General features: G+C 42.3%; 1 long non-coding RNA gene across 1 annotated transcript; it reads left to right on the top strand.

Moving 5' to 3' along the window:
* The first annotated feature begins 38,272 nt into the window (after window positions 1-38,272).
* On the top strand, window positions 38,273-67,885 carry LOC144827421 (uncharacterized). Its single transcript, XR_013610178.1, has 3 exons — window positions 38,273-38,376; window positions 48,036-48,224; window positions 67,225-67,885. It is a non-coding gene; the product is annotated as an uncharacterized LOC144827421 (long non-coding RNA).
* The last annotated feature ends 4,204 nt before the right edge of the window (window positions 67,886-72,089 follow it).

Below are 72,089 nucleotides of genomic sequence, written 5' to 3'. Positions count from 1 at the left end.
GCATGAGCCTGCATCATCACATTTTTGTAAAAAAATGCCCGGACTGCAACAGAGATCGCAGTGGCGAGAGAAACGGTATACTACCGTGGCGTTTCACTCCAGAAAAGATCAACAGTAAAAAGCAAAGCGTCCGATTAACATATACAGGCTAGTTTCCATTTATAATGTAGATCCCCAGCACTCGGCTGACGTCTGGACTGTTATACAAAGATTTGCGAGTCTAAATGGCATATACGCTAGGAGCATGCTACGTTTGACCAATGTTTTCACTTTAGTTCTCAAGCCTAAGGGGAAACATGGCCAAATGAGCATAGCATAGCGGGATTCTTCTCACTTCCTTCCTGAGGGATACGGGATGGTGTAAAGAAAAAACCAAGGCATAAAGCTATCTATAACGGAAAGGATATTAGGTTCGGGAGCTGGGTGGGTCAAACATCTAATAAGTGTCCAAAGTAGTCTAAATAACCTGCCAAGAAATTCTCTGAAGGGATTCAGTCCGTACGAATTATTGTTTGGAACTAGGATGTTAGTCTTAGATCTTGACAGTCAGACTTCAGTGGTGAAGGAAAAAAGCTTTGATATCAAAGATCGTTTGGCTATTTTACAGGACTTAAACAAAACAAGAAAAGACCTGAGCAACATAAAGTTGAAACAGCAGCCAACAACCACTGAAGAACCACCACCTGTCCCAGCAAGACCTGTCTGGATTCCAAAAGTCGGGGATCTAGTCAGAGAAAAGATCGCGGTAAAGAAGGAATTTGGGCCTTCTTACAGAAAAGCAGTTCCTGTCTTGTCTATCAACGGGACAAGATCAGTTGTACTACCGCCGCTTGCTGGTAAAAAGGAGAACCGAGTTGTATCCATCGACCTGGTAAAACCACAATCATGTGGCCGATAACAAATAGTAGGCCAAGTGGACTCCCGATAAGTAGTAGAACACCAAGATTTGCTACCAATACAGAGGTCCTAACTAAGAGGCTAATCACATTCGAAACGCCTACAGAAGAACAACAAGGACTATGCAACAATGCAATGGAACTTAAACCTCTGAAAACCCAAATTAAAACATTTAGTAGAGACACACCAACCTACAATGAAGTAACAAACGAATATGCAAGAAACAGTAATCGTGAAGCAATTGGAACAATTGACAGAACTGCATCCGGCTACTTCATAAACTTCGATGATTCCTCTGAAGACCTCAGTGAATCAAAAACACAGCCATCAACAAAAACCTTTAAAGTTAAAGCTAAAGAACTTTTGAAACAACTGAAAGAAACATATCTAATTTCTCCATGGATTGAATTTTGGGTGGGCTTTGGTGCATTTATCCTCATACTTTGGCTCATCATGGTACTAACTTTGGGACGCTTCATTGAGGGAAAATATGCTAAAATGGACACAGCAAGTCAGAAAATCAACTTGATCCTCAAGCCACACACATCTTCACACGTCGAGAAAAGAGAACTTTCCTCAGTCAACTTCACAGCCAATCCTATACCGGGTGGGGTAGCATGGGACAACACTGACTACGAAATTTATGGTCTGGTTGAGATCCTGAAATATCCACACCAAATCAAGATCTCGTTGAGTGACTTTGTAAAAACAAGCTCATTTGCTGATGATTGGGACTTTGAAAGCGTTAATAATATGATGTCTGACTTAGTGATGTCTGCTAAATTTACCAAACATGATTATTTGCAGGGTTCGACTAATTATGATAGTATGTACTGTTACAACCACTATGGTAACCATTTTCTACATAAATCTGCACAACCTAGAAATGTTTTAAATTATAATCAATGGGAACATTGTGCAACCCCTCCAAAAGGAAGCTCAAGAACCGTTTATGACAAATATTCATACTTTTCAGGGTTCAATACAAGTAATGCTGAAACATTTTATTTCAAATTGTCAAATAAGACAGGGACAAAGACCATGATAACAAACACGAAATTGATATATTCAGACTCATTTTTCGAACAAATGAATACTTTTGGTTTTGAATATTGGGACAAAAATGTTGAAGTAAAAAGTGTTTGGGGTACAAAAGAATGGCAAGTACAAGGTATAGAATCATTGTTTAGAGCCTGCATGATCCCAGAAAAAATTATATTTTTAAATGACACTGTTCAACAAACTACCTGTCTTGGCCTAGCCAAAATCAAAGACTTAAATAAACCGTCTATTCCAAAGCCAACAATGAACAGCAATAGCTCTACAGATGAAGAGATAGACGTAAACTATATATTAAACCAAAACAGAACACATCCTGATTGGAAACAGTGGTTGATCTGGCCCACAGATACTAATAACTGTCAAGACAGATTCCTGAACAAAACACAGGGGTTCACATTGACCAGGCCAGACCCAAGATATTCCCAAAGACAACACCCAGGGATAATAACCACCTACAGTGTGGGCAAATTATGCCTTCAATGGCTACAAAGTTCCACACTGACAGAAATTAAGCAACACCTAACCTTACTTACTGATGGTGCTGACTTGCGTGATTTCCTTATTGGACCGCGCAAACAGCGTCAAAAACGCTTCATAGCAGCCTCTGTATATGCAGCTTACAACGAGGCCTGGAAGGTGACTCAAATTGAGACAGCAGAAAGTATACGGGAAATTGACCGTATTAATTTGGAAAAATCACTTTCTGTAGTGGACAATGGGTTAATGACTCTGTCCTCCAGAATTTTTTCTCTGGACAGCATTGTGTCTTCAGCAATCGACATAATATCGCAAGACTTACTGTTGTTACAACACGGTCAGTCTCAATTGCGTTCTATTGTACAGCTTGGCTGGACGTTACAAAATCTGCGTTCAGGCTATGTGCCTTGGCGTTTAATCAACACAACGTCACTATTCAATATCTTTAACCTTACTGATAAACAAATCAGTATGGCACAGAAGGGTGCTGATTATACAATCCTGAGCATTGAGAAACTCGAGAGATTACCAGTGACAATGTCAGAACGACCTGTCAGTGAATGGATAATACATGGGATAATTAATATTCCAATATCAACCTTCAGGTTTCAATACTGCCAAAAATATATACAGGCTGGCATGTACGAAAAATTGGGAAAAGGGTACATTAAGACAACATGGAACTTGCCCTATTCACATGCATGTGTCAGTAATAAAGGACAGAAAGTGTTTCTTAGTGGCAATAATTGTGCGATGTCACTAAGCGGTACACTTCTGTGTAATAGAATTAGTTTGTATGGAGCCTGTGAAGGGAACTCAAATAACCTTTCATGTCACCAGCTAGGCGCACCTGCAACAGAGATAGAACCATTCTTTAAAAGACTCTATAACGGGAGTTACATTCTAATTGTGGATCGCAGATGTTGTAGTCTTATGCCCGGGACTCCTTATCTCGTAACTACGACTGCGAAGGTCAAGTGCTGTGGACGCTTATTGTTTCCCAGCTCCTTTCCAGACAGGGAGGCAAGGGCATGGCCTAACTTGAAAATTACTTCTATACGAATAGATACTTTAAGCAGAATGAAAACAGTGCTTCTTCAGACGCCGACCAGACTCACGTCATCAAAAGAAACGTATGATCTCCTAGTCGCAAGGACGACTGCAGAGATTCACTCATTGTTATCAACTAATTCCCCCATACATTTCGCAGAAATCCTGAATGAAATCTTAAATATTTCTGATACCAGTGGAGTCTCAAAAGTATTTAAGACAGTATTTTCGATGGCATTAACACCATTCAAAGCCATACTGGGTATTTTTCCAGATTTCGTCCATTCGATTTTTGGCGGACTTCCCCTCATTTTGGGACTAATTGCAGGAATCCTATTCTTAGTCCTAATATTTCGTTATGGCAAACCGTGTCACAGACAAAACACCTGCGACAAGGGAAGAAACAATCCGAGCCATTGGATACCGGGACCGGATATCAAAAATCCTGGGACTATTCCGGCTTAGAGACCTGAACATGACTTGGTTTCTTTCATTTCGACCAATGTGGCATTGATGTGTTTTACCTGTATTAAGGTGCTTGCTATGCGGAGAAGAATGCGTGTTGGACACCTGTCTGACGCTACGATCGGATGCGCCAATGGATGCAGAAACATTGTTGAGTCCAATAACGGCTCATGCTTTGTGCTGCCCTCAACGGCTATCAATCCTGATGACGGCATTCGTGGAAACTTCACCACTACGATTGAGGGGTAGTGAAGTTCAAGATGAAAGCAGCATCGATCAGGTACGACCTTCTGTCAGCAATACTAATCAAAACGTCAATGGAGACAATCATGCGCACGAATGCATGGTTACACCTTTTTCCGAGTTAGTGGAACTCTCCCAGGAAGCTGTTGACAGCTTTTTCGACAGTCTAAATGATATGATGTTCTCACCAGAGCAGAAATAGAGACTTTTGAGCAAGCTAGCACACGGCGTTCCCAACACCCTGAATTTGGCCTTCAACTTTAACAACAAAATAGCATGAACAATTTCCCCTCCAGTTCACGGACAGCAATTTTTTCCAGCAGCCCCAAAATATTTTTACGATTTTTCGGGACACTTATCTTCTGCTTAAAGTAAGAACTATTCTTAGAGAACTAGAATTTCTATTTTTAGATACTTTATAGACATTAGCTGCCCGCTGGTATGTTCATAATTATTTTATTCTGTGATGGAATGGTCTCAAACTTTTTCTTCTGTATTAAGAGCCATTTCGTGTGTAATTCTCATATTCGATTAGTAATAATGTATACATATGCTTGATTACTTTGGCATTATTCTACAGCTTGAGTGCATATAGTACATGTGACTATTTTTTCGTATATTAGATAAATTCGAAATGCATTATATGTATTTTGGGGTGGTAAGGTATACACAATACTCTACAGTATATTTTACTATGCCTAGATTCGTAAATATGGCCATAGTTAGCGTGGAGTGGGTGTGATGTATTCCTATAGGTTCTGTATCGATCCCCCTATTCCTGACCCTGTTCTGGTTAACAAGTTAACTAGCAGCCATCCCATGATGCAGAAACCGTTATCTGATTAAGCCACACTACGGCACAGGAACGTGTTATCTGATTAGGTCATAACGCTTGCCATCTAATTAGACAAGCGATATTCCTCCAGCCCCTGATAAGGCATACGGAGTTCTCAAAACAAATCAAACCTATGACAACCTGGGAAAAACCCTGCGGCCATTGTTTTGATTTCACCGAGAACTTCAGCAAAAGAATGTGCTAACGACCAGCTCGTATGACATCCTTATTGACTTATCTATGTCCATCCTTACGTCAATCTCGGCACCTTACAGGTATAAATATTACCGGTATTGCCTTAAGCAAACACACGCGGTGGTGACGAGATCGGAGCAGCCAGACTTGCCGAAGCCCAGAGCAGAGCAGACCCTGCTGGCGCAGCCCCGCCTTCCTGACGCGCTGAGAACGAGACGCTGCCTTTCTCCTGCCGAGAAATCCAGCTCCGGCGCTTCTAAGCAGCCCTCGCAGGCAGCCTGGAATATCGAGACCAGAGACGAGAGATACCATCCCTCATTCATCCTAAATTCCAGGTACAGAACTGAATAACCCCTCGCAGAGAATTCTTGAGTCAGTCACTTGGCAAAACAAACTTAACTTAAACTACTACTTTCTATTCCCGCCCACGTATTAGGCTTAGGTCAGGTACACCGGGGTAGGCGTAGTTAGAAACACCAGTTGAGTACGATTAGTCAAATGTATATATGTATGTATCTATTTTATCCATTTTAAACCTTCATATGGCTTAGAAACCATATAAATGTTTTTACAGTATTATTTTATACTTCTGCTTTTATTGTATGCACTTTACTTAACCATAAGTATTGCGATAATATCGATCCATTTCTCTTGTATGAGAAAAGAGACTGATCAATAAATAACATCTTTTATTGAACACGCCCGTCTCTTCCCTTTTCTCTACAATCCGGTGAGACTAAGAATGCACGTACTGACTGAGTAAAATAAGTTGTCTTTTGTTTTCACACGACTCTAGAGATACACTCTTGATTAGGGGAGAGCAAAGTTGTCATGTTCTATGATTGTCAGAAACTAAATCCCTTCTTGTCTATCCAGGGAGGTTCAACTCCTCCTTGCCTATTCGAGAAAGTTTCTAGTGAACTCTGAGCTAGCTGGCAAACCGAAAACTTTAAGTCTAATATCGACAGTAGAAGACCTAGTTAACGTCTGGTCTAGGCCTATACTATTGAAGGTATTATTCCAATGCGCAAAGCCTATTGGGATAATAGGAACTACACTACAACAGCACCTCTATTAGTATTGAAAAGTCAAAAAAATCTCTTTGAAAGTTTCCCAAATGATTCATACCTGCATTAATAATAGAGGCAAGAGGCATCAGAAGTCGAGTCCACAGACCAAATCATTGGCTATTGTGGTTTACCGGAGGTAGATGTTGCAGGTCTCTCTGAAGGTACATGTTGTATCCCTGCGGAGTAGGAATTTACAGGTTTTTTAACAGAGATCTCTGTGGATGTGGAAGGTTCACACTCGGAGGTGCAGGGTTCAGGTCTCTCTGCAGAGGTGGGCGGTGCAGGTCGCCTCGTGGAGGTGGACAGTGCAAGTGGTCAGAGACTCTCACTTCATAGCTGCTTCTTTGTGATTTTTGTCCACTGTCTACTGTAAGGCAACGGATTAAAACGTCACTTTCTCTCCATCCTATACTAGGATGGTTCTGTCCAAGGTATTTTGTGCTCTGTGTGGTCTCGGTATGAGGAACTTGCCACCGTGTAGTGCCTAAAGGTGGGATGCATGGCAGCTGTGATGCTGAGAGCGAGACCAGGGTAAAGTGGTGGAAAGTTATTGATCCCTTTCAGTCCCTGCTCTAGCTATTCCGAAGGAATTGGACCAAGCTGCGGCCCGTGCAGGTACCAGCGGTGGGGTGGGGTGGAGGGGGATTCCAACAGACGATGCAGAGGGAAAATTAAATCAATAATTAATTTTCCCTCTGCATCGTCCATCGGAATCTCCCCCACCCAGCCCCACCTCTGTTACCTGCATGGACCAAGGTTGATTGGAACATACTTTCGTCCACAGTTGCTGAACTATTGTTATGAAAGTTCCATGTATGCCCTTATCAATCTCTTCCCATCCTCCCTCCCACACCAACTTTTTATTCACTCTCCATCCTCTCACAATGGTCTGAGCTCGATCCTTCCCCTGTCACCCAATTCCACTCCGTTGCGACCTTTCCTTAACCATCAGTGTCACATCCATTTTCGCTCCCTTCTTTCTCTACTCTCTGGCCCCTTCTAGCCCCCTCTTTCCTCCAGTTTCCTCTTCTTCACCCTATCTATCTGCCTTTCTTTCAAACTCTTTCAAAGTCTGTGCGCTCCCTTCCTTTACACCATTTCCTTCTGCCCCTTAATATTACACGTTCCCTCGTACCCATCATTCCTCTTTCCTCCACCATCACTCCCTCTCCTCTTACACAGTTTCCTTCCACCTCTCCCTTTCATTAACTCACGCTCCTGTTCTCTCTGTTACTTTAATAAATACTGAAACTCATTTCCCCTGACTAGTAGTTCTAGGTAACCTTGCTATGATTTGAGGATTATTGGACGTTCTAATTTCTTTTGTTAGATATGTAGTTCACGTCCAAGGAATGAAGGAAAGTGCTTTTGGTTTAAACCATTAAGCAACACGACCATCTCGATGTTTCAATTGGGAACTACTTGCAGAGCTTTGTACAGTAAACTTTGATTAATATTTTTCCTGAACAAATCACATACTAACTTATACCATCCAAATTCATAATAAATTTCCCAATCATTCACACGAGTCATAATTCACGCTTTCCTACTTTTTTATTGAGTTCATAGAACTGCATACATCATATCTCTTCATTGGCATTTGTGTTTAGGGTGTTGTGATGCCAAGCGATGAGCAGGTCTCCTGTAAGAAAAGACTGTGGGGCATATTATCAAGAAGGGCGTTAAAATGATCGCCGCTTTAGCGGCAGGAAACTTCCGCTAAAGCGGCGATAATGGGCTTGATAATAAGCCGTTGAGAATTCCCATCGAAGCCCATGTTCAATCAATCAATCAATCAATGAGGCATATTTGTAAAGCGCTCTACTCACCCGCTAGGGTCTCAAGGCGCTGGGAGGGGAGGGATCCGCTACTGCTCGAATAGCCAGGTCTTGAGTGGTTTCCTGAAGGAGAAATGGTCCTGGGACAGTCGTAGGTGGATGGGGAGGGAGTTCCATGTCTTGGCCGCAAGGTAGGAGAAGGATCTTCCTCCAGCGGTGGCTCTGCGAATACGTGGGACGGTGGCGAGGGCGAGTCTGGTCGAGCGGAGCTGGCGGGTGGGTGTGTAGAATGTGAGGCGGTTGTGGAGGTACCAGAACATGTACAGAGGGAGATGGTCCCAGAACACTATAGACATACAAGTATCAAAAAGTAGAAAGAAAGTATAAAAGAACAACACAAATGAATACAATTCAAAGCGACATTGTTGTTTAATCACAATGTGCTCCAGTAAAATGTGTACATTTATACATGATTCCGCATCATACAATGGCGTCCCCCAATGGGATGAAGGAAGGGAGGGAAGTGCGTGAAGGGGAGTAAGTGCTGGATTCAGTGATACTGTGAAGGTCAGTCGACCTCAGTTACAGTACTATCTCAAAATGACTAACAAACAGAGCCAAACATATGTACAGTTTATGTTTTCAAGTCATCAATGTGCCATGCTTCCTAACAAAAATAGAGTCAAAATCACACTTTGGGTAGGAGCTGGTGATGGGTTAAGCTGTCAACGTTTCGACCCCACGACATAGACAGGTGAAGTGCAACCTTAAAAGGGGGTCTTCCTCAGGACTGGGGAAGGGGTGGAGGGGCCAAGACTTCCTAGAGCCAAAAGAATAAAAATTATAAGGGTCAAACTACTATAGGAAGTTACAAAGATCGTGGTGTAAGTTTAAAAACCAAATGGTGGAAAGGAAATGCTAAAGATTACTTAAATACTAACGTGGGTCCTAGGATCACACTCGAATCTTCATTGAGAGCGGTCAAATCAATATGAACAACGCGGAGGGAATGTATCTGCAGTGGGAAATAAAGAGAGGCCGCCAGCTGGTAAGTATGCATGTGCCGGCACAAACGTCATTTATCAAAGGACTCAATGCATTAGAATAATAAGAATGCACTTATAGAGGATGGGTTGGACAAGATCACCGTCCTCGATGGGGCTCCAGAGCACCGAATGCTGCTGAGCCGACTAGGCACCATTAATTAATGCTGTGTATCCTACAAGCAATATATAAATAAATGAAGGAAAAGACCAATCAGTAATTGTGCCCAAGTTATGGAGGAAAATGGATGCGCTTGGTATTCTTAGAAAGGAATTAGTTCCTGCCTGCAGGCTGGGTATCGAAAAGTCCCGGTAGCTGCGGTCGTCAGTCCGAAAAGGTGAAGCAACCGAGCTGAATGTGACGCGGGAGTTTAAAGCGTGCACGCCGGCTAACTCACGCGGTATGCGTGGTCACAGAAAGTAAGAACAGACTGCGCGTCTCTGTTAATGAGACAGTAAGAAATATTATGTTCAAAATAGACAGGGCAGGGATGACGATTACGTTGGAAATACTAAACAGAATGATGTCATACTCAGTAAAGAAAGTGATTCATAATATAGATATTTTGGTAAATAGGGCTGTATTTAAGAATAAAACCAGCCCTGGTTCAAGGAAAATGCTGCAGACCCAATCGGGTGGGCAAACGATAGTGTGTAGCACACATCAAAGAAAGACGAGGACCTACCAAGCATGGGGGTCAAATCGTCCAAGTTAAGGAAAAAACCGCAAAGCCATTCGAGTGGGCAATGGTTCTCAGTGATATAGTGTAAGACACATCGAAGGAAGACGAGGACCTACCAAGCATGTGGGTCAAATCGTCCAAATCCGAACCGTGACAGTAATGTTAAATATCAGAAGGAAAGTATATCATTAATATGAATACATACTGTCTCTAAACTGGTCTTCCCAAGTAAATAATATAACAAACCTTTTGCAGTAGTAGAATACACATTATATCTAACCGATCTAACCAAGTGGAAAATCTACCAAACCTTGATAGTAGCGTGTACCACCCAAGCATGGGAGTAAAGACGCACACAAATAACTGTTGGAAGTAGGTGTTGTAAGCGGTGGATTTAGAAAAGAAAGAAAAAGCATGAAAGATCATGTGTGTTTCTAGCAGCTACTTATGGGTAAAGTGTTGTTAATTGCGCATAGCTGCTGTCAATTTCATTCAGGCCATTAGTTATAGAGTTGAAAAGGACCATCCACTTGGATTCACGTATGCCAAGTATCTGTCCAATGTTGCCTCCCGTTGGCCCAAGGATGGCTTGCTCGAGAACAATCCACTTGAAACTGTTTGGGGTATGACCAGCATTCATGAAGTGCTGCACCAGTGGAGCGCCCACTACCTCCTACCGAATTCGACTGCAGTGCTGTAAAATGCTTTTTTTGATCTTCTCCTGGGTTTGGCCAATATAGATCATATCGCAAGGGCAGATGATGCCATATATTACGTTACATGAATTGCAGTTAGTGTGAGCTTTCAAAGTAATCTTATGTTCTTGATGTTCGAATTCCTTGGTCTGGGTCGTACTGTGACAGGCTTTACACCGCCCAAATCTGTAGTGACCTAGGACTGGAGGTAAATTCCATAACGTCAGGATCGTAGTCGGTGGTGGTGGTTTCAAAAAGGAATGGACTACATGGTCTTTGATGCTCTTTCCTTTCTTGAAGGAGAGCATAGGGGAGCATCCTGTAGAAGATCATCAGAGACGAGGTTCCAGTGCTTGTTCACAATTTTTTTGATAGCATTAAATTGCGTCGAAAAAGTGGTTACACAAATCAACCTCTGTTCTTGGGTATTCTCACCGTCTTTAGGTTGAAGTAGGATCTCTCGTGGGTTGAACCAAGCATGCTTCCTCGCCTTCTTCACCAGTCGTTTGGGGTACCCACGTTCCATCAAGCGAGCAGCAAGGTTTTCAGATTCTTCCATATAGTGTTGCTTCAGAGAACAGTTCCTACGAATTCGCAAAAACTGACCATAGGGCAGGTTGTCCCTTAGGCCCCTGGGATGATGATTATCATACTGAAGAAGCAAATTATGTTTGGCAGGTATCCTGTATAATGTTGTTCTTAATTCATGGCCATCAACATAGATTGTAAGATCGAGGAAATCAATGCTCTTGTTGTCCGAGGATAATGTAAATTGAATATCCATAGATTGTTGGTTCAGCCATGTATGGAAAGATGTCAGCAAAGCGCTGTCGCCGGTCCAGATCAGAAGGATGTCATCGATGTAGCGCATCCTTAGCGTCACATTGCTGTGGAATGGATTCAAGGTAGTAAAGATGGATTCACTTTCAGAGGATGCCATGAAGATAATGGCCAAATCCGGGACAAAGGTGGCCCCCATCGCCACTCCCTTGGTTTGGAGGTAGAATTGGTTTTGGAAGACGAAGACATTTTTCATCATGGCTATCTTTAAGAGGGAGATTATGAAATCCGTGGGTACAGTCACCGGTGCAACACGCTGGTTCAAAGCTGTGGAGGCAACCGTCAGTGCCATTTCCTGGGGGATACTAGTATATAGTGATATGATATCACAAGTAACCAGCAGTTCTTTATCTTGGTCAAAGGTGCGTCCGTTCACAATGTTGATGGTCTGCATCGTGTCACGTAGGTATGTGGGCGTTTTCTCGGCAATCGGCTTAAGGAAGAAATCAATGTACCTCCCAAATGACTCGTAGCCAGACACAATCGGTCGTCCTGGGGGTTTGGCCATGTCCTTGTGTATTTTAGGCAAGGTGTATATGGTAGGCAGTCTAGGGTTTTTTTGGTTGAGGTTGTGAAATTCTTGTTCAGAAATGAAGCCCTGGTCGCGGCCTTCTTGGGTGATCTGGAAGATTTCAAATGCCAATTCCATGGACGGGTCAGAGGGTAGTTTCCTGTACCTGACTCCATCGTTGAGTTGTTTATAAATCTCATCCTTATATTGTGTTACATCCTGCACCACAATTGCTCCACCCTTGTCGGCCGGTTGGATAATGGCCTCTTTGTTCTCCTTGAGGGCCAGTAGTGCCGTCTTTCCAATCAAGGTGATGTTGGACTTGGTTTGCTTATGTTTTTGTAGTATCTTGCCGACATCTCTAAGCACCACATTTTAATACATTTATAATAGTGATTACCTAATTGTGATTCGCAAAAATTCGCAATTAGATAATCACTTGGAGTTTGGTGTCTATGGACTCACAATTTAAATATCACAATTTATGGTGAAGTCAGATTTTAGATTACAAGTCTGAACATGCCAATTTTAGAAAGTTTTCATCTTCTTAGTTTAACCATTCCGTGCCTTTGACTGACTCTGAATACACATCTAGGCTGTTAGACAGCTGGGCTTTTTGCAGTCCCCTAGACAGTCACACAAAGAGAGCTACGTTGTGACATTTGCATCCTGATGGCCCATCACCAGGCGGAAGGGCCATCGTTAAGTAGAATGGGAGGGAGGAGTTGATGCGTGCATCTGAATGGGGTTGTCCCTGTCCCCACACAAAGAGCCACATACCTCCCCTGTAATGAGCCTGGAGCCAGGGCAGGAACGGTAGGGACCTTGTAATCTTCAAAGGCCTCTTTGAAGTCCCCCTCATTTCAAAGGCACATTTGGGTATGAGTACTGGACCCCTGACACATCACCAAATCAAAACTACCTGTGATGCTGTATTGTTCTGACTGCCTGCTGCTTCGGATGTATGACGTTACAACGCATACTTTTACCACGCATGCCTTTACAACGCGGTTTTTACATCGCAAACCTTTACAGCGCATAGCGCTTAGAGGTGCTGGATAGTGGTAAGTATAATTTTCTATTCCAACTCCAGTCCCCGTGGACACTAGGGAAGGTGTTGGATAGGAAATTAAACGTATTCCCTATCCTAGAGAGCCCCTCAGCGCAATGCGTTGTAATGGTTTGCGTTGTAATGCCTGCGTTGTAATGGTAGTGCGTGGTAAAAGTTTCGTTGTAAACGTTGTTTACCGCTGCTTCTTGCCTGGGAATGAGAAGGACTAGACCTGTTCTCTACATACCTGAACCCAAGTTTCTCCATGGGCTTGTTGGCTTGCCTCCGGTTCTCTGAAGGTTCAGGGTCACAAAATACTTCGTGCAACTCTTCTGTTGCTGCTGGACTCTCCCATCTCTGAGTCTTACCCTTGCCTGAGGTGCTTCCTCCAGTCCTGAGTTTCAAAAGTGGATTCTGCCGCTGATTTCTGCAAAAATCGAGGCGTTGACCACTTTGCGCCGATCAGAACCGATGCAGTGGCCTCCGACGCTGACACAGTGCAGATTCGATGACAACATGGGTCCCGACTGCAAGGTTCAACAACAAAGCAGCACCATGTTGAAGATGCCATGGTGAGGCTTGACTTGATGCAGTGCGGGTCCTTCTACTCTGTCTGCGAGGCTTGATCTGATGCATTGACCCGAGTGTGTGAATCAGAACCAGTGCATCAAGTCTTTGTTTTCTATGCTTGCTCCATGCAAAGCTACTTTTTCAGCGAACCCTGTATGGGTCCTGTACCTGCCTGCCCCTCTTCACGCTTGGCCCGAATTTAGGATTTAATCCGGTCTAGCATGACCTCAAGTAACCTTTTAGCACCATTGACTTCTAAGCACTGTTTTGGGATTTAGTCTTTAAAAATTCATATCTCAAGTTCTACATATTGGAATTTTGTCATTGTGGTCTTGCTTTACTCAGATAAATATTCTCTTTTTTTGTAAATTGGTGTGGAGTCTTTTTGTGGTGTTTTTACTGTATTTTTGCCATTTAAGTGTTGCAAAAATACTTTACAAATTGCCTCTAAAGTTGAGTCTGACTACTTTGTGCCAATCTAACAGCGGGTGGGCACAGGTTAATTTAAGGTGTGTATCAGACTTACCCTGACTAGGACTGTGGCTCCTGCTTAGACAGGGTGTATACTCTGGCAACCAGAAACCTCCATTTCTAAAACATTACATCTAAAATATCATACCTTTTTCGTTGCCTTTCTAAAATATCTATCAGTTATTTAGATATCTGTATATTACGTTTGGAATATTTTATTCATATTTTCATCATTGTATATGAAACACTGTGTACATTATAATCTCATTCCATTAAAAAATCTTAATATAGGTATTCAAAGGTGGGGAACATTAGACTCCTTGTTTCCATGGGGACTTTGTTGTTTTCCCAAAAATTCTTAATTGTGGTTCCATCCAACCCTTTGGAAAGCTCAGCCCTTCACAACCATTCTCACACAAATTTATATTTTAACCCTTCAATTGATGGACTCTTTTCTTTATTTCCTAAACCAGATGCCTTTCCAAAACTGTGTTTGAGTAAGTCCTGTGTCATTTCCTCCCAATCACCCTTAAAATCGATCAGATTCAAAAGTTACAATTACAGAAACCCAATGAAGCCGATAAACATAATCCTCAATTTACAAGGCTAGCACAGGCATGCAATTTAACTGTTATTCCTTTAGTACTCGAAGTGGAAAATATCTAGGTGTTGTATACCCGGGGGCCAGTCATCCAAAGCCCCCTTATATACAGTAAACTCTGAACTATTTTTATCTAATGAATGAAGCACTAAACTTTAAAAAGTCTGGTTATCTGTTGAAGAAATATAAACATTTCCACTGTAAGATGACACAGTCCAAAATATCCCTTGGTCTTCTCGAAATTCATGTAAACGACATACAACGATACATTGATAATTTTTAAGACCCCAATTGGCTTGCAGAAAGCATTAAATCTTTTTTAAAACTTCTGCACCACTCGGAGTTTGGAAATAAACATATCTAAAACCAAGTTCATGGCATTCAACCAACATAGAACCTTTAAAGGAGGAATACTTTTGGGAAATCGTTTATTGGAGCAAGTAAATGCTTTCACTTATTTGGGTGTTATGTTGCAGAAAGATATGCAATGGAGCTGCCAAATTGATGCATCCACACTAAAGCTCCGACAGCTGTCAGGTATCTTATAAAAAGACTTTAATGCTTCTCTGACCAAGCCAATTACCCCAGTTTTACAAATATATGAAATGAAGGTTGTGAGCTTGATACTACATGGGGCAGAACTCTGGGGTCTAGAGAACATCAAACAACTCACTGTAGCTGAAAATTGTTTTTTACGGAATATAACTACTCTTCCACAAAGCACTCGGACACTGCCTTTGTTGATAGACCTTGGCTGTAAGGCACTTGTTGATCTTGCTAGGTTGCGCTCAATTTTGTATTGGTGCAGAATCTGGAGCACACCAGAACTGCCACCATACGCCGAAGGCCTTAAAAATATAATTAAGGCAGACCCTTTTTATAGATTTGCTGGCTTTGTGAAATCAGAGCATTATTGATAAACATGAGCATGAAATATTTATGGGAATACCCATGAACAATTCAATTCCATTTAAAGAAATTGTAAAAGAAAGATATTGGAATATGCTCCATTATAATACCTACAATAGATGTGATAGCTCAACGCAATCAGGGCTTTTCTTAATAGTGAAACCCCGCCCTAAATTGGAGATGTACTGGGATATTATATCCAAACTTTATGATCGAAAGTTGTACTTCCAGTTTAGAGTGGGGACTTTGCCTTGGCGAACCTTTCCGGCCAAGTGGGCAAGTGAGGGCAATAGCAAATGCCCCTTTTGCAATAAGTATGAAAAGTCTTACGCTCATGTTCTCTTTGTGTGCCCAACATACCCAGCTCTGCGCAAAGCGTGGTTGGCTCCATTATGCAGCATGCTGTCTATCAGAATATGTAGCACTGCAATGAGGATATTGCGAAATGATACTCTCCCATGTATTGCAACAGCTGTAGCCAAATATCTGAGCTGAATGTGGGCTATAAGATCAAAATCTCTTTTAACCAATTGATTAATCGATGTCTGGCATCTATGTCTGCAGCTAATCCTTTTTAATCATTGTGTATGCTTAATTACCTATTGTAAATTTTAATTAGGACAATCCAATTTTTTATCTAATGCTTTATTCTAGAGGTTTAATACGATTTTTAATCAAGTGTAAGATTGATGTGAATTTATTAATCTTTTTATTTTATTTTTACAATTATTTGCACTGAAATTTTTTGTAACAAACATTAGTTTTATTAGCTGTATTTTGCTTTAATGACATTTATTTGTCGAATACAGCTTTTTGGATTGAAGTTCTGTTTCCAAATGTTCTTCTTAATTTTTTCTTATCAAAAGATGGATGAAAATAGGTCAGTCCAGCAAGCACATTTCGTCCGACTTGGGAACTTGAGCAGGCCTGTGGAAATATACACATGTACATATTAAAATCACAAATGTACACATCTAGGAAGGTTTTAAAATATAGTATTAGATTCTACAGAGAAAGTGTACCCTAATATTTACAAAATGTGTTTAGGTTGTCCCCTTATTAGGCAATAATTTAGAACAATCTATTTAAATATTCTAGGTCTACAAATAGATTCGATCCCTCTGATATAATTTCATTATTTGACTCTACCTATTAAGACGGTAACCTCAAGTGAAAGGACACATCTTCACTAATCAGAAAGCAGTTGTCACATATATACTCTTGTATCCTTAAATTTATGTTATTATCTCACCAATAATAGCACATATTCCTAACACAATAAACCTTTTCAAGAAGTTTGTTCATACAGTTCAAATCAAATGTATAAAACAAACAGCATATCATTTTATATTTTCATGGATGGGAGTGTGTTCCTGGATTCCATTGTCTTCAATATTATTACTATGATGCCTACATAAATCCCACTTCTTGTGCATTTGCATACAGCAATGATTCTAGTATTTCACCAAATTCATGATAATCATGCATAGATTAACATTTCAGGTTAAATTCAGTAATATCACCATATTCCACTTTTTTTGTCTTTCACCAGTCCTCCGTTTCTGTCATGTGACTGTCATCTACTATTCCACCCAATGTAAATCACCGCAATATTTTCAATACATATAGGTGCATCTTCAAAGTGAAGTTTTCACATCCTTTTCCACCCAAAAAAGTAAACTACTTAAAGGCACCAGTATACAAAATGACACAAGCATATTTCTGAATTTAAAAGCCTTGGCACAATTACAGTTGTTCTATTCCTAAACACCTCCTGGGAGCTCATATGGCATGATACATCTAATTGACAGATATTAGACTCTGGTGCCATGTTTGGACAGTCTGTAATACCCAATCCACTGTTCAACGTCAAGTTGGTCTCTCTACTTTATCACCAACTGTAAACTTATAAAATACCCTGTAAGAAATTAGGGTATTAATTGAGAGGATGAGTACCCACCTCAAGTAATAATCACAATCCTTTTCAGGGTGAACCCTTAAAGTCACTATAATAAATTGAGCTCAACTCCATGGTAGTAATGGCACAGAGCAGATAAGACTAACTTAGAAGCAATGTGCAAAGTATTTATGCAGTACCAAACAGTAATAAAGTTAGAACGCAACTCATGAAAAATCCCAAACCACATAGAAACGTGGAGTACATTGTAACAAATAAAATGATACCAAAGAAACAAAAATTCAACACGGAAATTCAGAGTTATGAATTTTTAAAGTTCATTTGTGAAAATAGTATCACAAAGCATTAAGCGCCAACCTGGTCATCTAGTTGCACTTTACAGATACCTAGGTGCAAGGTAAATTGACAGTGATGGAGCCCAGGTCTAATGCAGAAACTATGTTCCACCTGATTGGAAGTTTTACCTTTGGAATTAGTCTCTGAAATGGAAGTAAAAACCTTTAATGGAGGAAGGCAGCAGGCTGTGGCTGTCGTTAGATAGCTGCTACATGTTCGTCTCAGTGAAGCTGTTGACTTTTAGTGAGAATGGTCCAAGTGGGAGAAATTAGAATGTTGCTCCCTTAGAAGGTTCCTTGCCTGCCAGATACCTTCCACACCTTCAACCGGGTAAGGCTTCTTCCTTCTGAGTTAGTCATATTACTGAACTCTGAATCTTCTAGCGGATCAAGCTGAAGGCTATACCGAAAAAAGCTCGACATGGCTGGATAGCTTCTCTACCAGATCCCACTGAATCAGATTTGCAGCTGTGTAAAAGCTCTAAGTGGGAACAACCTGAATATTTAGACCAGGGGCCACACACCTTTGTTGGATTGGCTTGGCAGGTTGGTCCCAGTCCTCCAGAGATCTTTGAAGCCAAAAAGATTCTAAGTCCCAGGTTTCTGGAAACATAGGAATAGACTATGATGCGAGCCAAAGGTCAAGGACCTGGTGGCAATACTTGTGAGTCTAGACTCATTTCAGCAGAGGTTAGCAGCAGGGTCCAGAGCAGGTACAGTTGCAACTATTCAGCTGAACAGTTGCATAAAAGGCCTTATGTAACTTGTTATGCCCCTGTACCTTTGAACAGGAGGTCAACCTTAGACCTTTGGAGTATACCTCTTTGTCCTGGGGGGAAGAGGTAGAGCAGGTCCAGTCAAGAGGGTTCTTCTGTGGTCACAGATCCAGTTCTCTTGCATTGTTCCACATACCCTGAAGTATGTGAAAGGTACTTTGGGTACCAAATGCACAGCTCACACCAGACTGTGGTTACGGTCAACACCTGGACACTCTCTAACCAAAGAAGTACAATTCCCAGGGGATAACCTTACCCACTTTTGCAGCATTTTCTATAAGCCCTACTGAACATAATTCCACAGTGCCCTTAAGTCGCTACAACCAAGATAGTAGACGTTTCTTCCCAAATGCAGAGCTCCTGTGCAAATCCTAGAGGTGTGGGCAGCAACATGAGCAACCTCTCCTCTTGTGGTCGCTTAAATTCAGTTCTTAAGACAGCTGCTCTACCAATGGCTGGAGGACTGGAGGGAAAATAAGAGGGCAGTCTCAAGTGTTAGATACATCTGCCTGTCGTAGGGTGGATCTCTTTGAAGCTATTCAAGTTCCATGGCACAGCGAAGATGATCATCCTGTCAGAGAAACGGAATAGCTCCCCATACTCAAGGCCTGTGACTCAGCTCTAGGAGCAAGTTCACATCTCATCAAATGAGCTGTTCAGTGCCGGGCTGACAGTTGAAACACATGTATATGGGCCTCTAGAGGCTTTAGGCAGGGAAAATGTAATTTTTCAAAAGTGTATTTTCCAAAATATTATTACAAATCCAAATTTACCAGTGAAATGGGTTTGTAATAAATATTTTTTTAAGTTAAAAAATGAAGTTAGTTACTGTTTCCTAGTCAAATATAACAATATTAAATCTTAACATGCTACAGAGAAAATAGTTTCTACAGCTGTTTCACTATAAGGATATGTCTATCACTGAACTTTTACATGCCTTATTTTTCAACACCATTCACTTTGCGTAATAGGGACGCAGGGCCTACTTAGGGATCATTTTTTCATATTTAAAATGATAATTTAGGCCTGTCAAAAGGGGTATTTTGAGAGGTCGAATTTGCTGTTTAGACTGTCCCTGCCAGGTTATACATGGCATACCTGAATTCATGTTTGCATTGCCACAGCAGTGGGAGGCACTTGGGTGCTGGAGCCCTCTGATGGCATTTATATTACAGGTCCTAGATTCACTTTCTTACCATATACCAGGGATGCATAGGTAAGTTAAATATGACAATTAGGGGTATGCCAATTTTATCCTGTTGAAAGGGAGATCAACGGACTTTTACCACTGGTTAGCAGCAGTTCTACAGCCAGCAAAAACAATAAAGGTAAAGATTTGAGTGTTCACCACACACAAAATGGTCATCCCTCAAACATTTAGCCTTTTTACCACCTGTTTGCTGGAATTATTTTTTTCTCATATTAGGACTTTATGCACCTTCTCACTGCTAGCCAGTGCGAAAGTGTTTGTGCTTAGTCCCTCAAACATGGAAACATGGAAAATTGGCTTACACCCATTTGCACCTTTAATTTACTTACAAGTCCCTAGTAAAGTGGTACTAAATGTACCAAGGACCTGCAAATTAAATGCTACTAGTGGGCCTGCAACATGTATTGTGACACCCACTTAAGTAGCCCTCTAAATCATGTATCAGGACTGCAGTCCCATCCTAAGTGCAGTTTTGAATTGCCAACTTGACCTGGTAAAAATACCCTATCATCAGGCCTAAACTTCACTTTTTAATACATAGGTCAATCCTAAAGGAGGCCTTAAGTCACCTATAGGGCAGGGTGCAATGTATTTAGAAAATTGGACATGTATTTTTAAGTTTTATTTGTCAAAACTCCCAAATTAGTTTTTTCACTACTGTGAGGCCTATCTCTCCCGATAGCATAACATTGAGTTAACTTATTAAATTTAGTAAGTTCTACTCATTGATTGGGAACCAGTAGAAATGTCATGTTTGGTCTTAAAAGAATTGCAATTTAAAATACTTTTTAATAGTAAAGTCGAATTTTAAGTCACAGTTCTAGAAATGCTAATTTTAGAACATTGGCATTTTCTTGTCCTAACCATTTGGTGCCTGTAGCCTGTGCTCTAGGGTAACATGACTGTGAATTGAGAGGCAGTTGGCTTTTGTGTATTCCACCCAGTGAGACAAATGGGGACTAATTATTGGCAGGGTGTGAGGGAGGAGCTGTTCCCTGCCCCATTAGCTTTCTAAGGGGCGGCCTCATAAAGAATTTGACACCAGTCTTTTGTCACCTTCTTTTGAAGCCTGGGCAGGAGAGGAAGGACATTTACAGAACCAGACATGGGGGAAAAATAGAGATTTCTCCCACTTCAAAGACTGGCTCCAAGTTTAAATATTGGACAATAAGATCAACTTTTCAACTCACTCCTGGACATGCAGCGGACCCCCGAAATACAATCAATCAATCAATCATGTGTTTGTAAAGCACAAGCTACTCACCCGATTGGGTCTCAAGGTGCTGAGGGGTGGGAAGAAAAAAGGGAGGTCCTGCAGTTCTCAGAAGGTCATAAAGTTCCATCGTAGAGCCAGGTCTTGAGGTCCCTAAGAACTTGGGGAGTGATGGAGTCTGTCGGAGGTGGAGAGGGAGGGAGTTCCATGCCTTGGCAGCAAGGAGGGAGAAGGATCTTCCTCCTGATGTGGTTTTCTTGATGCGAGGTACTGTCGAGAAGGGAAGCTGGGACGAGTGGAGAGAACGCAGGGGAGCATGGGACATGAGGTGGTGGTTCAGGTTGGCGGGTCCGGTGTTATGCAGAGCCGTGTGTGCGTGGGTGAGAAGCTTGAAGGTGATTCTCTTCTCTACGGGGAGCCAGTGTAGAGTCCGTAAATGTAGGTTGAGGACTAGACTAGCAGCAGCATTCTGGACGTTCTGGAGTTGCAGGTGAGGTTCTTGTTGATCCCGGCATAGAGTGCATTGCGGTAGTCCAGTCTGCTAATGATGAGAGCGTGTGTGATGGTTTTCCTGTGTTCGGGGGATCCAGTTGAAGGTGTTTCAGAGTAGGCAGAGGGTGTGGTAGCAGGAGGAGGTGATGGCGTTGATCTGGCGGTCCATTTCGAGTTCTGAGTACAGAATGATTCCGAGGTTGTACGAGTGGTCTGTGGGGAAGGGAGGTCCCAGAGAGTGGGGGCCACCAGGTATCGTTCTAGGTGTTGGGGTGTGGGCCCATGATGAGCACCTTAGTTTTGTCCAAGTTGAGTTGTAGGCAGCTGTTCTTCATCCATCTGGCGACAGCTTCCATTCCATTTTGAAAGTTGCATTTGGTGATGTTGGGTTCCTTGGATAGGGAGAGGATGAGTTGGGTGTCGCCTGCGTACGATGTGATTTTGAGTCCATGTGATCTGACGATGGATGCGAGCGGGCCATGTAGATGTTGAACAGGTTCGGGCTGATGGAGGATCCTTGAGAGATTCTGCAGGTGGTTGGAGTGGGTTCTGAGAGAAAGGGAGGGAGTCTGACCCGTTGCCTTCTGCCAGAGATGAAATAAAGGATCCACTTGATCCAGATTCCCACATCATGGAGTCTGCAGACTAGGGTGCGATGAGAGTCAGTGTTGAAGGCCGTGGAGCGGTCTAGGAGGATAAGGGCCACAGCCTCTCCTTGTCGAGGAGGGAGCGGATGTCATTTGTTGCCGCAAGAAGGGTGGTTTTGGTGCTGTGATTCTTCCTGAAGCCTGATTGGGAGGAGTTGAGGGTGTTGTTTTCTTCTATGAAGGCGGCAAGTTGACTGTTGACGGCTTTTTCCATGACTTTGTCCAGATAAGGGAGTGGGGAGATCGGTCTGAAATTCTTAAGGTCGGTGGGGTCCGTTGAGGGTTTGTTCAGGAGCGGCTTGATCTTGGCGTGTTTCCAGTTGTTGGGGAAGGAGGCTGTCTCAAAGAAGTGGATAATGATTCTTTGAAGCTCAGGGACAAAAAAGCTCCAACAACCTTGAACCTGCACCTGGACCCAGCCTGAAGTGAGTCCTGGCCTCCAAGTAGTGCCTCACCATTCATGGACCCATGGAAGCAGTGCTAAAGGTGACCAAACTGCCAAAAAACTGAAATTGAATAGTGGCCTGAGGACCGACAGGAGACTGGGGCTGAGCTGCTTGCTGATCCTCGCAAGATGCATTGCCAGTGGGCCTGTCATTGCGGTAGCTACTGCTACGCACGGAGGAAATCCTGTTCAGTGACTTCTCTCAGAAGGGATATCTCACCTCCTAGAGTCCTTGTCGGCTACATCCTGCAGCTTTGGTCTGCTTGAGATTTTCAACTATCAAAAAAGTGACAAAATCCGAACGTAGAAAATCATCACCGCAAATTCATCCAGCGACTTCCAATGATGGCGCCTCCTCCTCAGAACCCATCAGCTGCATTGTCCCTCTGAACTTTACATTCTAAGTCATTTATCTTCAAAATGTCTTCTAAGTCTGATGGTAAGATGAGGCCAGGACCAATTCACTGTGTGTGTCCGGACCACACTCCATCACCGTTGGTTTTAACTTTTGACTTTGCTCCCTTCTCGCATGACTAGATGTCAGTGTTTGGCGCTTTCATCTTTTATATGCCCGTTTTTACTAAAATATTTACAAATTCATAACTACAGTTCTACTGATTCTATTTTTGGCGCTTCGGTCAATTTTTCTAAATTGGTTTGCAATTTTTCTTGTGTTGTGCTTTCACTGTATTACAGTTTATGTGATGCATAAATACTTTACACATTGCCTCTAAGTTAAGCCTGACTGCCTCCATGCAAAAGCTACTAGTTCACCCAGACAGGGATTGTGGTTGTTGCTTGAGATGGGTCTCCACCCTGTTAAACCAAAAACACAATTTCCAACACCAATATTGCTATAGTTGAACTTGTGCATCCCATTAATTGGCACTTGAAATTTGTGCCATTTACGATTCATTGTATATACACAGTTATATAAGTCATTGTTATTAATTAGATGTCTGTAGCACACATATCTAGGTAATATCCATCTCAACAATCAAGTCATTTCCAACATACCCATATTGCTATCAGTGGACTTGTTCAAGATGGGTGCTATTTTGTATTGATTGTATATCCATAGTTCTGAAAGGTTTCCTTATTCATTATATATCTTTAGCACACATGTCTGGGTAAAATTCAATCTAAACAAGCACCTTTTTTGCATATGTATCCCACAGAAGAAAATCATCTCTTTACAAGTGAATTCATGAGAAAGCCAAGGGATAATGGTGAAAATGTTAATATGTAATTATTTGATACCAGACCTTGTGTCTTTTAGCAAATCCAACCCTTCTGCAGTGATTCAATTGTGCTGAGATCTGTAGGTAGTGCCTATTGGCACTCCGTTTTAGGGAGCGACGCCTATTTTTCATCATCAGGTTTTAACCCAGATTAAGAAGGAGAAAGAAAGAGGAAAAATAATTTGAAAGACTTTGACAAAGGGAGAATCAAGGGATGAAAACTAACCTGCAAGAGTGGGATAAACACAAAAGAAGTTAGGGTGATGGAAGAACTATGCATAAAAGTGGAATTGAGACTATAAGCAGCCTTGGTATTTGGCAACCTTTGGTAAGGTGGAGTGCATGACAGGTTCCTAAGAAAAACTTTAGGACCCTGCACATTTTTGTTTACAAATTAAGGCCTTCGTTTTGATGTCGGGCAGACAGCCATCGACAGGCCATCGGTGGTGGTCCAAAACCTCACATCCAGGCCATCGGTCCGATTGCTGGATTACAATACCGGCGGTCTGAGCAATGATGTCAGGATGAAAGACCACAGCCTCCAACAGTCTCAAGGAGCCTGACGCGGTGGCAGTCAGACTCTAATCCCTACAGTGGAGGCAATGCCTCTGCAGGCACCTCCGTAGGGATTAGGATGTCCCTTTCTGACTGCCTTTTCATGGCAGTCCCACTGCCAGGCAAAGGCAGAAGGACACTTACTTTAGGTGCCTAAAGCAGAGCCCTGCACACATTCATGCACCTTGTGCCAAGCACTACCTGGTGCCTGGCACACAGCGAATGGATGTTTCTAAAGTGCCTTTTTCTACTGTGGCTTGTGCTGCGGCTCCTGTCTGGCCCACAGCAGAAGCCGCAGTAGAAAAGGGCATTTTATGACCACCTGCACAGTGGGCGTATCATAATGGGGCCAGCGGGCCAGCCGACACATTGTCGGACGGTCACCTGCCTGCGGCGAGACCGCAATCATAGACAGGCTCCAAGCTTTTCTTATGTCAACCCATTTCTTTGTGTTGAATAATGATGTCAAAACAAATCATCTCATAACATCTGTGTATTTACATGTAATTTGTATGCACATACTCATAGTAAACTGTAAACTATATACGCATATCATTAAAATAAAAAATGGCCGAAAGTAAAAAGGCCAACAACACACTCAATTGCTACTATTACAGGACTAGACAAACCACAATCCAGAAAAGTCTGTTAGTGTAATATGGATGGAGATAAGATATTGTATTTAATTACATATCACAGAAAGATTTGTATACCTGATGAAAAATGGAGGAAACGGACTATGAAGCCATTGTGAAATACGTAATCCGAGTGTTGTTTATATAACACTGTAAGGTCAATAGAGAAATTAACATAAAGTCTGATCCGCGTGTAACTTCAAAAAACAGAGCTACCATGTTTGCACTTCACTTGCTACCTATGTATAGAAACCTGGAGCAAGCTTATTCCCACGTTCACATTTAGAAGGTGCGGAGAGTGATTTTCTTACTTTGAGCTCACAAAAAATATTATTGAGAAATCGTCATGCTTCTAGTTGTGCCTTGGTGCCAATTATTTTGCTCAATTTTAGTAAAGAAACAGCAAAAAATATGCTGCGCGAGGCGTATTTGATACGGTCCTCGGTTAATGTTGCCCACCAAAATGGTCGCGCATCAAAGACCGAAGGAAAATCACACGCGATAATTATAGTCATTACAGTGTGACTGACAGCCCATTAAGAGCGATTCAAAAAAAGTTACATTTCCGTGTTAGCATAAAGAAAATTGCGGCATTCTAACTCAAAGAGCATGTAACAGCAACATACTAATGGAACACTTTACATTGCCCTGATCATGCATAATTAAAGAACAATGTTTTCCGTATTTAAATTATCCTAATTGCGCTATCTAAATTACATTTTCTAGGTATTTTCAAAGAAATCGTTGCTTTACATTGACTATATGCATACTTTAAAAATATGTCTGATAAGAAGGCACAGCTTCAAGGTGTAAAAAACACTCCTACAGATGGGAAATTGAATAGACACAGATTTTTTGTCTTCTTTTTGCATGACATATTAATTTACAACCGTTTTTTAATGAGTATATTGCCATGACACGGCATGGATAGATATATTTACAACTTTCATACAGATGGCAAGATCTGACAACATGACAATTCGGCCTTATTAAAGGAAATGATCGAATAGCGTTAATTGATTTCAAGCTTGTTGTCCACAGGTTACTAATAAAAAGTCCCAAACAAATTCCCTGGGAATTGCGAGTCTTCTTCTAGTCAGGAAACTTGCGCCGACATTTCCGCATTGCATAGATTGTAATGAATCTGGTTCAATTTAGCAGTTTTATTTTACCGTAATAACTAGTACAATATAACACCAATATTTTTTCTTGATTACCTGTTTAAAATGTCATTTTTTCACCACCAACTCTGTGCAAACCTAGCTTATGCACTTGTCATGCCGTAAAACTGCTGGTGCAACATTTTGCGGGCACAAGCGCAATCTGTGAGTTCAGGATATGTTCTATCACTGGGGCAATATCATGGACGTCATTTAGGGGTCGCCAGGGGCCACAGCTGCGACCCCTGGCTTACCCCTTGCTACCACTGGCACTGCTTTTGCGACTCCTGACCTCAGAGGTGGCAAAATCAGTGCCTGGAACACAGGTGCAGCTCTTGCCAATGGACCCTGGTTGGAGCTCCACTTGCCTGGTTTCTGTTAATTTTGTTTATGCAAATAGTGAATAATAATATTCACTATTAGTGTAATATAAAATGGAGTACATTAGCATTGGCATATCACCCTATCTGGAAGCTGAGGTAAGTAAAACATGCTCTTAAATGTATGTTGAATGCATGCTTGCAAGTGAGAGTGTGTTTATGTGTGTGATACTGTATGAATGTGTCAGTATGTGTAAGCATATGTGTGTGAGTCAAAGTAAAGGTCAAATGGCATGCAATGTCACTTCTGCTACCCCAGGCATTTTGGTGAATGTATATCCATATGTACTATGAATTCTAGCCAGATTCCAAGGAGGCTCTGTCACATTGTGTTCATTTCTGGGCAGACTTATGATTGCATTACAGGGACCTACTGCTTGTATATGAAAGACCCTTTGGTCCTCCTTACAAGTTGTATGGGGATATGCCTCCCTACTACATCGTGAGTTTTATCATTGCACAATGCACCTAGTAAAACCATGAACTTTTCCGCTGACATTTAACAAATGTCTTGGGAAAGGGTCCCAAATCGGGATTGTCCTGAAATAAAGAACTTGGGTGTTTTCTACTGGGACATTACTCTCCATAGCTGATCTTAAAACCTGTAATGCATGGTAACTCGAGGAGGAGGGGTGAAGAAAGCAGTCAGAGCTCTTCATTGTAGCTTCTGCATCTCCGCTTTAATCACACAATGTCTCATAATGAGGGTCTTAGGGGCTTCTTTACAAGCCCCTTGCACCACCGGTGAAGAACTTTTTATGATGCTCTGGCGGCGCAGAGTGCAGTCCCATATGTCTATGAGGCCACGACGCAAAGTCACTTGCTTGGTTTTTCATGGCCTCGTAGATATGGTAGAAGGCAACGCAGGGCATGTTACTGTATTGCCTTACATTGCGTTAGGGGGGCATTACAGGGGCGTTTTGACACATTCCCAGATGTACAAGGAACTGTGAACCTGGGAATGCATACAAACTGTACGTCTCTCCAAAGGAGGCAACACAGGGCAAAATATATTTATTTCTCCTTGTTCTTCCCTCTTTCTATTTGTGCTGCATTCCCCAGCACACATAGAAAGAGGAAAACGCCTCCATGGATTGTTTTTGTGCAGGAAAGTGTCTCTCCTTGCACAAAAACAATCCTGCCAACAATGCAGACACCCTTGCACCATTGTGCAAGAGTGCCTGCGTTGGCGCTAGGCCCCACATTGTGTGCCGGTGCCTGCAGAAAGTACGGGAATGCACCATATCTTGTAAATGCAATGCTGCTTTATGCCAATTCATCGTAAATAAGGCCCTCAGTGTTTAATGATAGTAATGAATGTCAGACATCACCATTCATACCTTTACCACGTGGTACTTTACAATGCATGTAATAGAATACAGTGAATTTCACAACACAGTGTTTTATATCATTGTGGTGCATCATGCAAAAGTGGTGATAAGGGCACAGTCTCCTCTCTCTCTCTCTCCATTGTTTTGCTAATAACTTTAGTGCCGTTTAAGGAATCGTCACAACTTTCCAAAAAAGGTTCATCAGCCTCAGCTCCTCCTGGAAAGTCTTGGGATGATCCATCAAGCCGGGGCCAAGAGAAACAGGGGGTCCCAAAATGCAAATTCACAATGCAATTTCGATAAGAATTTTGGAACAGTTCCACCACCAAAATAGCTGAACGAAATGACATCAAGTTTGAGAGAAAGCTAGACCTTTACCCAGAAAGCATGGTTCTTGTGATTTGATGTAAATACAATCAGATTTTTTAAATAAATTAGGGTACAAAATGTATAGATATGTGGATGATTGGGTATGGGGGAGTCCACGGGCATGTAACCTTAAATAATAGACTGATATGATTGGGTTAGGGGGCTTTATTCCTAGTCAGCCTCCTCGCCCTCACAGTAGCAAAAATCTTCTGAGTCTTCTGGGAGCTCGCGCTCTGATTGGCTTGCCTCAACATGAAGATGAATATTGTAGCTGCCCCTACAGGTCTTCAGGACTCGGCCACCTTGTCCTGAAAATGAAATGAAAAAGTTGTAAGATGGCAGGGTTGGGGTACCCTAGCCCCTAGGACAGTTAGGGGTTCCCAGAGGTACCTACCATTGAGCTAAATAAAAAAAATGGGTTTGCTGCAATCCAGCAGGGCTCCCACGGCAATCAGTAAGACCTAGTCCCATGGGATTAGAAAATCATTTACAAGCAAAAGGTTGTGAGTGTCTCTGGTGGGTTGGCATCATATGGATGGTTGGCTCTGCGACTACCCCATGCAGAGCATGGTAAAGGTGATGCACGATGTGGGGTGCCTACCTGTGGTGGTTGGGACAGGGACATGCCACAGGTCACAGGGCAGGATGTGCAGCCATCCCCAAGCCACACACAGACTTAGGCAATACGCAGTCAGGGGTTGGCTGGCCTGCGGGGGGTTGGACACAGGGCCTTGCAGCAGGCCAAGCCCTGTGGTCAACCCCCCGCCATGCATGACGGGGACTGGCGTAGTTACATACGGTAATAAAATATTACTATAAGTTAAAAAAAACTAGACATTCACTGAAAGATTATAGTTATAGTTAGGTATGGTAATAATATCTTACTTTACATTAAAAAAAACTTAGAAATGCACTAAAAAACAAAGGTTAATATAACATTCTAGTTAGGTAAAAATGTCAGTTTTAACATAACATTTTGAACTAAAAAACCATTGACATTCACCGGAGTTAACTGAAGTAACTAGAAATAACGCCCTGTTCTATGACATCATTGATAACACACTGATGACATCTTAAATGACATCATTGACGACAATTTTGTGCTTGAGTTATAGTTACTTAAATTAACTATAACTGGTGAATTTAAGGCTGACCACTGGTACAGAGCAATTTTGCCCACTCTTTACGCATCACTAAAACCTAAAGTCAAACTGATACCTGACACACAAAATGTACATGCACCTTGAACCTGAACCATGTGCAATAATGATTCTTGCACATAGTTTTTACTGTAGAATTTATAGTTCTCATATAGAATGTTTACTAATGTAAAAAAATACAGTTGATGTTTAATTTAGAAATCGTCTTCACTAAGTAAGAGATGCATTTAATATACATGATTTAGAAAACATGTATCTGATGTGGATTAATAAAGTGCCTGACATGTTATAATAAAACGTGCATGCTCCATTGCAACTAAAATGATTTACAGTTATAATGTGTGCTACATTAAAAAGATGGAATTTAGTAATGTTTCGTTTACTTTAACCCATCCTCTTTACTGCATTGCTGAAGCTTTACTTGCGATCCATAAATGTGTGCTATGTTGTCTGTGTAACTATTAGGGATATTGGTCTTAGCTTTAAATTATCCTTATGTGTGTAGGATAATAGTATAGGTCAAATGATAATCATTATTCAATGTATACATTAATATTACATGTATGTACTTTCAAATGTAGTGGATGTATGACATTACAACGCATGCTTTTACCACGCATGCCTTTACAACGCGGTTTTTACAACGCAAACCTTTACAACGCATAGCGCTTTGGGGTGCTGGATAGTGAATAGTTTAATTTACTATTCCAACTCCAGTCCCCGTGGACACTAGGGAAGGTGTTGGATAGTAAATTAAACTTATTCCCTATCCTAGAGCACCCCCCAGCGCAATGCGTTGTAATGGCTTGCGTTGTAAAAGTTGCGTTGTAAAGGCAATGCGTGGTAAAAGTTGCGTTGTAAAGGATGTTTCCCAAATGTAGTACCTAGTCACACTTGCTATTGTGCAATTTCTTTGATTAGTGTGTGATTTACGCAACATTAAATAAAAGTACTAAAGAAATATTATATATGCATATGTTTGAATGGGCACACACATATTAAATGTGGATCATTAATTTAGTGTCTTCAGTTAGCAGTTTTTATCTAAAGGCCTCAATATCCGTCCTATAAGCAACATTGTTTCTGTATTTTTGCTGACTTTTTTTCTTGCAGGTGTTCTCATGCATTGCTAGTTTAGGATAGATGCATTTCTTATAACAGCAATGAATACATGACTGAAAAAATTATTTAGCTCCGCGCACATGAGAAACTTGTGTACGAATAATGGACAATTGTGCTCATATCTGAGCATGTAACCAAGACAGAGTTACCATGTCCAGGATGGAATTTTTCTATCCTGTTGCAGTGTGTACCATGTCATCCGTACAGAAATTGAAACAAATACAATGGACTTCTATTGAAGATGAAACCAAAGGAGAGTCGCCAATGGACACTGTCAATTATAACTTATTATTTGCTCTCGCTGAGCAAGGCAAATTACTTTGGACTTTCTTGCAAACTGCATGCTGAATGTCTTTGGTGAAATCCTTTCTGCAGACGCTATGCAGAATGTTCCTTGGAATCCGTCCTGTATAATTTCCCGAATCCTATTGCCATTTGAATGGACTCTTGGAGCCATTTCCCTATGTCCCATTATTTTCTCTAAGTGTGGTTTAGACCAACACTTATTTCTGACCTACTGAAGACTCTTGACTTAGCTTGTACAATGCTACTGCTAATAATACTCATACTCTTTTGCCTTATCCCTATCGTTTTCTACAGAGTTATTTTTTTAATGAATTCTGAGCACTTCTATGCCCTAATCTTTGCCTGGAAGAAAAAGATTGCTAATGTATAGAAAGGACCATTGCAAATTGTTTTCCAAATGTGAGGTGCTTATGTTACTATTTTGTACTGCAGCAACAGAGCTGCTTGTGTGCTTAGTTCTTGTCTGCCTAAATGTCTTTAGGAGGCTTGGTCTCTCTGTTGCTCTTTTGCACTTTTGCAGTGTGTCCTTAAGAGTGATCTATTTTAATCCAATCACTGACTTGTGGTAAACACCCTTGAACGTGGCTACTGATTCTGGGTCCTCATCGTACAGCTAAATTGGTTGCAGTGTTAATTATGATTAAGTTGATTGGATAGGAAAAGCTAACTTTCTTTCCCCTCAGTGCAATGCATAAAAGATTAATCAGAGGACCAGGTTAGCAAGCAATTAAGTAAGAGTATGTGATCCAGTAAAGGAGGTAAATCCTCAGCACCTGTGGCCCCAGAAACGCAATATGAGAACTGCTGGATAACCATGATTGAGCAGAGGTCGGATTCACTAAGTGGGTTGTGTCTAAGTCATCTTTTGACTTAGTCTCTGAATTGGAAGTCAAAATAATGTATTAAACAAGGTAGACGTCTAAGTTAGGCAAAGGTACCTCAAAGTTGGATATGTGGTCCTGTTGAAGCTGTTGGTTTGGTGCCAGAAGCTCTGAGTAGGAAAAAGCATGATACTGTAGTGAGCAAAGGCACTTCAGCACTGGGTTGAATTTGGAGCCTTGCACCAGTCTGGAACTAGTCACTTTTTTGCTTCATAAAATCGTCTACTTTGGCAAGGCTCAAAGCTGTAGCCTGCTGTGCACCATAATGTTGTGTACATTTACTGCAAGGTCCCACCGAACCCATTTGCAGAGCATCAAAAAGATCTGAGCCAGATAAACCTGGTTTTCTTGTCTGCCTAGGGTGTGATCTCTTTGTTAAGCCTCATCGCTATTTCCTGTTCCTCTAAAGGTAGAAAAAAGGTCAAGTTCCAATTTTCTCCAAGTGTTGGAATCGTTTTTCCTGGTCAGTCTAAACCTCAAGTCCTCAAGGTTGGCTTTTCCCTCTCTAGCCAGGCCTCCTGCAGCCTCCAGTCCCCTGTTCTTAGTGTCCCCTCTTAGAGCCAGAGGTCCTTCTGCTTTTTGTGTCCTTGAAGCAGGCAAACAGCCAACCACTTGACCCTTGGATCTCTGGATCATTAAATGTAAGCAGGGGTCCTTGAATCTTTGAGTTGGCTTTTCCAATCAAAATACAGAATTGAGGAGTCTTCTTTCTTCAGGGGGAGGAGGGGGCTTCTTTTTTATCTTCAGTTTTTCCAGGTCCAGGAATGCTTTTCAGGAAACGATGGCCGTGCACCAGCAAGTGACTGAATTTTTTTCCTTATTTACTCCTTGCTACTTTCTTGCCCTATACCCACCTCCTCTTGTTTCAGTTGGCAGAGGGACTATCCTATGAATACTCATTCACTGTTGCACAGCGTGGATCTTTTCTTTTCCACATACTGTTTATCTCTTTTTATCATTAACCTCACTTTTACATCTGGTAATTCTGGACAATGCAAACTCTGAGGATATAGGTGATGGTTTATTATATAAATTGTGCATTCATCTAATTGTGGTTATTTGTACATTTTTGTTATAGATTCCTTATCTGTACCTTCCCGAAGTATTTGAACTCTAATATCTGCGAATATATATATTACTTGAAGTGTAACAACCCCTGAAGAAGGGTTCATGATGAACCCGAAATGCATTGGGTTGCTTTAAGTTTGGCTTGTTTTGAGTTTTGATAACCTTGAATTTAAGTATTAAGCCTTTCTCTGATTAATATATGTACTTGATTCTGCAGTCTAGCACTGCCATGTCGACTTGGCCAAGTGCACCCACTTGCCAGTCCCTAAACCTTCCCTTTGCTTCATATCAGACACCCCTATGGTAGGCCCAAGAGCAGGGTGCATTGTAAGTATAAGGTAGGACATGCTCTGATGTGTGTAGCATGTTCTAATAGTGAATTACAGCCATTTTCGTTTTTCACTATTGAAGGCTACCTGTTCTCTTAGGCCAGAATGAGCAGCTATGTTATTACATGCTTATAATCCTAACTGACTCAGGGATAGAAATTTGAATTTAGTATGCCTGAACTCAGAATAATAAAATACATCTTTTAGTAAAGTTTATTTTAATATTCTGTGCTTGCAAATACCACTTTTAGAACGCAGGTATTTGCTTGCCTAACCATTGGAGCCTGCCTCTGCTGGGTTGTGTATTCCTTGTCTGGGTTTATGAGTGACAGGGCTGGGGGATTCCAGGAGACAGGCTGGGGCAGCCCGGTGGTGAATAGAGAGATCTACATCTAGATTGGAGGGAGGAGTTGCACCTGGGACCTGAATAGGGCTGGGCCTTCCCTCTACAATGCGGGCTCCACCTCCTGTGGCTTGTCTGATGTCTCTGCCCTGCACTGTGAAAGGAGAGGAGGAATCATGTCAACAGAGTGCTCCAGAGCTGTATCTTCCCTGCGCTGGCTCCACCTCCTGTGTGGCGTCTGATGTCTCTGCCCTGCACAGTGAAAGGAAGAAGAGAGTCATGTAAACAAAGTGCTCAGAAACTGGTTTGGACTAGGCAGAGGCCTCTCTGCCTTCAGAGAACAAAGGATTTTGGGGTATATATATTGGGACATGATCCCAAGAGACCTTTCTGCCAAGGAGAAGAACCAAGGAAGCTGCAGGAGTTGTACTGCCCCCTCTGCCAGTGTGCTGTTTGCTGGGTTGGCCTGTAGTGGTTGCTACATTGCCAAGGGAAAGGAGAAGGACTTTGTAAAGACTTTCATCTACAGAATATTCTCCAAGGACTTGAACTGTGCTTGCCTCCTGCTGAAGTCTCAGGGACAAAAGACTTAACACTCCAGCTCCCTGCTGAATTTCCTTGCTGGAAATTTTGACTCCAGTCACTTGCCGCTGTGAGCTGGAAGTGCGAAGCATCGAGAAGAACCGTGTCGCCGCCGCAGCTGAAATCGTCGCAACGCCGGAGAAACGAGCCTATGCCGCATCTCCCTGGAAGCGTGTGTTCATCGAAGCTGCCTGCTGTCGCATCGTCGGAGAAGCATGACAACATCGAGAGAGTCGCCATCGCATCACCGGAGAAGCACGTCGCAGGGCCAGTCGCGGCTCCAAAGTACAGAGTCATCGCAAGGCTGCCAGGGTGTCATCGCATCGTCATCGCATCGCAGCATCAAGGGCGCCATCTTCTCGCATCGCAACTAGATCATCGCATCGCATCAAGGCGCCATCTTGCGCACCGCAACGGGCCCGCAAGCTGAGAATTTACGCATCACCTCCGTGTAGGTAAGGCTCACGACGAGTCCTCTACTCTGCGCAAGCATTGAGGAAGGACGCAACCTTTCCCCCGGGTCATGGAACTGACGCAGCTCCCCTTTTGCGAGCCTTTTTTTACTTTGCGTTACGCATCCAGGTACTTTGTTGAGAACTTTGTCACATTTACCAACAACTTGAACCAAGAAACTTTAATCATCTTTTAGGTAATCTTAAGTGTAATTTGTGGATTTTTGTCATTTGTGGTCTTGTGTTTAAGTCTATATAAAGAATACTTAGTTTTATAAAACCTGTGTTGTGTCCATCTGTAGTGTTATCACTGTATTACTGCGTATATTCACAAATGCTTAACACACTGCCTCTGAGATAAGCCTGTCTGCTCGTGCCAAGCTACCAAGGGGTTGAGCAGGGGTTATTAAGGAGTGTAATCCCCTTATCCTGACTTAGAAGTAAGGGTCCCTATTTGGACAAAGGTGATAACCATTGCCAACCTGAGACCCCCAGATCTAACAGTTAACTTTAGCCAAATAAAGGTATTCCTGACCTTGAACATCAATATGTTGTAACATTATTGCTACATGTGCAATGCTGCACAACATTGCAGGTAGGTGAGGCACACCTTCAAAAATAGTCTGATGAATTTGGCAATGAGGATCAAAATATGATCAGACCTCTAATCTCATACAAGATGCTACTCGAGCTGATGAACGTTGATAATTCAGAATTCATGTGGGTAACAATTATTTTTGAGGTTCAAAAACACATTATTATTTTTTAATATTATTATATTACTAAATTTGAGATACAACTGCATTTTTACCAAAAACAATAACAAAAATATGACCTTTCTTTGGTTAAAGAATTAGACTAATAATAATACATGAAATAATGAACTTTTAAAAAATAAAATGCATAATATTTAATATTAGATCCTTCTCTGCATTCTTGTTAGCAGATTATGGCTCTATTAGGCACATTACATGCTTGCATTTCTGTGGGAATATGTGTCATTTGTGCCTGGCACTATCGCTTATCCGACTTACCATGTCTACTTGCATATTAGGGCTGCTACTACACATTTGTTGTTGTTTTAGATTCCAACATTTCAACTGACCGACTTAACGTCTTTCACATAATTTTGTCTTTGTCTTTACCTGTTTTCTTGTGCCTCTGATGTTCTTGCAGGACATAGACCCTTCTCTGTCTGAGTAGTGTCTGACACAACTGATCGGATTATATTATTGCACTCAGTCATGGTTTTGTTTATCCTTTGACTAAGGTCACAAGTTGCCCTATGTTGTTCTTTTCTGAACCTTTTACTTTGATACTTTAAGGGCCTGAAATCACACGTTAAGTCTATTCTGATATGTTTCTTATTCATGCAGACCCTGCTTGCCCTGTCTCACTACAGACTGATGTCTATATGAAACTGTAGCAGTGTCTATAGGTGATACATTAGCAACATTAGGTTCCTTTCTAGTAGGCCAGTAAAAACTATTTACTCCTCGTACTCTAGCTTTCATTTATTTACAGGAACGTTTTCCTCTAAACTCTTTTTAAGTTTTTAAATGGAATCATGAACAGTAATAACTCACAAGTAACTTTTGACAAATCACTTTAATCAAAATTCCTCCTAGTGTAGTAGTTATTGCTAAAACCATGAAATATCATGAAACCAAGCCCTCCAATCAAACAAGACATCATCACAAATTGTCAAAAACGTACATTATTCTTATAGTGAATTTTAGGAAAGTGCTATTTGGTAACTAGAACGCATAGTACATAACATTTTGAGATTCACATACTGCAATTCAGTATAAATCACCATTTTGAATCGCAAAAACACCCCTTCGTTCATTAGGGCCTTACTCTGCTCTATGTTTCTCAATTATTTTCTCAGTTTTATTTCCAAAATCCATTTTGTCCTCCATGCTCGTCTGCACCACAGTCAGTTTTCTGTCTGCTGGCTTGTAGGACATCTTATCCTGTTTTGTTTTAGAGTGCTGTTTTATCTAACGCCCAGCCAATGTTCTTATTTCAGAAGGGACCTGTTTTATTTTTCTGCATACCTTTTGCATTACTTGTTGCCTCAATGTCTGTAATATTTTCAGGTAATGCAGCTTCCCAAATAATAATTACCATTTTCTCCTCGGACCTGGCTCTACACCTAACCCCTTATTTCTTGTTTTATCCTCTAATCATGTTCAGCTTCCGTCTTGGTCTTTCCTTCTCATAGTTTTCTACTGTTCTGGAGTGGAATTTATTTCAGATATCTTCTTCTAACTTCTCTAGTGGCCATGTCCTGTAATCTGGTCTCTACACTTTACTCATATTTAATTCCGCCTCTTTCTCATTTCTGGGTTGCTGCTGTACTCTTACATTATTGTGTCTTGTTCTTTATTCTTCATAGGACTCTGCTACTTCTTCTCTGCCTCTTCCTTTGTTTCATTTTTCTCCTTTATCCTCTATCTTAACCATCTAACCTTTCTTTATTTAGATTAATTAACCCCTCTTTTACTAATATCTTTTCTGCTGAGGCCATTAACTTGTCCACACAATTTTCCAGGTAATCTTTGAATTTTCCAGGTTATCTTTGAATTATTCAAATCATCTCCAGATACCAGCTTTCTACTTTTCTGTAACAATCTCTATGTAGTAATGCCAATAGAATGTCTAACTTTCTTATACTCCTTATCTGTTTAGTAGTGTTTATTTTCAACTCATGTTCCCTCGTTCTGATGCTGGGATCTCCTCTTGTCTCCTCACAGATGGATGCTAGGAAACATGGCCCGCTTTTCATCTGCTTGCTATAAATGTAAATAACAGTACTTCTTATAATGCCTTTGTGTCTTTTAATTTCAGGAGACTTCTACAGAATCCTGCATCACTTGATTAAAAGATGAACATATTTCCTTAAACCCTGTCCCAGTTTCCTTGCAGTGTGTTCTTAATGATGTTCTTATTTTAACAGTTTTTAATTATTTTCCTTCTTGTTCCCCTTTAGCCATTTTCACTACCTATTTTAGCGCCATGGGTTATTTTCCATCCACTAATCTCTCTACCCATTTAATGCAACATTCTCATGTTAATTCTCCAGCCACATGTGTGGACCCATCCATTACAGTATCACTTTATTTAGTCCCATCCAGTACCTTTTCTGTAATGTCTAGTGAATTGCTTTTTCCGTTTTGCCCCAAAAATATATTCACGCCATGACGTGATTGTGATGATTTCTTCAAACAGACTGCAGAGTGAAACATTCTTCTGGTTAGCAAATATCCCCTTTCTTTATTTTTCAGGCTGAAAGAATATAGTTTAATAGGCGAAGCGCTATCTGAAGCTGTGAGCAGTTACTTGGATTTTTTCTTTTTGAGCTTTCTGTTACAAGCATGCAGTGGTGCTACAGAAGTCAAGATGCTCTCATTAAGGACCGATCCCAGCTGATCACGGGGTCCTTAGTTCCATCTTGCAAGCGCCCATAGTCCGGTGATCCGTACGAGAGTGGGTTTTCCTGCACTGCCAGTGGTTTCCTGAACGCGGCGGGAGCTGGAGCTGCGATGTAGTCCTGTGTGTAGCCAAAGCTGTGAGTGGTTTTCTGGGCACGATGGGGGCCTGTGTGCGGCCGGGGGTCGCGGTGGTTTCCCAAACATGGCGGGAGCCGTGAGTGGAGTCCTGTGTGCGGCCGGATCCGCGAGTGGTACCCTGAACCCAGGCCGGAGCTGCAAGGGGAGTCCTGTATGCGGCCAAAGCCGCAACGGTTTCCCGAATGCGGCGGGCAGCGAATGGAGTCCTGTGTGCGGCTTGATTTGGGAAGTTACGGACGCCGTTGCCTAAGAGACTTCAAGTCCCAGGGGGCCTGAGGACACGCCCATACCTGCACCTGCGCACAATCACTGCCTGCCTGCCCATTTAGCGACTCGCGGGCCCGTTTGAGCCCGTTCGAGGCTGTTTGAGGCTGGGCCCCATCTCTTAAACTTCAAAACTGGAAGGTCAGTGTTTACCGTCTGTTGTGGCTGGTACTGGTCTGGATATATAGGACGTTACGCAGCTATTGTGTATAAACAAGGATGAATATCCGGGAGGGTCGGGGGAGGAACGCCCTCACGGGTGAAGTGTGGTGGGGACTGAGCGTCGTCTATCCCTCGATCCACTGCAAACAAAACGCTCGTCACTGGGCGGTTTTAAGTCTGTACGCTCGCCCGAACAATGTTTGGACATGGGTCCATTTCCCCCAATTTGGCAGCAGCCATAAGTCATTCTCCTCCTTCTGCGTTGGATATTCTTGCAATAAATGAACTACCAGCTAGCCTTGCCCTTCCTGTATTAGCACATGAGGGTTCAGCGAGCACTTCGAATCAACGTGTCACTGCAAGGTCTGTGCCTAAATCCAAGTCACAAGTTTTGGAAATATTACACAAGCCACAGTAAAGAGGAAATGAGGAGGGGGCCTTCAAAGACAAAAGAATGCTAAGATGCCTAAAACGAATAAGAATGGAGGGCCGGCGAACCTTATTCCACAAATGTCTGCTCAGCCTCAGCCTGTTACTCCTCCTTTTGGAGCTCAAAATACAGAACAAATTGGTGTGTCTGCCCTTGACTTTGAACAAGGATTATGGGCTAAAATGAGGGACTTTATTTAGGTTTCTTTATCCCCATTATTTGAGAGACTGACTCTAATAGAAGAGAAACTAATGAATCTAGAACTTCTTACGGTCACTAATTATGGTTCCATTATGACCTCTTTGGGGGAAATTATTCGGCCATCTGAAACGGTACCTGAAGTGTCTTCTAACCTCATAATTGCTAGTTGTCCATCAGCTATCCTTTTAACATCTGACCCATTGCCTTTGTTACCTAGTAGGAATAGAGGGGTGGTTGTCAACTCGGGCATTGGTGAATTTGTTCAGAGTAGTGGTGTGTGCGAGGTGGTCTCACCCATTTGTGGCATGACCCAGAAGGGAATAATTTCCCTTCAAAAAAAAGATTTTAAAGCCTTATATAGGGACATGGTAAACTTGAAATTCATTTCCCAGGTGAATGCTACTTCACTAACAGGCCTCTTTCTGGAACATAAAATTGATTACAGGTTGGAAGCCTACTGGGACATCATAATGAGTCCCGGTGATAGGAAGCTCTATCATCAATTTAGAGTGGGCACTCTCCCCTTAAAATATTTTTCAAGTAAGTGGGGGACGGTACAAGACTCAAAATGTTATTGTTGCTCCTGCATGGAAGAGACTTCATCGCATGTTCTGTTTGTATGTCCTGCATATAAGGGTCCTCGCCATAAAAGGCCCAAGCCAGTCTGTGCTAAAAGAGGAACAAGATCTTGCCAAATTGCCTTACGTATCTTGAGAACTGATACAAGTGAGGTCATGGTTATTGCTATGGCTACATTTTGGAGCTGGACGTGGGTCCTTAGAAGGAACAGGTTGCAGGCATTATGTAACTGATGTTATTTGACATGGCTTAACAGTTTGTATTTATTAACTTGCACATGAGATTGCGGTCCTTATCCAACCCTGTGTATTTTTAGCCTTTTGAACTTGATATGTTTTTTATGGGACCTCTTATGAATTTTATCATGTGATTGTTTTAAAAGTTATTTTTGGATTCTTAATACTGTATTTTATGTGTCTTTTATGATTCTTCAAATCGAATCAAGACTAATTGAATTGAATTTAATTGACTCTATGAGACACTATTATGACAGTGGGACAAACACTTTTGTCAGCAAGAGCGCAGCAGTAATAGGAAAAAGAATATGAGTGACTGCAAGACTTGTAAAGAGGGAGCAGAGTGGGGAGAAAGTCAGTCCACAACAGCAGAGGTTTTTCAGGGTGTCTGGAGTATTGAAGCAGCAAATTATGTAGTGTATCCCTGAGTGAGCATAAATAAAGTCTTATTTTGTAATATTCTTTTGGAGAGCTTTGAGAAGCATGAAGGCAGGTGTTGTGGAATTTGATTAGCCTCTAGAAGTGGGAAGTCTAGTAGTAAACCAAATGTTCATGTCCACCACATGGACATGCCCACTATCCAACTACTTGAAGAAGAAGATATCAAGTAATGCCTTTGGTGGAAAGATCCATGAACTTTGTCAATCAGTCAATGGGTTGACAGAAGGTGCTTGCTAGTCTTGGGCCTTTGATGCAGCAGCAACGTATCATTATGACAGGGTATTGTCATTGTGTAAGAAGGATACTTAATATTGAACTGCGATGTCACATATAGTCTTAGACAAAACTGAGGAGGCGATTCTTTAACCCCATTAAGAAATAGACAAAGTCTGCATCTAGTCTCAGATGAGGGGGGAGGATGATCCAGAGTGAAGAGCCCTGTACATGAAAGGGTCTGTCTCCAAATCCCTTACACCTACCTGGATGTACCTGGCCCTTTGTATTGTATATTTAAGATGTCTGTATGGTTGATCACACTGAAAGACATTAAAACTGAATTCTTTGTTCCAATCAAGAAGAGCCTTCTGGGTGAGACATAGGTTCTTGAATTGCTGTCTTGCCTTAATGCGGAGCCAGTGAAGAGTTGTTTCATTCTCTCTGTTAGTATGCTGAAGGACTCTTGTTTTGGAACAAGTTTAATTTGCATTGCAGCAGTCGAGCTATGAAATTTCAATGGCAAGTATCAAGGTCATTTTGTGAAGAAGGCTTAACAAAAGCTGAAACCTTTTTACATAGAAGAATGCTTTTTATGGTGTATCATTGATGTGAAAGGTGATTTACTATCAAGGAAGCTCAGGTTATGCACCATGACATGGAGGCTCTATTTGATCCTATAGTTGAAGGTTGATATTCGCAATAACATAAATGTCTTTATTACATTAAATTGCTGATGGTGGAAAATCACATCATCACAAGCACGTTAGCAGACACAGCAGGCAACCTTAACCTGAAACGACAAGCTGGTTTGCTGATCAGGGGTACTTTGGAAACTCACCAACACCAAAGGCAAAGCATCCAGCCGCTTCATAGAGATAAAGCAAATATTTCAGCCAGGTGGGGCTTCAGAATCCAATTAACTTTTTCTACTATGCCACTTGCTTCAGTGCGGTAACTACAGTACAAACATTGTTCATTCTGCAAAGTTATACACAGCACTCTTAGAACCTCATTATTCAATCAATCAATCAATCAATCATAGCATTTATAAAGTGCACTATATACCTGTTAGGGTCTCAAGGCGCTGGGAGGGGAACGTTGCTACTGTTCGGGAGAATGATCTGCCGCCGCCGGTCACTCTTCAGATGTGGGGGACGGTGGCGAGGGCGCGGTCTGCGAATCGTAGTTGGTGGGTGGGGGTGTAGAGGCTGAGTCGGCTGTTGAGATACGCTGTTCCGGTGTCATGGAGTGCCTTGTGTGCGGGGTGAGGAGCTTGAAGGTTATCCTCTTGTTGATGGGGAGCCATTGCAGGTCTTTCAGGTGGGGTGTGATGTGGCTGCTGCGAGGGATGTCGGGGATCAGGCGGGCGGAGGCATTCTGGATGCGTTGGAGCCGTTTCAGGAGTTTGGCCAGGGCTCCTGCGTAGAGTACGTTTCCGTAGTCCAGTCTACTGCTAACGAGGGCCTGGGTGACCGTCTTTCTGGTTTCGGTGGGGATCCACTTGAAGATCCTGCGAAGCATGCAGAGTGTGTTGAAGCAAGAGGAGGAGACGGCGTTGACCTGTTTCTTCATGGAGAGGGTCGAGTCGAGGCTGATCCCTAGGTTGCGTGCATGGTCGGTGGGTGTAGGGGGTGCTCCTAGCATGGTCGGCTACCAGGAGTCATCCCAGGCTGAGGGGGTGGGTCCGAGGATGAGGATCTCCGACTTGTCAGAGTTCAGCTTCAGTGGACTGTTTCTCATCCAGCCGGCGGCGGCCTTCATTACTTCATGGAGGATGGTTTTGGCGATGTCGGGGTCTTTGGTGAGGGAGAGGATCAGCTGGGTGTCGTCGGCCTATGAGATGATGTTGAGGTCATGCTGTCTTGAGACGTGGGCGAGCGGTGCCATGTAGACGTTGAAAAACGTTAGGCTGAGGGATGAGCCTTGGGGTACTCCGCAGATGATCTCAGTGGCATTAGAGCAGAAGGGGGGGAGGCGGACGCTCTGAGTTCTGCCGGAGAGGAAGGAGGTGATCCAGTCCAAGGTCTTCTCTTGGAATCCGGCGTCGTGGAGGCGTGATCTTATTGTGCGGTGGCAGACCGTGTTGAAGGCAGCGGACAGGTCCAGGAGAATGAGGGCCGTGGTTTCTCTGTTGTTGAGCAGTGTCCTGATGTCGTCGGTGGCGGCAATGAGGGCAGTTTCGGTGCTGTGGTTGCTGCGGAACCCGGATTGGGACGGGTTCAGGATGTTGTTCTCTTCGAGGAAGCTAGTCAGTTGTTTGTTGACGGCCTTTTCAATGACCTTTGTGGGGAACGGGAGCAGGGAGATGGGTCGTAAGTTTTTGAGGTCCTTGGGGTCCGCCTTGGGTTTTTCGAGTAAGGCATTGATCTCTGCAAACTTCCAGCTCTCCAAGAAGGTCGCTGTCTCGAAGGAGAGGTTGATGTTTTTCCGGAGATGGGGTGCGATGGTACTGTTGGCTTTGTTGAAGATGTGGTGAGGGCAGGGGTCTTCTGGGGATCCGGAGTGGATGGTGTTCATGATCTTGATGGTGTTGTCGTCGTTGATGTTGGTCCAGGCGAGCAGGCAGTTGGTGCTGGTGGTGGTTATCGTGGGAGCAGGAGTCTCGGTGGTTGCCGGGGGGTGACGGCATCGAAGCTGTCATGGATGTCTGCGATCTTGTGGTGGAAGAAGGTAGCCAGCGAGTCGCACAGGTCTTGCGTGGGTGGGATGTCGTTGGTGTTAGAGCTGGGGTAGGAGAGTTCCTTCATGATGCTATAGAGCTCTTTGCTGTTGTGTGCGTTGTTGCCTAGGCGGTCTTTAAAGGAGGTCCTTTTGGTGGATCTGATGAGGTGGTGGTGTCTGCGGGTGATGTTCTTGTGGGCTGCGTAGCTTTCTGGTGTTCATTCCCGGATACAGTTTTTTCTGGGTTTTCGGCAGGTTAGCTTGGAGGTCTTCGGTGAACCAGCTGGCTCTCTTGCTGTATGGGTGTTGGGGGGTTTCTTGAGTGGGCGAGGATGTTGGCGCAGTTGTCGATCCATTGTCTGAGGTTGCGGGCTGCGGCGTCGGGGTCGGTTGGGTCTGCGGGTGGGCTCTGGGCTCTGGCGATGGTTAGCTGGTCCTCGGTGACCTTGCTCCAGCTGTGGCAAGGCATCTGCTGGGTGCAGTGGTGTGTGTTGGGTTTCCGGAAGGTGAAGTGGATGCAGCGGTGGTCTGTCTAGTGAAGTTCGGTGGTGCATTGAAGAACACGTGGGAGCTTGCTGAGAAGATGGGTTCAAGCGTGTGGCCGACGGAGTGGGTGGGTGTTGTGATGAGTTGTCTGAGTCCGAGGGTGGTGAGGTTGTCGATCAGGGTGGAGGAGTTGGAGTCGTTGTTGTTCTCGAGGTGGAAGTTCAGGTCCCCGAGGAGGATGTAGTCCGTTGAGGCAAGGGCGTGTGTGCTGATGAAGTCGGCGATGGAGTCGCTGAACTGCGGTCGAGGTCCGGGGGTTCTGTAGATGAGTGTGCCTCTGAGGGTGGTGTTGGGGTCGGTGTGGATCTGGAGGTGCAGGTGTTCAGCGCTGCTGAGGGTGTCGTCTTTGTCTGTCGAGATTTTGAGAGTATTTCTGTGGATGATGGCAATTCCTCCTCCTACTCTGTTGGTGCGGTCCTTGCGGGTGATCTTTTAGCCTTCCGGTATGGCAATGGCGATGTCGGGTGCCGAGGAGGGGTTCAGCCAGGTCTCTGCCAGGAAGGCGACGTCTGGGGCAATGGTGTCGAGTAGGTCCCACAGTTTGACGGCGTGTTTGCGGGCGGAACGGGTTTTGAGCCGGATGCATCTGAGGAAGTTTGGTTCTTTGGTGGGTGGGTTGGCGGGCCGGATGCTGGTGAAGCTGCAGTTCCTGCAGGAAAAGGGTGTGCTTTGGGGCGGCCAGGCAGCAGGTGCCTGGTCATCCCGTGTTGAGTGCGTGGAGGGTGCTGGAGTCGTAGTGGAGGCAGGCATTGTGGGGTTCGCCGGGGCCAGGGGTCCTGGCACTGGACGAGGTCCAGGCACGGACGGGCACAGACGGGCTTGCCTTCGTCATGCCAAAGACGCTGCGTAGCCACTGCACAGCCTCCATAGAGGGGATGTGGGAGGGAGGAGCAGCTGGGAGGTGGGTGCGGGGCGGTGAATGGGTGCTCAGGGGGGCGGGGCCGCAGGGGACGCAGCGGTGGGGAAAAACGAGGTTGGGGGTGAGTGGGGGATACTGAAGGCAAAGTGGGGCACAGAGGGGCGCAAAAAATACAAAAAAAAACAGCAATGCTAATCATGCAGGGATGAGAAGAACACAATGAAGACTGCACCGAGGGAGTAAACCGGCAGTGAAGGAAAAAATGGGCACAAACCAGTTCGAGCGGCAGCAGCGGGCTCAGGGCACACAGTAGGGCTGTGTGGTGGCGAGGGGAGCGTCGGGAAAATCCTCCCTTCCGACCCATAGTTTCGGGGGTCGGTTCATTGTTTGAAACTTTAGGAAACTACATAGATTACTTTCTACAAAAATTTGTGATGACCTGGAAAACCAACATCAAAGACACGACAGACTTTTTGAATCTACTGAACAGTTTAGAAACCACCAACAGCGAACAGAGGACACTTTGTACCATCGACGTAACTTCATTATATACGACTATCCCATTGAAAGAAGGAATAGAATCTGTAGAATTGGCGCTTCTAAAAATGGAAGAAATAGGAGTAAACAAAGTGTTTCTACTCGAATTATTGTTGTTCAGTCTACAACACAGCTATTTCAGATACAAAGAGGAATACTTTCTTCAAATAGGTGGTACAAGCATGGGATTTGGAGGTGCACCAACGTACGCAATATTTTTATGGCGGCATTTGAAGAAAAACATATTCTCACCCAAAAGACATGGAATCAACAATTAGTCATGTATCGTCGATTCATTGACGGACGATATATTTCTAATATGGTCAGGAACTACAAAAGACCTAGAAGACAACATTAGAAAGTTGAACACGCAAAACGCCAGAATCAAATTCACATACACAATGAGTCAAAAGGAAATAGCATTTTTAGATGTGAAAATAAAGAAAATCGATACAGAAATTCACACTGAAACATATGTAAAACCCACGGACAGGAATACTACACTGCTATACCAAAGCTTCCACTCTCCGCAACTAATCAACAATCTTCCTTTCTCTCAAATGTTAAGGATCAAAAGGATATCTTCTACTGAAGAGGTATGCAAAAAAGATTTAGCGCGCATCAGAGATAGATTCCTTAACAGAGGATATCCGCCAGAATGTATAAAGAAAGCGGAGGCATGAATAGGAGCAATCACCCGAGAGGAATTGCTAACGAACAAACCTAAACTAACAACCACCAATCGAAGTGTTTTTGTATCAAAATACTCTACTAGATCAAACAACATTAAAAATATCATCACAAAGAGATGGGAACTGCTTCAAAAGGATGCAGATTTGAACAACATATTCGAAGAAAGACCGGTATTCGCATTTACCAGAAGTCCCAATTTGAAAGAGCAGCTTACTACATCCAAAACCATGGAAAAAGTAGAACATAAAGGAATGAGAAAATGCAACAATTGCACGCATTGCAATAATGTCATGCAACAAAATTGGATAACTCACCCGAGAACAGGAGTAAAAACCACTTTAAAATTCTCAGCAGATTGTAATTCGAGTCATGTTATTTACAGTATAAAATGTCCGTGTGGACTCTTATACATCGGTAAAACTGAGAGAAAAGTAAAAACCAGAATTGGAGAACACAAAAGCATGATAAGAAACAAAAACACTAACTCCAATTTGGTAGTACATTGGATTAACCATCATCACAACATATCCCAAATACAATATATGGTGATAGAAAAAATAACAATCAAAGAGGGAAGGAATACTAGCCAGCACTTGTCACAGCGTGAAGTAATGGCCAATAAGAGATATCAGACCATGGAACCTCATGGGCTGAATGATAAACTAGATATAAGCTGTTTCATTTAAATTAATCACAGAGAAGTTTCAATCTCTGGACTTCATTGAGCTCCAATGACTCACCCAGTTGTAATGCTACATTAAATCTTAGTATAGCATCAACAGAGATCGAATTAGCATAATCTAAAGATAGTACGCTCTTTTCCAGCTTAGTCAGGTTTCCTATATTAACACATTTAATGGTAACAGTATCAGGATGTATCGATTTTAAAAGCAATGTATAGTGTCATACAATGTAAAAGACGTTACGGAACCTTGATCTCAGCTATCAACAAACATCAGTGATACTGTTCTGCAACCTTCATGGCATCTATCTATATCACTAAGATCATTTATTTCACCACACCAACATGGCCGCCGCGGTAACATCACGTAGATTAAACCGTCGTCACTGTCTAAACCACTCTCACGATGTTTCGTATCAACTCCGGTCCACCATTCCACTAACAAACACTGTCACGTGAAGCTGCACAAATTATATCCCGTTTCTTCGGTTTAAAGCACATAGGTAAGCTAGAACAGTCACTTTTCAATTCAGTAAGACACCACCTTATTTATGTTTCGATGGTAACAGTAGTTCATGTTTTTAGACTTCAGCATGAACACCCGCAGCGTTTGTCACTGATCTTCTTCGTCACACAACTAATACATGCAATATTTGCAGTAAATGCAGGTAACCGTACGTACGTTAAAACTTTGGGCACTTTATCAACATACTATCTTGTTCGGGCACTCGCTTTTTAATATCATTTGACAAATTAGGTACGTATTTTTCTTTTCTTAACGTTTTACAGGATTTTCGTGATTCAGATGCCTCTCTGTTTTTAATTACCAGCATCAGAAAATGATGAAAAGGTAGCGTTATGTTTCACATTCACGTAAATTGCATGCTACTTGGATCCGGTAGTCCCCACTTCCGCATGAGCACCAGAATATTTGAGCACGTCGTACCCATATAGTAATGCACGCGTGTAACACATCACCTGGATCTGAAATAGAGACAAAGATCTAACGGCCGTGAACCCATATGAGTTCAGAATCAAGCATAGCATCAAACCACTGACCAAGGATCAATGTTCAAGTAACATCTTAGCATGACTAATATAGCAGTGTTAACCTATTGAGAACGATAGCACGATATTTGCATGTATTCAGAAACAGGTCCCTTTGCATGTCTCAAACAGCCAATCGATTATCTATGTATATGCGATACATTAGTATTATGTAAACATCTTCAAAGTTTTGTAAGTTTCAAAAAGTTACACTATGTTGTTTTTTTACAGAGGCCCCTGAAGAAGGGACAGGCTTCCCGAAATGCATCGAACCATCCTCATCAATCGTCGTTTCGTCAGTTAAAAACAGCAGAATGTATACACACATGTGAATCATGAAGTAATGATTGTCACATCTTTGAATGATATGATAAGTTCATGTGAATTGAATACGTAAGAATAGTAACTAAACTTGATCAAAACAAGAAATAAATAATTCATAAAGATTGTGAACAGATTGTGATCAATGTAATTTGCATGTTAATGTTTTTGTTTCCTCTCGTACCTCAGCATCAGCATTTTGCGTCAGTGAGATCTAAATGAATGCCGTCATCAGAATTGGTAGCCGCTGGGGACAATACAGAGCATGGGCTGTTACCGGTTCAAGCAAAGTATCAACATCCGTTGGCATGACTGATGGGAGTGTCAGACAGGTGTCTAGCACACATTCTTCTCCGCATAGCAGGCAGTGTAGAACAGGTAAGATGCAATATTGCCAAATTGATCTGAATGTCAGCAACCATGTGGTATTTAATTTTCATAGACGAGGTAACCCCAAAAATTGGACGATGCGCTCACGACACTTCATCTCCAATAGAGCTCTCTCTATGGTGCTTGGAGTGACGCTGGTGATTTGGCTTACCATATCGTAGCAGAAGGAGCAAATAGAGTATTCCTGCAACGAGTCCTAAAAGGAGGGGCAGTCCGCCAAACACAGAGTGTACGAAGTTTGGAAATATTCAGAGGACTGCTGGAAAAGGTGCTCACAGTCCTAAACATACGTTCTTAAATAGATGTACAAACCGCTCATATCAGACATGTTTAAGATACGACTTAACATTTCTGAGAAATGTATACGGCAGTTTGTATTCCAAAGGGCATGTATCTCGGCAGAAGTCATTGTGACTTGTAGATCATAGGTTTCTTTGGCTGAGGTCAGTGGCACAGTTTTTTGCAAAAGAATGCTTTCATTCTGCGTAAAATATCAATCATATAGAAGAGATGTCCTGTGAAGGCCATAGAGGCGACTCCCTGACTGTCTTGGTTTGTGGAAACAATACTTGCATACAGCAAGTGACCCTGGATGACACAGTTTCTAGATATGGTATACCTGGCAACATACCACAGCATCTGTGATCGTTCAACATGCAGTAACTCCCATTTGAGAGTTGTCCAAAAATTGGATCAATCACCGTAGCTGGTGAACCTTGCAGGGGACAGGATAAGTTGTTAGAAGAACCATCACAGGCCCCGTGTAAATTAATACCCTGACAAAAGAGAGAACCGCTTAGTGCGTTTTCAAAGTTTGAACCACTAAGAAACACTTCATGTCCCTCACTCCAACATTTGTGTATTTATGGTAATTCCCAGGATGTCTTGATGTATTCTTTACCCAACCTTGCATATGTGCCTGCTGGTATGTGTTTTAGGAAATACTGAAAATGAAAAATTGTAACATGTATTATCCATTCAGTCGCTGTTTTTTCCGCTTCATTAAATGGCAATCTTTCCAGTTTTTCAATGCTCAGCACCGTATAGACTGCTCCCCTTTGTGCCGATTTGATCTGTTTATCAGTGAGATTGAATTCTGAAAACAGTGACGTAGTATTGATTAAACGTCAAGGCACAGCCTAAATAGCATAATAGAACATAGTTGCGGCTGATCATGTTGCAGCATGACCAAGTCCTGTTCCATGATGTCTATGGCAGAAGATACTATGCTGTCCAATGAATATATCCTGGACGACAGAGTCGTTAACCCATTGTCAACTACAGAGAGAGATTTCTCTAAATTAATACGATCAATTTCTCGATTTGTTCTGCAGTCTCAGCCTGCGTAATCTTCCATATTTCGTTATATGCAGCATATATACCGGCATATATACAACGTTTTTGACGCGGTTTTCTTGGTCCTAGCAAGAATGCCCTAAGATCTGCACCATCTTTAAGTAAAGGTAAGTTTGGCTTTACATCCTTAAGTGTAGATCTTTGTAGCCAATCAAGGCAGAGCTTCCCTACTCTGTATGTTGTTATTATTCCAGGATGCTGTCTTTGAACATATCTTGGGTCTGGCGTATTGATTTGGAACCCTTGTATTTTGTTCAGGAATCTATCTTGACAGTTGTTTGTGTCTGTGGGCCAGATTAACCATGTTTTCCAATCTGGATCTGTTCTGTTGTGAAGCAAAATACTATGTAGACCTCCCCTTCTGAAGTGTTATCACTGTCAGGTGTAGGTGTAGGTATGAACGGATTGTTAATGTCTTTGATCTTGGCTAACCCAAGGCAAGACATCTGTTGGACAGTGTCATTTAAAAACATAATTTGCTCAGGGATAATACAGGCTCTAAACATAGCTTCTACACCCTGTACCTGCTAATCTTTTGTACCCCAGACAGTTTTTGTCTCAATGTTGTCTTTCCAAAAGTCGAAACCTAGTCTAGACAGTTGGGCAAAAAAGGCTGCAGAATACATCTGTTTGGTATTGGTCAACATACTCTTCCTTCCTGTTTTGTTCATATTTCTAAAGTAAAATGATTGTGGATTGGATACATTGAACCCTGAAAAGTAAGGAAATTTCATATCAAATGTTTTTGAGCTACCCTTTTGTGGCTTAGGACAATGTTCCCATTGGTTATACATAATATATTTCTAGGACTTGCAGATTTGTGCAAGTAATGATGACCATAATGGTTATAACAATACATTTGTTCATAGGGAAACTTCTAAGTATCATGATTTGTGAATACTGCAGACATTTCTAAGTCTGACATCATATTATTAACAGTCTCGAAGTCCCAATCATCAGATAAGGTACTAGATGAAACAAAGTCACTTTGAAATCTTGAATTGGTGTGGAATCTTCAACAGCTCCGACAGGCCAAAAATGTCATGTTCTGTTTTGTCCCAAGCTATACCATCAGGTATAGGAACGGCTGTGATGTTCACTGCTGACAAGTCTCTTTGTTCATGATGAGATGATTTGTGTGGTTTGAGGAGGAAGTTGACGTTCTTACTTGCTGTGTCAATTATGACATATCTACCATGTATCAGCATACCCAGAGTTATTACCAGAGATTATCGAAGTAAATGAAATAGGCAGAGACAGTTCTGTCAATAGTAGGGATAGCATCCGGATTTGTTGAAATTGCTGGAACCAATTGATCAGTTGTTACTTTGTTGTAGACAGGTGTTTCTTGATGAACTGTTATTTGGGTCTCAAGAGGAATGAGTTCCATAGCCTCATTGCTTAGTCCTTCTTTTCTCACTGTAGATTCTTCAAGGGTGATGAGTCTCTCAGTTTGAACCTCTTGGATAGTAGCTAGAGGAGTGCATTTGCTACTTGGTCGAAATCCACTTGGCCTACTGCTTAGTATTGGCCACATAGTGTGGTTTGATCAGGTCGATAGACACAAACCTGGTCTCCTTTCTACCTGCAAGGGGCGGCAGCAAAACTCTTCTTGATCCGTGGATTGTTAGGACAGGTATTGGTTGTCTGTAAGAAGGCCCAAATTCTTTCATGTCCGCGATCTTTTCTCTGACTAGATCAAAAAGCTTTTGGGATCCAGACAGATCTTGCTGGGATGGTTGGTTTTTCCCCAGTGGTTGTTGGCTTCAGGAACACGTTGCTTTGTTTCGTTCTTAGTTCATTTAAGTCCTGTAAAACAGCCAAACGATCTTTGATATCAAAATGATTTTGTTCCACCACTGATGTGTGACAATCAAGGTCCAAGACCAACATTCTTGTCCCAAAAAGGACCTCATACGGAGTGATACCCCATAGAGAACTTCTCGGCAAGTTGTTAAGACTAAGTTGGACACTTATTAGATGTTTGACCCACCTGTCACCCAAACCTAATACCTTAGCTGCTATAGATTGCTTTATGTCTTGGTTTTTTCTCTCCACAACCAAATTTTCCTCAGGATGGAATGGACTAGAATACCACAATGCAATGCCCAAACTGATCATGGCTTCTTTGTAAGCTAGAGAGCTAAACACAGGACCCTGGTCAGAATGTAGCCTGCCAATTGTGTATGTGCCGATAAAGACTCGCAAATCTTTTATAACAGTTCGAGCGTCATACAAGTGCTGAGGCCACATCCAAATGAACTTTGTCTTAATATTTGTGGGACTGCATCTGTCCACAGGGACGTCTGCGTGTATAAAGTCTAATGCTGTCTAACAATTGTGTCTGTACTGGGCTGACTATGCTATAGTCAGGTATCTGGGGCGTTCTCTGCTGCGATCTCTATTGCAGTCTATGCAGTTAATTACAAATATGTAAATATTTGCATTCATTCCTGGCTACCACCACATCTCTTTTACAGTTTATATTGTCTTAGAGATCCCTTGATGTATCAGACCCTCTCCCAAATGTGCACCGTTAATCAAAACAGCTCTATGTTCCCTGTTTAGAATTACTCTATCCCCAAGTCCAGGAATTTGAGCAAACGGAACGCTATTGGCATCAATTATATATGAGTATTTGAGTGGAAACCCTTTAGGTAACACTGCACTGCTGCCTTTGCATGTAGCATTGACAGCCAGCAATATTTCACTGTCCATTTTTGTTTTTGAACAAGTGATTGCAGCTACGGAATCCGATTGCACAGCCCCCTTCGCGGCTCCATCAGCCAATGAATTCCCTTCAGTGTGAACGCCATCACGTTGATGACTCAGCGTGTGTATCACGTGAGTGTTTTGTAGTCCTTCTCGTAACTGCACTACTTGTTCCCAAAGCGTTTTATGCTCGTGCCACCTTTTGCATCTTTGAAACCCTTTTGAAGCCAATTCTGTAAATATTAATTGTAAGATTGGACACAATAGAAAGAATCGCACACTATGAGTGTGGGGAATTCGCGATCCGTATTTTCAAGTGCCATTTTGAAATCTTGTAGTTCAGCTCACTGAGCTGTACAATCTTCTAGAGATTGTGTTTTCGTGACCATAGGTCTGAATTTGCCATCGCGCATATGATCTTTAACGATCGCGCATGCAGCACTATAAGCTTGTTCACCCTCTGTAGCGGGTTGTGCTGATCCGTCAGTATAAATTATACATTCATACTGGTCTAGAGGCAGAATTTCAGTAGGCAAAGGATATTCTTGTTGTATTATAGAAATGCTTGTGTTTTCAAAAAAGGATCAAAAACGTATTCAAAATCTGTTGCAATAAGAGAACTAACCCATTGTATCCATCTCGGATGTAAAGCTTTAGCATTAGGAATGCTTGATTTTGTCACGGCCTCTAATGCAGGTACGGGAGTTACGACTATAATGCGTTTTCCTTGTGCTAGAGCTCTTTTTCTTGCTACAGCGGTTTGAACAGCTGTCAGAATTTTTTCTGTAGAAATGAATTTCATTTCTGCTTGTGTATACAAATGTGATTTGTATGCTAATGGTATTTTTTCACCTTCGTTAAAAGTTAAGTAGGTGAATTTGCACTGACCCGGAATGATTTGGATCACTGAGTTGCGTTCATTGCGTTGTGTTTGTAAATATTTTGTTATTAACATGTCTGTTTGAAGTGAACACAAAATCTCTGTGTGTTTTTGCGTCCAATTTACTGTTTTAAAATCAAGTTTGATTAATTCGTAGAGTGGTTTAACCCTTTCTGCGTAGTTAAGAATGTAAGTTCTTCCGAAATTTAGGAAACCTAGAACTGACTAAGTATTTCAGCATTTTGGAGGGTGGAACAGTGCACACGTTTTTAAAAAGTTGGCTGCCAGGCTTTTGCCTTCACTTGATAGTTCATATACTAGAAATAGGACATTGAGATGGGCAATTCTCAATTTCTTAAAATTGAATTCATACCCCTCAGAGGCGAAGCCAAGTATAATGGTATTTACCCTTTTCAGGTGCCTATCCAGGTCATCGTCTGTAATGTAGATATCATCGACATATGACAATGCATCGTCATCATAAGTTTGTAGTAACTCTGAAAATGCTGAAAATAACCCTGGACTATTCTTGAATCCCTGAGGGAGACGACAGAATTGACATTCTGCCCCCATTATTGAGAAAGCGGTCAAATACCTACTTTCTGTTGAAATATTTTGACATAAGAAACCGTTAGAAATATCTAATGTTGTTTTATATTTTTTACGCACAATGTTATTCATTAATGCTGTACTTTGTGCATTTTGCACTGCAAATGTTTTGCAACAAGAGTTTAGATGTTTGTAGTCCAACACTAGACGATATGTATTGTCTGGTTTGGATTCAGGAAACAGAGGATAAGTTCATTGATGAGGTACATGTTTCAATTGCCCCTTGATATTCAAGTTGAACTAAAATCTCCCTGACCTGTTTTTTAGCTACTTGCTTAACTGGGTATTGCCTTTGCGCAGTTGGTTGACTTTTCAACTGGATTTTATGGTGAGGAGAATCCTCATCCCATCCTACATCATTTTCGTATAATGCTGGGGATTGGGCAACTGCCCACTCCTGGCATAAGTATACTTTAAATGAATTGGAATATGATTAGAGAAGGCTAGCATAATGATGACTTCGCCATGTAGGCACTCCCTGACAAATTCCAGTGGCCAGTCTTTTTCTGCTAGAAGTATGTCATAACCCTCTGAAAGTCGCTCCCAAAAGAGTGCTTTCACTTTTCTTGGTATGTCTCCCTCCATCCGGAGTGTAATTTCATATAACCTATGTGGAGAGCTAACCCTGGTGTCTGCAGTTTCAACTTGAATGTCTTCATTCAAGTCCACTGTCTCCACAAGTCCCTTCAGGTTCTTGCGAGCTATTGCTACTTCTGCTGCACTGCCCAACATTGTCTGAGCGTATTCTCCGTTCTTGAGTTGTGTCCTCAAGATCCTCGGCATGTCTGATTGTTAGACCTGCTACCTTCTTTTTGGTGAATTGAGGTCTTTTGTTTTTCTGAACGTGTTGATCGTCTTTGGACTTCAAGCGTTCTTCCTTGTTTTCTGACCGTCCTTTTCTTTCGAATTTCAGTGACAAAGTCTGAAAGGTACGAGAGGCGTGTGTATCAGTATCTTGCTATCTATCAGGTTTCCTCATATTATCCCTATTCCTGAGGTTGTACCTCTTTTCATGGGGCTCCTTTTGAGGAGACCTACCTCGGGATTGAGAACGCTTCTCTTTTGAAGTTTGTTTGCTATTCTCCCACTTCTTTTTAGAATGAGGTAGTAGTGTTTTTAGTAGGGTCATTTTCAGGACTTTCAGACAGTTGTGGTTTTACTGGTTTCCCACCCAAACTGTCTCTGCCTAATTCTTCATAGGATTTTTCAATTATTCTGGATAGTTTTTGTGGTTGCTCTGTTACATCAAATTCCCTTAATTTTTGGTGGATCGCCACTGATGCTGCTTCTCCTTTAATATTAGATAATATTATTGATGAGTTAATTCATACCTAAATTTAGAGCAGGCTATGCCCCGTATCCATTTTGAATCTGTTTCAGGACATCCGGTATTACCGCCATGGAGGGAACACCATATGTTTTAGTGTAGATTGCAGCGAAGGCTGTAGTGGTGCAGTCCTCCAGATGTGGTGTGATCCCCATTGGTAAACAGATTGTTAAAATTCTGTGTTTTTCATGAGGGCTAGTATTAGGAAATACTGCTACAATCTGAGTAATTTTTTGAGCTATCCAGAATGGAATTTGTTTATGTTTTGTTTTAATTTACCCATGACTGCGTGTAAAACCTGTGGTGTAATTTTTAGTGTATTTCCCTGTTGAGAGGTTTGTTGTGGAATAACTATTGTAGGTTGGACTGTGAGAGTCTGCATGACATATTATACTAATTGTCTATAGATTTTGAATTAATCTCTACATCTGACATGTCGTTAATGTCAGGATGTGGTGTATAGCTGGCTAAAATCGGCCATGTTGCTCCTGGTCTACCTAGTGAACTGAGCCTGGTAATGTGATTTTAATGGTTTAGGGCACCGTTAAAACAGTGCTCATGTTCCTGGTATGTGAGTGGAATTTCAATATCCTCGAAAGGAATATATTCATTCGGTGGATCATCTTCTTTGTAGAAGTGAAACATTTTAGTTACTGGATGTGCTTCAGGGAAGACTATTCATGAATAGAATACCTCTGTCTGGTGATATTCATGTGCCTCTATCACAAAAACTGACCTTCCACCTCTTGATGTTAGGCCATGTTTTACACGTTTTATAGTGATGGCTTTCCTTAAATTTGGAGGAATGATTAGAGCATTCTCATCGGTTTCTGCAGCTGCATTCAAGGCATTTTCCTCGTTTGCCATTCTAATGAAAGTTTGCAGAGCAAGCTTCAAGGAAACAAAGATAAGTTGCACAATATTTTGGAACACTGTATCTTTGAACATTGAACAAACCAAAAACTTATACATAGTATTTTTCGTCCTACTCAGTTATGGAGGATATTTATCCCTACCCACTCCAGACGTCTATTGGAGTATTTAGAGTAGGGGGTCTCTGAGAAAATCACGACTGAGTTACTTCAGTATCTAGCATTAAATTAGTGCCTTACCAAACCGTTGGGCGCCATGTAGTATAGTTCCCATATCCCTAATAGGCTCTGCGCATTTGAATATTATACACTATAGATTTGACATAGGACTGAGGTCAGTAAGTCTTTATCAAGTACATTAAGTTTAATTGTGTGTGCCCGCTAACTCAGAGGTCACTAGCAAGTTTCTCGAATAAACAAGAAGGGATCCGTCTCTGACAACTGCATAAACATGACAACTTTGTTTCTCTTAGAGTCGGAATAATATCTTTAGAGTCGTGGAAACAATAGATAACTATTTCACCCAGTCAATCGTGCATGCTTCGTTTCTACAGCGTTGCACAGAAATAGAGAGACAGGTGTTTTAAAAAAAAGGGTTTATTGAACAGTCTTCTTTCTCATGCAAGAGTTATGAACTGCTACAATCGTTAGACAGAATGTGAAGTATAATGCCTACGGCGCAAATAGTAATACATACATAAATAACATAGGCTGAAATACTCAACTGGTGTTTCTAAAATACACCTACCCCAGTGTACCTAACCTAGGTCTAGTACGAAGGAAGAAGTAGGTTTTGGTTTAGCATAGGTTTAGTTTTGTCAAGAATTGCCAAAGGTTTCTCTAGGTTCTAATCAGCTCCATACCTTAGAGTGAGAGAGGTTAGTATCTCTTTACCAGGACTCGAATTCCCAACACCCCGCAAGGGGAGTCAGAAACACTGGAGTTGGATTCTCGGCAGGAGGATGACAGCTTCTAGTCAGTGTGTCAGCTGGGAAGTGGCTTCCTTCGGCACTTTGTGTAGCGAGCTGCATCGTGCAAGTAGGTAGTCGAACTGCACCGAACCACACCGTGCTTTGCCATAGCAAGTGAAGGTATATTTATACCTTGAAGGTGTTTAGGAAAGCCAGTATTGATGTAAAATTCGGGCATATGAACGTCATGAATGAACCCCTAAGGTCATAGATGTTTATACATAATAAATGAGTTCTTGGAGAAATCAATATCCAGGCAAGGGGAAGTCCCTAAAGCTTAAGAGTCTGGTTTTCCAAGAAATCGTTGTGACGTAGATGAATGGATGTCAGTAGCCATGCCGGTATTTGGGTAGCATGGGCTATGCCCAAATAAGGACTACATTTCTATGCCTATATAAGGGCAATGTGAATTATACCTACATAAGGGCATGAATTGGGAAATGCAGACGGAATCTGAAATCAAACACAACACCCCCTCCCAAAAGGTTGGGTTGTCTGTGTTTGGGCATTACATGTTAGCTACGTGGATAAGATCCTCTCCTCTTCTCAGATGTGTGATCAAGAGTCTACCTTCTTCATCATGGTATTGTGATACTAGAGTTGGATTGGATCTTTTAGATAACAGTGTAATGCCCCTAGCTTCTTTCTTTCAGCAGGTGAGCAAGCCATCTGTGAGATCCAGTTACCTTTCACTAGCCTAGCATCCTCCATGGATAGATTGGTTTCTTGTAAAAGGATCATATCTCCTTTAGTTTTAGCTATTTCTTCCTGGCGACACACCCCTTGTCCATTCCCCCCCTATGTGCCATAGGGCGAATGTGACGGAGCGCTACTGCCATGGCCCTACGGGGCGATGGGTGGGCTGACTTGGCTACAATGCTTGCCACAAGCAAGCCAGTGGTGTGGTGGCTTTGTCACGCGGCTATAAGTCTTATTAGTTTCATTACTACAGAACCTTTCTTGTGTCCTCCTTTCACCCCTTTCTCTCTTGCTTCTTTATATCAACCTTATCCTAATTTTCAGCAAGTCAAGTCAGATAGGGTTAGTCAAAACATATATTTCAAAAGTGCCTGTAAACACTGTTTCTACAAACTATGTATGCCTAACCTTGTAACAGAAATGCTAATGTCTTTGCATATAAACTTAAGAAAATACTTTGAAATAAAAACAAAAGACCTAGATATTTTTGGGGAATATTTCTAGCTCCTTAAACTTCGGTGAAAATCCATCCTCTGCTATCAACTAATGTGGAAGACTTCCCTGCAGCTAAAATCTTTAGTGTAGCTATCTAACAGGAGTCTCCACTGGTTGTATGGAACTTTTATTGTCAGCAGGAAGAATATGAAAGAATCTATCATCAGCCAATTTGACTCCATAAAAATGACAGAGAGGATGGGGTCCAAACCATGAAGGTTTTTTAATAAAATGTAGTAAAGCCAAATTATGCAAAAAGAATGCATACCAATATAATTGTGCCACCTAAATGTATAAATAAGATACAAAATGTAAAAAGGTACAAAGCACAGAACACAAAATAGATTGGTTCCATAAGTAAACCTACCTTATCTAAATAAAGCTTTGAAAATGACAAGAGTATTTTTAGAGGAAGGTGCCAGCATCAGATGAACCAAGTTAAGGTTCAGAGGCATAGGCACAGATGTTCAAGCATAAAGCTCAACAGCATGGGCAGAGGAAATCAGCATAGTGAGGGGCAGGCCTTCTCTCAGTGAAGTCAGGACAGGATCTACTAAGCTGTTCTAAAAATGCATAATTAATACACAGTAGAACGTTCTGGAAGCTTCATCCCATCAACTCCCTCTGGATGGTCCAATCAGAAAGAAAAGTTCTCTGGGACCAATATAGATGTACTCTAGTGAAATTTATGGGTTTGCCAATGCATCAATTACTGCTTAGGATTGGGTCAAGTCTCCTGCCACAAACTGCAAGGCCCAAAACCATTCCCCTACATGCAAAACCTATGTCTGTGCTCCACATTCTGGTATCCAGCTCCTTCCAGATTGCAACAGTCAGATTGGCAGGTATCTCACAGGGAGTATGTTCTGCGTTCTTCCCCTCTGTCTTGAATACCATAATCAAACTCACACCCTAGTACCTCCTTTTCCCCAAACATCAACAACTGGACACCAAGCAAAGATTTTACCCCATTATAGGATTCCCACATGCCCTTCATGCAATTGATTGCACACGTGAAATTTGTGGCCCCTGCTTGTAACATTCCACCTCTTCAGAAACCGGAAGCACACATATTCAATCAATGGCCAGGCCATAGTGGATCATCGAGAAATGCTATCTATGTGCTGGCAAAATATCCAGGGAGTGCACATGATGCCTTCATCTTCTACCACAGTATAATACATGAGTGGTTCCAGAATGGGAGACATGGGAATGGCCTACTCATTCGTAAGGAAAGCAGTAATGTTCATCATACTAAGAAGTTGTAATGTATGATTTAATTGCCATCTCCGTGTTTGACTATGGAGGTAGTGTAATGTGCACATGGTGGGAATAACTTACTCCGACACATAAACAATGATGTTCTATTGTGTCATCCTCACTAATCCTGCAATGTTATTAGCAAAAAAACAACTGTGAGAAGTATTGTGTCATCTCACACTGTGTGAATAGACAGAACCACATAATCTGCCTGGTTAACTAATCAATACCCAAATCATGTGGTAGACAAGTAAAGCCAATATGAGTCAATATGAGTTCAAATGGTACATATCAGTGTGGAGTGAGTGTATGTTCATTCTGAGTCTCAGATGTAGATAAAGTTCCACTCACACACCAACAGGCCCCTTGGTGTCATGCTTCATCATTGGGGTCTTCGCACCCCTCTACGGGATGCGGCGTGCTACGACTCACGACTGCGTAGGAGCACTTGAAGTGTACTATGTATTGGTGTGTGGAGGGTAATTGAATGTGAGTGGTGAGGTGGTGAAATGTGATAGATAAAAGATACCTGGCTCGTAGGATGAAAAATAAAATGTATTAAGCCCTCGGCTGGTATCGTTAAAAGGGGTGCAGAGTGAGGTTGCTACTGTGTATTAAGGTACATCAACCTCAGAAAGTGCGTCGACATGTTTCGGAGTGTAAAAACTCCTTCTTCAGGACGAGGATATGCACAACTCCCCTCACCTTACTCACATGTGGTGTAGGTGTGAAAGTGAACTCTACAAAAGAATTTTTTTTTAAATATTTAAAATTAACTATAGGTGTAATGTTCCTAATAGTGTTTCAAAATAGTAGTCTGTTGCGCTCAATTGGCGTGAATAGAACAAGACCTGTAAAGAGAAAAAGCAGAATAAATCATACCGTCACAATAGGACGTAGCTTTTAACCAGGGAAAAATGACCTGTTCAAGACAAAAGTGGGTAGTATAGGACCAATTGTGGTCTAGAACCCTGAAAAGAAAAAGGACAAGGACACACAAGTAGACAAAGACACACACATTTAAATGAATGAACCATATTTCTCTCCGTAGTGGTTGGATTTCAGGAGGAAAAATGGTTTTGACAATGCTTACTTATAAGCTAAGGCTAGATGGCCTCATGAGCCTTCGCGTGGTATTGGGGGTTGTCTTCCAGCTCAATGCTTTAACCTAAAGGATATCAGAAGGCTCAATTCAGGTTTGTGTTGGTTCTACTCACGAGTAATGTAGACATCATTCCCTTGATCAATAAGCACCAAACTCACGGTTTCTGCAAGACCCGGTAGGCTGCCTTCCCCTCAACGCGGCTCCGACGTAATGCCGTGTGGTTGAGACTGGCCCCCTTATATGCTAAGAGTTATTGGTTCAATTGCTGCTTAATTCGAAACGGATCATGCCTAAAGAAGGAGTGTGACCTTCGATTGCTTTGCCGGTTCTGCGCGGATATCATGGGCGTTCCCCTTCCTCTGGGCATGTGCGGCGGAGTAGCGATATTTATGTAGACACTAGCCGTAATGTTTAGCGCATGCGTGATGGTGCGCAATGTGAGCGCGTGTGCAAAGGCGAGAAACCCACGATTCTTGCACAGTGAGAGAAACGGAGGGTGTGTATTAGAATCGACGGACAGATGCTAAGTCCGGAGATAACCGATTGCTCAACCCTGATGTAAAGTGTATAAAAGGCCTGAGAGAAGTCTATAAACCGCCTCAAACTCACCCTCCAAGTCATGGAATATCACACAGAGTATGGGCTGCTTCAGTTTGTATTGCGATGGGAGTTGCAGTGTGGCAAGCCCTTACATATGTCGGTGTTATTTTAAAGGGACATATAATCAAGACTGTGAGGGTACCACTTGTTTATGGGTTTGGAAAGCGATGTAATCATGAGGGTGACATACTAATTAAGTCAGGGTGAGGTAGTGCCCAGCATAGGGGTTCTTGGTTGGGATCAAGACTCGTGAGCCCTTACGGTAGTCAGTAGAAGGGGTTTTTTGGCCTGTAGGTCATCGCAACCGGCCCCATGGGATGGAGTCATTGAGTCCAGTGGTATCCGTGCCAAGACGGAAGACCCTCCTCTGCTCCTTCTCGAACAGGCCCACGTCTGTGGGTAGCTGTTCGATGACAGTCCAGTGTAGTTCGTTGACACAATGTTGCGCCTCCAGAAAATGTGCTGCCATTTTTGTGGTTGATTTCCTGCACCTCACGTTGCTGTTATGCTCATTTATTCTGATCTTCACTGCTCGGGTGGTCATGCCCATGTACTCCATGTTGCATGGGCACGTAATGAGGTAGACAACGTTCTTGCTGTTGCAGTTGGTGAACACTCGTTGTTCCCACCTTGTGCCGTTCCTAAAAGTTAGGGTCTGACTTTTCTTCGTTAAGTGGCACCTGCTGCAGTTTCCGCATGGGTGGTGTCCATGCAACCCTTGTAACTGTGGTTGTTGGTTAACCGGGGTTTGTGGTCTTGTATGTACGAGGATGTCTTTGAGATTCCTTCCTCTCCTGTGGGCAAAAAGAGGTTTCTCCAATTCTAGTCTACCACTCGTTAGTATGCGCCAGTGTCTGTTCACCAGTTTTGAAACCTGGTTGGAGAGTGAGCTGTACGTTGTCACACATACAGGTCTGTTCACTGTGTTGTCTTTTGGTGCTCTGTCTTCAAGGAGCGCCTCTCGGTTATTGTTACGTGCCCTTTTCATTGCATTGTTTATCACCCTGTCTGGGTATTGTCTTTGTTTAAGTTTTCTGATTAGGTCTTGGGCTTGGGACTTGTACCTTGCTATGTCTCTGCAATTGCGGCGTAGACGAAGGAACTGTCCGTATGGCAGGTTCTCTCTTAAGTGACGAGGGTGGAAACTGTCAAACTGGAGCAGACAGTTCCTTGTCGTTGGCTTAAAGTGAGTTTCTGTCTTTAAGAAACCTGACTCATGATAGATGTTTAAGTCAAGGAACACCATCGACTCGCTGGACATGGAATGGGTAAATTTAAGGAAGGCGTTCTGTGTGTTAAGCCATGTCATGAAATCCGTGATTGATTGGCCGTCACCTTCCCAGATGACAAAGACATCGTCTATGTAACGTCGCCAGGTGCAGATTTTGCCCCTGAACGGATTGCTGGGATGGAGGATCTTGGTGGATTCCAAGTGGTGCACGTACAATCCCGCCAGGCTCGGCGCGAAAGTACTCCCCATGCTGGTTCCATGTTGTTGCAAGTACAGGGTGCCCTCATATTCAAAAAAGTTTTTTGTCAGTGCTGTGGAAATGCACTCCATCACCACCCCCCGTGGGGTTTGATATTTCCATGGGTTGGAATGTAGAACCTCCTCGATGATCAGGAGGGTTTCATCATGGGGAAGGCTGTTGTAGAGGCTCTCTACGTCTAGACTCAACAGCATCTGTGAGTCCTGGTCAAATGGGTAGTCTTGCAGTAATTGTAGTACTGCTTTTGTGTCTCTCAAATACGTGTCTGTCGCCTGTACCAATGGCCTCAGAAAGGCATCTGCGAACTTTGACAGCGGCTCTAGTATTGATGAGATGCCTGACACAATGGGGCGACCCGGTGGATTTGTCAGACTTTTGTGAACCTTCGGTATACTGTAGAAGTATGGTGTGCGAGGGTTTTTTTGTGTCAGGAACTCTGACTCCTTCTTTGTAAGCCAATTATGGGCCAAGGCTTCTTCAATCATTGCCCCTATCTGTATGCGTAAGGACTCGGTGGGATCATTCTGGAGGACCTGGTAATTTCTCCTATCTTCCCTGATAGGAGTCTCCTACATTCTTGGTCATAGGCGGTAGTAGTTTGGATCACTACTGCCCAGCCTTTGTCTGCCGGTTTTATAGTCAGTTGTTTATTCTGAGAGAGTTCTCTTATGGCCTCGTTCTCCAATCTGCTCATATTCTGAAACACGTTCTGGTTGGCATTGAGTTGACTTAGTTCAAGCATAATAGCCTTCTCAAATGCTAGAACTTCAACTGGGAGTTGGTTGTCTGGCGGTGTGAAAGTGGATTTTGGCCTTAGACCCGTGTCCGAAGGATCAGGGGTGGGCTCTTGGTTGCTGAAGAACGCTTTCAGCTTAATAGTTCTCACAAAGTCTTGGATCTCCTTGTGTAAGCGGACAGGGTCAGGTTTGTTGGTGGGAACGTACCCAAGCCCTTTGTTGAGTACCTGGTTCTGCAATTCTGTCAAGGGCCAGGGGGATATGTTGATGACTAAGTTCCCCTCTTGCTTGTGGAGGCTTGATTCGCTAGAGCCCCTGTCATGCTCCTGGTGTGTACCCTGGGGTCTGCCCCGTCCTCTGTTTGCCAGGTGACGTTGTTCCCCTTCTTGTTCCTGCCCCTGCGGGGTCCTTGGCCCCACGCTAAAAAAGGTTGCGGGTTTTGAGGTGTGGCCGTTGGATCTGGTCCCCATTGTGGGTACATTGGTCCCATTGGTGGTGGACCTTACTGGTATTGTGGGAATTGGAACTGACCTTGATAGGGGTTAAATTGTGGAGGTCCTTGAAAACCTGCCCAGCCTCTTTGGCGTGGATATTGAGTTCTCTGCTGGCGGTAACCTCCTCTTTGCTGTCTTCTCTGTTGGAAACTGCCCGAATTGGTGCTAGTGGAGCTGCCGTCTGAGCTCACACTGTCAGTGTCACTTATATTGCCCTTTGCCACGTAATCCGCTTTAGTGTAAGGGTATGCCCTCTCTGCCGTGAAACTTTCCTTATCTTTTTTAAGTTTGTTAAACTTGCTTTGCTTAAGTGTAATTTCAAAGTCAGTCATTTGTTGGTTGAGTTCCTCCAGCCTTTTCTTCAGGGCTCTAGGCGAGATGAGTGCTTTGAGTTGTACCTCTAGTTTCTGAATGACTACCTTGAGTTCTCGCCTTTGCACATGCGCAGTCACATTGCGCACCATCACGCATGCGCTAAACATTAAGGCTAGTGTCTACATAAATATCGCTTCTCCGCCGCACATGCGCACAGGAAGGGGAACGCCCATGATATCCGCGCAGAACCGGCAAAGCAATCGAAGGTCACACTCCTTCTTTGGGCATGATCCGTTTTGAAATAAGCAGCAATTGAACCAATAACTCTTAGCATATAAGGGGACCAGTGTCAACCACACGGCATTACGTCGGAGCCGCGTTGAGGGGAAGGCAGCCTACCGGGTCTTGCAGAAACCGTGAGTTTGGTGCTTATTGATCAAGGGAATGATGTCTACATTACTCGTGAGTAGAACCAACACAAACCTGAATTGAGCCTTCTGATATCCTTTAGGTTGCCGCATTGAGCTGGAAGACAACCCCCAATACCACGCGAAGGCTCATGAGGCCATCTAGCCTTAGCTTATAAGTAAGCATTGTCAAAACCATTTTTCCTCCTGAAATCCAACCACTACGGAGAGAAATATGGTTCATTCATTTAAATGTGTGTGTCTTTGTCTACTTGTGTGTCCTTGTCCTTTTTTCTTTTCAGGGTTCTAGACCACAATTGGTCCTATACTACCCACTTTTGTCTTGAACAGGTCATTTTTCCCTGGTTAAAAGCTACGTCCTATTGTGACGGTATGATTTATTCTGCTTTTTCTCTTTACAGGTCTTGTTCTATTCACGCCAATTGGGCGCAACAGACTACTATTTTGAAACACTATTAGGAACATTACACCTATATTAAATTTCTAATATTTTGAAAAAATTTCTTTTGTAGAGTTCACTTTCACACCTACACCACATGTGAGTAAGGTGAGGAGAGTTGTGCATATCCTCGACCTGAAGAAGGAGTTTTTACACTCCGAAACATGTCGACGCACTTTCTGAGGTTGATGTACCTTAATACACAGTAGCAACCTCACTCTGCACCCCTTTTAACGATACCAGCCGAGGGCTTAACATTTTTTATTTTTCATCCTACGAGCCAGGTATCTTTTAACTATCACATTTCACCACCTCACCACTCACATTCAATTACCCTCCACACACCAACACATAGTACACTTCAAGTGCTCCTACGCAGTCGTGAGTCGTAGCACGCTGCATCCCGTAGAGGGGTGGGAAGACCCCAATGATGAAGCATGACACCAAGGGGCCTGTTGGTGTGTGAGGGGTATTCAAAACAACACTGTGTGCTCCCCACCATTGTAGGGACCACTATCACTACCAGAGTGGATTCCATTTTGTTTATGTAATCTGTCAGGGGAGATCGAATCCACTTTTCCTCTCCCTCCCTCCTTTGTTATACATTTGATAAAGTTCCACTCCAATAATGGTTTATGAAGCAATCATATGTTCTGTAAAATTGTCACACATGGCAGTAAACTTGTATGTTGATCAAAGTATTTGGAGCAATACTGGTAGAAGTGGTAGGTAATACCATTTGTGTCATGAAATGCAATGGTAGGCCCAATTCATGTGTAAACGCAAATTCCTGGTGCATATGTGATACCAACAGTATGAAGTACACATATGTCTCAGCTATTCATAGAGTCTAGGTCTAATTATGCACATTGTTCTCAACCTACATTGACATACTTCAACAATGTGATAGGTGATTGTTTTGTGGCACAGTTGGTATCATCACCTGCATCTGAGTCCATCAATACAAAACTCACAGTCAATCAATATGCTGTCATATATGCCATACACCATTAACTAACACAGGATCAAATGCAACCAGGGTAAGGAATCACGGTGTACTCAGGGTCCCATTCTCAACACTCTCTTGCCACATTAAAGATGTCATAATCAAAGCATATAAGTACTTAATCACCGCCAAGTCTAAATCACATACATACATGTGAAATCCTAAAGCATTGTGTCCAGGTTTGTAATAGAAAGTTACGTGTATCTATATTAGTTTGTCCCATGTAAAAACAGCAAATATTGCTATACCTAGGTGTCAATCTAAGATCACCAAATCATCTTGCCCTCTAAAAAGCATTATCTGTTGATTGACCACAACATATATATATATATAAGGATCCATGTCACATGTTGGAAATTCACTGCCTGTACTAAGCAAATAGCCAAAGTAAATTAAATGAACAAATCAAAGTCTTTGCAAATGTTGTGTAGACAAGCAATGACATCAGAGGTGTCAAATGGTCAGATATATGTGTGAATGTCAAACATATTGCCACTGTCACAACCCACCTAGGGGAGAATTTATGTCAGATAATCTGATCATAAGTTTGTTACTTTGCAAATATAGTTATTTCAAATAACATAGAGAGTTCAAGACGGTGCTTAATATGCAAAAAAATGTGCCAGAGCCCTCATCAGGAGACCATTGCAGCTTGCACCACACATAGCCCCTGCCAGCTCAACCAATAATAGTACCAACACCACTGCTTACCATCACTCTCCTTAAGTGGGATGATTCGGACTATTCCAGGCCCTAAAAGATATAAGAATGTGGTAGGCAGCAGGGAATAATCCTTTTTAATCTGTTCTGAATTAAAAACAACTGTCATTGTGTTCATCTCTAAATTACACAGACAGCCCCACTATGTGGAATACTGTTAACAATTATATGCCAGTGCAAAGCACCGAATACCACTATCTTATATTAAGCACTGGGTCAAGGAAAATACCTATCATAGTAATATACTGCCTAAACATGAATGTCAGGGTGTAGATGTGTCAAAAGGATCGGCATTATCAACATTTGTAGAAGTTGTAGAACTTAGAGATACATGTGTAAACCAATGATCAACACATCTTGTTCAAAACTGTAAGAAATGTGCCTGAGGTTGTCAGCATACATAGCATACATGTATAGGTATGTCTCTGTAACAATGTGCATAATCATTTACTGTTGTATTTATGTAATTTCAGGTGACCAAGAATATGAGATGCATCTATTGGTCATGATCCCATTTGATCATCCCCATATGAAGGGTAAAATGGTATAATAGGGCACACAGCATGACGAGGAATGTTGTGGAGAGGACATTTGGAGTCCTAAAGTCCTTGTTAAAATGTCTGAATATGGACGCCTTATGGTATGCAAAATAGTGCTTGTCTGTGCCATATTGCACAATATCTGTGTAAAAACAAATGTGACTGTGAGCCACTACATACAGAGGAAATGGATGAGGAAAAAGACAATGAAGGAGACATCCAGCACACATTGGCGTGTCTGCTGAGATATGACCAGATTGTGGCTCCTTTATTTAGCTCAACTATATCACCTGATGGTAAAATAGACATATATAAATGATGTCAACTTAGCAAGACAGAAATAATGAATTTAACGAATTCATTGTGTTGTCTGTATAGGAATGCCAATGAAAAAAAAACCAATTTACTCACATGTTGTCAACTTGATGTAGCCCTCAACATGAAGCAATCATATTGTCTGAGCTGTTGATCAACATGGGGACATGACTCAAAGCAATAAATCAATCAACACAGCAAGTCAATGTGATGCTGTGTACTGATTGAAAGGGACAGGGCAGGATTGAATCATATCTACATCTTAATTGTCCATTCCTGTCCTCACGCACTAAAGTGGTGCATTGCAGCACCTTAGACATCTTGCTGTGTTCTGCAGCAGCAAAGTGTGCATCATTTGCTACTCAGTGATTAATGAACACAAATATCCCAAAATATCACTACCTGAGGCAAACCGCTGATTGTAGTTTGTCTCACCAATAGGCAGGCATGCAGGATTGCAACACTTTCAAGGAGCATACATTGTTGCAGATACAATCACAGATCATGAGTGACAGTTATTATGGACAACGGCCTTGTCCCTAGTGTGGATATTACAATGCCTTATGTAAAGAAGGCATACATGAATGGGTCAAGAGCCACTAAACACTGAACATATGAAACCTTTCCAGGGCAGAATGAGTAAATACCAAATTCTGCCACATTTGATGAAATACACATTTTCCATGCTTTGCACAGCAATGCAATGCGGCTGAAAGGCCTGTAACAGAACACAAAAACAGATAAACATGCAATTTGTGGCACTAACCAGAGAAGTAGGACAATGGTGTTTTTAAATCCATCATATCACTTCAAGAATATAGATGGTAAAGGTGTGTAGCATCTATGTCAACAGTTAAGAACACATGTATGTATAATAACATATTCTTAGTAAAAATGGTGCAACAGAGATGTTGGGTATTAAATTACCCCAGCATGGCAAGAGTACTGTACTGAACCCCTGCCCTGAGTATACAACTGCATAGTTGTGTGGCTCACCAGCTCTGGTATATACCCAAAGTGAATCAGAGAATATGCAGGTGTGCCATTACATAGACCTGTGTCAAGGGTTGCAGTCTGCTTGGACAGTAGTGCCACACAAACACATTTCCTCTTAATAGTGTACATTACAGCCTTTGTCATGATCAAGACAGAGCTAAGGTGGGTATGGGAACATTTATTGTGTAGTGAACAACAGTAGTGTAAATTACCTTTCAACCCTGGTTCACTGCAGTGAGGCCTACTGGCTGACTCACCTCTTCAAGTGGTCCATTGTTGTGTGTTACACTCACCCCGGTCCAACATCAGACTCACCATAAAATGTGTGCATGAAAAAACCATATGCAGAATGCATGTGCCTGTGCAAAACATATACAACACAGAGTTTCAAATGTGGAACAGTGTGCAAATGGTTATTGTGTGTGTGTGTAGGTAGTATGTGCACTCTAGTACAGTTCAAAGCGAGTGTAGAACAAAACAGTGTGCAATGACTGATGAGTGTGTGTGCTAAACTTCGTTATGCAGGTAGTAGCCAGATACATATAGATCACAGCATTGCTCACTGAATGTCCTTTGACTTGACACTGAAGGGCATTTTCAGAGCATAGTCACACAGTGCAGCGCAGCAAGTCACCTAACTGCACTGCTATACGCGAAAGCAAAAGGGCAGGAATGTGCTGTATTTAATAGAATAAAATGCATTACTGCCTTTTCCCTTGCATTGGTGCTGTTTTAGCTGCCTGGCGCCAACATAGGAACTTTTGCACCATGGTGCAAGGGTGCTTGTGTCACATGCACTAATGTATTTGTGTATGACGTGGTGCCTTCCTGAACAACAAAAAATCCTAAGCAACATTTTTATAATAATTGACCTTGCAACAAATCTTAAAGGGACATAAGCATCCCGGGGAATACCATTATGATACATATGCACTGCACTTTATAAACTCTAACTGCCTATTGCACTGAGAATTTAATGGTCATGCTTTTTTGCACTGTTGTTCTGATCGTACTATATTCTGGAACCATGTATTTGCACAAATGTAATGATTTTTAAAATTTGCAACCTACTTTTCCAAGGATTATTGCACTGGACTGAAAGGATGTAATTATAGTACAGTATTGTTTGTTCTTTTATGATTCTATGAATCGAATAAAGATGTTTTGAGGATGATGATGAACAAATCCTAGGAGACATGCATATTCATCCATCTATTGAAAGAGGAAGTAACTAGGACACTCAAAGGTATTACCTCCTGTTAGGCTTCTCCTGGCAAGGTGCATCTGTAAGGTAAATTACCAGGTTTTCCAGGTCTTGTAAGTCTGGAAATGCATTTCAAACTATGGGGGTTGCACGAGTACATACATTCAACAGCCATTGAACCTCTCCCTGGGGCATAGTACACACAGCAGTCATTTTGTGACGCATTGAATCATACGGTATTCATGACTCCACTCAGGGTTACTCAAGGCGTCCTTGGGTCGCATCACAAATATCATATCAGAGTTGTGTTAAGCATATACCATGTTCTGCCACACAACTTTGCGCCCTTGAGTTTAAAAGTGGTTGCCCCACTAGATGACATGAAGGACCTTGACTGCTTGGTGCATTTGACATGGCTGCCTGGTCAAAACATAAGGAATAATAGAATTACAGCAGATGGAGTTTGACAACACAACAAAGCTGCAAACTGGGTGGGACTAGCACTGGAGTATGGGGGAGCCAGCCTCTCTCTGTGCTTCCCTAAGTGTGTGTTGCATCCATGACATATCACAAGGAAGGGTTCCTGACATACTGCAGAAAGAGAGAGATTGGGCTGAATAGGTAATCAAATGGAGTGTCACGGGAGACTGATCTTGTGGATCTGTTGGGACTGAAGACCGGAGGCCGGTAGGTATGTTGCACCATCTGCATGTAGTAATGTAGTTATAGCAGTCATGCAAAACCTAAACATTAAACTGTTGTAGTTTAACATTGCATCATGTAACTAGCATCATGTGCATTGCAATGAATAAAGAGAAAATATTGCAATAACATAAGGGAAATGTGTGTCCCTCAGAGTGTCTACATATAGCCAGCATAAAGCAATGTAGAGCCAATAGCTGCGTTGCCATACCCTGGCCCAAGGGGTTGTGGCTGGTTGTATACATTGAACATGCATGCAATTGTAAATATTCTCTGATTTCACATATGTGAATGCCCAGAAAATGTTCCAAAAATGCTAGTACTCCACAATTGATGGCTAAGCAGGAAATAAAAATGTAATCTCCATTCATGTTGGACTTTTCATGTGTGCTGAATTGTGCAGCTCATGCACACAGATCAATATTTTTCAGACAAATGTAAATGGCCCAAAATGTGGGCCTCACAGGACAAGACAAATCAGCTCAGCCCTGAAAGGTGACTAGCTGCGTACTATTTTAATACAATGTATACATATGTGTGTCACGAGTGCTAAATACATCTTAACGCCTTGGGTGCGGCCGCGATTCTGCGCCTGTGCGGCGTTTCTCAAAGTGGGCGGGTTCATGACGGCCCCCAGCCGTCATCAGCACACGCCCACCGCGGTGCATGACGGACGGGGGCCGTCATCGGCACCGAAGGGGTTAAACACTAAAATAATATAGTATTAAATATGGAATTTCGGCCATATGTAACTGCACTATTTACAATGCAATGTCTCTATATTTGTCTCCAAGGTGGACATCTCCCATTCATTCAAGGGGCTGTTGACAGCTTCCTGGACGCCAATGCAACCATTAACTGTAATAAGTACTTAGATGTAGCTTACTAACGTCTATGTGCGGTCCATGTTATTTGTAACATTGTGATGTGTATTGGGAGGTATCGATCACCTGCAACCAATTCACAATCAGTGGGCCAACGCAACAGAACTTGGCCACAGATTCATTTTGAATTGACAAGCAGGCAAGCCATTCTGAGTGTATGGACAATATAAGCAGGCCCACAGAATGCATCTGTGTTGATATTACCATATCTATAGTCCTGATGTATTTGGCACATGAACCATCATCTGGCGCATGATCAGCACATGTTCACCAAAATAAAATATAGTTCTACCACAAGCACCACATACATAACAAATCATGTTTCAACTGAGGTAGCAGCAAAATTGAATGAAAGTCGCTAAGCCTGTCTGGGAGGTTTCTGTTGCACATGCCCATATCTGTGTTTAACACAGGTGCAGATGATGTGCAATTATTACACAAAAACACTGTAGCCAAGTGTAACAGGATGGTATAATGAAATGAGGGTAATAAAAGATATGTGTGCATGTGCCACATATATACCTTCATCATGCAACATACTATGCTCGTACATGCTGCATACATTTGAGCTCTCCTGCTACATAATTCCAGTGTGATTCACCATAGATGTGGCTAAAGATACCTGCTGTTTAACACTTAAAAATATTGTTGTCACATACCTATCACTGTAGTAGTGTGCCAAATCAAAAGCAAAACTG

The sequence above is a fragment of the Lissotriton helveticus genome, chromosome 4_1, assembly GCF_964261635.1.
Source record: "Lissotriton helveticus chromosome 4_1, aLisHel1.1, whole genome shotgun sequence".
Lineage (NCBI taxonomy): Eukaryota > Metazoa > Chordata > Amphibia > Caudata > Salamandridae > Lissotriton > Lissotriton helveticus.
The sequence above is the reverse complement of the archived record's forward strand: the minus strand, read 5'-3'. Positions and strand labels throughout refer to the sequence as shown.